This window comes from Triticum aestivum, chromosome 3B, assembly GCF_018294505.1.
Source record: "Triticum aestivum cultivar Chinese Spring chromosome 3B, IWGSC CS RefSeq v2.1, whole genome shotgun sequence".
NCBI classification, from domain to species: domain Eukaryota; kingdom Viridiplantae; phylum Streptophyta; class Magnoliopsida; order Poales; family Poaceae; genus Triticum; species Triticum aestivum.
This window is the reverse complement of record NC_057801.1, coordinates 393439612-393511700: the sequence shown is the minus strand read 5'-3', so window position 1 is coordinate 393511700 and position 72089 is coordinate 393439612. Positions and strand designations below refer to the sequence as shown.

Genomic DNA, 72089 nt, shown 5'->3' with positions numbered 1-72089 from the left:
ACATCATTGGATAATAATATGAAGCATAAAGCACCATGTTCAAGTAGAGGGTACAGCGGGTTGCGGGAGAGTGGACCGCTGAATATAGATGGGGGAAGGTGATGGAGATGTTGGTGAAGATGATGGAGGTGTCGGTGTAGATCACGATGATGATGATGGCCCCGGCAGCGTTCCGGCGCCACCGGAAGCGAGGGGGAGAGAGCCCCCCTTCTTCTTCTTCTTCCTTGACCTTCTCCCTAGATGGGAGAAGGGTTTACCCTCTGGTCCATGGTCTCCATGGCGTGGGAGGGGCGAGAGCCCCTCCGAGATTGGATCTGTCTCTCTGTCTCTCTCTGTTTCTGTGAAACATAAAACATGCAACAAACAGGAACTGGCACTAGGCACTGGATCAATATGTTAGTCCCAAAAATAGTATAAAAAGTTGCCAAAAGTATATGAAAGTTGAATAATATTGGCATGGAACAACAAAAAATTATAGATACGACGGAGACGTATCAGCATCCCCAAGCTTAATTACTGCTCGCCCTTGAGTAGGTAAATGATAAAAAGATAATTTTTGATGTGGAATGCTACCTAGCATAATCTTGATCATGTAATCTAATCATGGCACGAATATTAAGACATGAGTGATTCATGGCAATAGTCTATCAATTGACATAAAAACAGTAATACTTCAAGCATACTAACCAAGTGATTATGTCTTATCAAAATAACATAGCCAAAGAAAGCTTATCCCTACAAAATCATATAGTTTGGCCATGCTTCATTTTCGTCACACAAAATGCTCCCATCATGCACAACCCTGATGACAAGCCGAGCATTTGGTTCATACTTTTTAATGCGCTTCAGCTTTTTCAACCCTCACGCAATACATGAGCGCAAGCCATGGACATAGCACTATGGGTGGAATAGAATATGATGATGGAGGTTGTGTGGAGAAGACAAAAAAAGAGAAAGTCTCACATCAATGCGGCTAATCAACGGGCTATGGAGATGCCCATCAATTGATGTCAATGCGAGGAGTGGGGATTGCCATGCAACGGATGCACTAGAGCTATAAGTGTATGAAAGCTCAAACTGGAACTAAGTGGGTGTGCATCCAACTTGCTTGCTCATGAAGACCTCGGGCATTTGAGGAAGCCCATCATAGGAATATACAAGCCAAGTTCTATAATGAAAATTCCCACTAGTATATGAAAGTGATAACTCAAAAGACTCTCTATATGAAGAACATGGTGCTACTCTGAAGCACAAGTGTGGTAAAAGGATAGTAACATTGTCCCTTCTCTCTTTTCTCTCATTTTTTATTTATTTTTTTTATTTTTTTTGGTGGGCTCTTTGGCCTCTCTTTTTATTTGGGCTTCTTTGGCCTCTTTTATTTTGATAACCTCACATGGTACAATGTTCTAATAATGATGATCATCACACTTTTATTTACTTACAACTCAATATTACAACTCGATACTAGAACAAAGATATGACTCTATATGAATTCCTCTGGCGGTGTACTGGGATGTGCAATGATCTAGCATAGAAATGACATCAAAAAACGGACAAGCCATGAAAACATCATGCTAGCTATCTTACGATCATGCAAAGCAATATGACAATAAATGCTCAAGTCATGTATATGATGATGATGAAAGTTGCATGGCAATATATCTCGGAATGGCTATGGAAATGCCATGATAGGTAGGTATGGTGGCTGTTTTGAGGAAGATATAAGGAGGCTTATGTGTGATAGAGCGTATCATATCACGGGGTTTGGATGCACTGGCGAAGTTTGCACCAACTCTTGAGGTGAGAAAGGGCAATGCACGGCACCAAAGAGGCTAGCAAATTGTGAAAAGGTAAGAGTGCGTATAATCCATGGACTCACATTAGTCATAAAGAACTCATATACTTATTGCAAAAGTTTATTAGCCCTCGAAGCAAAGTACTACTACGCATGCCCCTAGGGGGATATATTGGTAGGAAAAGACCATCACTCGTTCCCGACTACCACTCATAAGGAAGACAATCAAAGAAACACCCCATGCTTCAAATTTGTCACACAACGGTTACCATACGTGCATGCTACGGGACTTGCAGACCTCAACACAAGTATTTTTCAATTTCACAATTACTCAACTAGCATGACTCTAATATCACCATCTTTATATCGCAAAACTATTGCAAGGAATCAAACATATCATATTCAGCGATCTACAAGTTTTATGTAGGATTTTATGACTAACCATGTGAATGACCAATTCCTGTCATCTCTCTAAATAGATATAAGTGAAGCAAGAGAGTTTAATTCTTTCTACAAATGATATGCCCACGCTCTAACAAATATAAGTGAAGCAAAAGAGCATTCTACAAATGGCGGTTTTCTATGTGAAGAGAAACAGGCAACCCAAACTTCAAATGATATAAGTGAAGCACATGAAGCATTCTATAAAGCCATACTCAAAAGATATAAGTGAAGTGCAATGAGCATTCTATAAATCAACCATGGACTATCTCATACCAGCATGGTTCATAAAAGAAAAGTGAAAACTAAATGCAAACGACGCTCCAAGATTTGCACATATCGCATGAACGAAACGAATTCGAAAACATACCGATACTTGTTGAAGAAAGAGGGGATGCCTTCCGGGGCATCCCCAAGCTTAGACGCTTGAGTCTCCTTGAATATTTACTTGGGGTGCCTTGGGCATCCCCAAGCTTGAGCTCTTGCCTCTCTTCCTTTTCCTCATATCGAGACCTCCTCGATCAAACACTTCATCCACACAAAACTTCAACAGAAAACTCGGTAAGATCCGTTAGTATAATAAAGCACATCACTACTCTAAGTACTGTTGCAAACCAACTCATATTTTGTTTTTGCATTGTATATACTGTAATATAACTTTTCCATGGCTTAATCCACTGATAGGAATTGATAGTTTCATCAAAACAAGTAAACTATGCATCAAAAACAGAATCTGTCAAAAACAGAACAGTCTGTAGCAATCTGAACATTCACCATACTTCTGGTACCGCAAAAATTATGCCACAATTAGGAAAACTAAAACATTTGTATAGAAAGACAGTTCAAAAAGAAACAGAACTGATTGACATTCCAGTAAAAAATGTAAAATCGCGCACTACAGCCAAAGTTTCTGTCCTGCACCGCACAAACTAACAAGCATTGTGAACATCCTAAAGGAAAACCTTGGCACATTATTTTTATATTTAAACTTTATAAAAGTACATAACAGAAATAAATGACTCTCTAAAACTTCCGGGTTGTCTCCCTGGTAGCGCTTTCTTTAAAGCCATTAAGCTAGGCATATAGTGCTCAAGTAATGGATCCACCCGGATCCCAAGGTATATCAAAGCCAATTTTAATTAACAATGATTTGTAATTTAATAGTGAGCAAAAAGTAACATATATAATGCAAAAACAAAGTCTAACTCTCTTCCTATGCATTGGCATGTCATAAAAGAACAATTCATGCACACCAAGTAAAGGCCAATGCATAGTATAAGCAGTTTCTTGCAATTCTATCGTATTGGAAACATAGAGAGGTGGAGATATAGTTCCTCTCTCATAATAATTACAAGTAGGAGAAGAAAGCACATGAATATTATATCTATCAAAATCATCATGTGTAGTAGTAAAACGCAACCCATCAATATAATCCTTAATAAGCACAAACTTCTCCGATATAGTGTAGTTTGGAGAATTCAAAAAGATAATAGGACTATCATGCGTGGGTGCAATAGCAACAATTTCATGTTTAACATAAGGAACTATAGCAAGTTCATCTCCATAAGCATAATTCATATTGGCATCTTGGCCACAAGCATACCAAGCATCATCAAAAAGGGATATTTCAAAAGAATCAACGGGATCATAATAGTTATCATAGCAATCATCCTTCGGTAAGCACGAAGGGGAATTAAACAATGTATGAGTTGAAGAGTTACTCTCATTAGAAGGTGGGCACAGGTAGCTAATCCGCTCTTCCTCCTTTTGTTCTTCGCTCTCCTCATCATCTTTTTCATCCAATAAGCTCACAGTTTCATCAATTTCTTCTTCCATAGACTCCTACAAAATATTAATCTCTTCTTGGACAACGGAGACTCTCTCAATAAAATCATCAATATCGGAATTGAATTCATAGTTCTTATAGCAATATTTAAGGATAGCTAAATTTTCAAGTCTATAAACTGAATCATCAAAATCTTCAAACTCTTTAACAAAGATTCAATTTCATAAGGACCCATAAAAGCAGTGAACTCTTCTATTCGTTCCACATCATAGTAATCATATATACCATTAGCATAAGAAGCTAAGGTTTCATTATCATTAAATTTGCATGAAAAGGGAAGGTGTGGAGCCTTCATCCTAGAGCAACAAGTATAATCATGTCTCAAGCGTAGATCCCGAGCATACCAATGCAACATATAAATTTGATCCCATAATAGTTTCCCTTTTTGAGTCAAGCGATAATCCCTAAAGTATTCACATTGATGCAACGTGTCTCCCATAACATAATTGAATGGGGTTTTCTCAGGATTATCAAAGTAGTACATAATACCTTTCACATAATGAGCATCGAGGGTTTTAGGAGGTTCCCCATCTCCATGAGTAGCAAGTAAACCTAATTTTTTTGGTATTTCGTCTTCCATATCCATAACTAAAGATAGAGAACAACTAAGAACAACAAATAAAAATTACTTAGTGATAAACCAAACAAGCACACACGAGAATATTCACCCCACGCTATGACTCCCCGGCAATGGCGCCAGAAAAAGGTCTTGATAACCCACAAGTATAGGGGATCAATTGTAGCCTCTTTTGATAAGTAAGAGTGTCGAACCCAACAAGGAGCTAAAGGTAGAACAAATATTCCCTCAAGTTCTATCAACCACCGATACAACTCTACGCACGCTTAACGTTCGCTTTACCTAGAACAAGTATGAAACTAGAAGGACTTTGTAGGTGTTGTTGGATAGGTTTGCAAGAATATAAAGAGTACGTAAATAAAAACTAGGGGCTGTTTAGGTAAAGAAACAATAAAGTAAATATAGTGAATGTGGAAAAGTGGTGGTAGGAGTTGTGAAATTGTCCCTAAGCAATTTACTACTTTACTAGACCGATAGCAAGTTTTATGTGGGAGAGGCATAAGCTAACATACTTTCTCTTCTTGGATCATATGCACTTATGATTGGAACACTAGCAAGCATCCGCAACTGCTAAAGATCATTAAGGTAAAACCCAACCATAGCATTAACATATCAAGTCCCCTTTATCCCATACGCCACAACCCCCTTACTCAGGTTTATGCTTCAGTCACTCAAGCAACCCACTATAAGCGAATCATGAACGTATTGCAACACCCTACAGTGGGAATCCCTCGCGCTTGCGTAACACGGAGAGCACCATAGGACAGCAACATAACCACAAGCAAATTAAACCAATCATAGCAATTCACCAATTACCGATAGGACAACGAAAATCTACTCAGACATCATAGGATGGCAACACATGATTGGATAATAATATGAAGCATAAAGCACCATGTTCAAGTAGAGGGTACAGCGGGTTGCGGGAGAGTGGACCGCTGAATATAGATGGGGGAAGGTGATGGAGATGTTGGTGAAGATGATGGAGGTGTTGGTGTAGATCGTGGTGATAATGATGGCCCCTGACGGTGTTCCGGTGCCACCAGAAGTGAGGGGAAGAGAGCCGCCCTTCTTCTTCTTCTTCTTCTTCCTTGACCTTCTCCCTAGATGGGAGAAGGGTTTCCCCTCTAGTCCGTGGTTTCCATGGCGTGGGAGGGGTGAGAGCCCCTCCAAGATTGGATCTGTCTCTCTGTTTCTGCGAAACATAAAACATGCAACAAACAGGAACTAGCACTGGGCACTGGATCAATATGTTAGTCCCAAAAATAGTATAAAAAGTTGCCCAAAGTATATTAAAGTTGAATAATATTGGCATGGAACAATAAAAAATTATAGATATGACGGAGACGTATCAATGACCAGTCCTATTTCACCCCAAGGTGTATGCTCTAAATTGGCAGGGTTATGTTGCTCATATCGTGCGTATGGTGTCTTGCATTGCTATGTCATTTGATTAGTTTAGACATGCTTTGTGTGAATGCCACCTGTTAAGTTTCTAATTACCATATATGTGAATTATGCATTGCCATCTTGTTGTAAGACATTATATATGTGAATTATCCAATGCTATCGTGTTGAAAGGCATTATATATGTGAATTATCCAAAGCCATGTTGTTTAGCAAATCATCATGTATGTGAATTATATCATGCTATCATTTTTTTATTACGTGTTCCATTTTTCGACAACATTTGTATATTCAACTACTCTTCCTGTGCATCAGCCATTTGAAGCGGTGATGGAAGTATTTGGAGTGAAAATAAGGTATTCAGAGCAGACAATGCTACCTGCTGAAGCAGACATCTTGCTGGTTACAGAGAGCTCCTCTGAGGAGGATTCAGAGACTGATGATCAGTCCTATTTCCCCCTGAGGTCTATGCTCAGAACTGGCAGGGTTATATTACCCATGTCATGCATGTTGTCTTGCATTGCTTAGTTTTTACATCATATATGGATTGCCATCTGCTTACTTGCTTACTATATAAATCATATATTTGAATTATACCATGCCATCATGTTTACATACATAACATCTATCTGAATTATGGTATGGCAACCCATTTAATAAAGACATCATATAGTTATATCATCTCATCCTGTTTAGTGTTTACAGTCATCATATTTTGAATTATGTCATTCTATCCGTGAATTATATCATGTTATCATGTTTCCATAGGCGGCATGTATGTGAATTATGGCATGCCAACCTATTTAATAAACACATTATATAGTTATATCATGTCATCCTATTTACATAGTCATCATATTTTGATCTGTGTCTTTCCATCTTTTTTAGTTAGCCATCATAATGTGAAATTGAGTCATGCTATCCTGTTTAGTTATCCATCATATATGTGAAATTGTGTCATGCTATCCTGTTTGGTTAGACAACATAAATGTGAATTATTTCGTGCCCTCTTTTATTCCCCACTATCCATTGCACCTGTCTTATCATACAATGTCTGCACATTCAATTACTTTTCTTGTTTATCAGCCATTTGAATTGGAGAGGGTGATGGAAGTATCTAAGGGAGTAACAGCATGGTCTTCAGAAAAGATAGTGCTACCAATTGATGCAGATAGAACCACGGTTGTACTTGCCCAAGAACCAGCCCCACCAGACATAACCCAGACTCTCGCAGATTGTACCCCTACCTAGTTGGATAGAGAACCATCTACACCCCTTCTAACCCCAACCCCAGCAGATAGTAACCCAGTTCCAGTTGACACAACACCGTCTCCACCACAGAGCACCTAAACACGATCAGTTAGTAAGGGAACTACAGTGCCCAAAGCACGAGGACCACCACTCCGAATCCCAACTCAACGCTTAAAGGAGAAGAAGAATTGTTCTTAGGTCAGGTTCTGTAGCTATGGTTCATACTCCTTTGCTCTTGCATCACTGTATTTACTCATACCAACTATTTTCAAATTTGAAGGATGGAACTGAAACTCCAATGGCACAACATTTATGTTTTAAACCTATTTCTTTAACTGGTTTGCTGTTGTAACTTGCTCTATGTTGATTTCAGTTTCAATTGAATAAACAGTTATGTTCTCATGTCATGCACATTGCAAGTTTTGTTATTGCTCTATAGTTTCCCACACTTATAATCTGTCTATTCTTCTTTATCTTGAACAAATATTATTTGAACTGTGTCTCTCTTGATTTGCCAACAAAAACTAGAATGATATAGACCATAAAGTGACCATGGTACATAGATATGTGTTTGTTTCATGTTGTTATCCTGTCCACTTTACTACTGAACTGATTTACCAAAATGAGTTTCATATACAACATGGTAAACCTGTGATGTGTCTGCTTGTTTCTCTTTTAGAATGCGGACAAAATATTGGAGAACAGTACCCCTTATGCAATGGTAAAGGAAATAATGCAGATAAGGTTCAAGATAGTGAGACATCCGTGTTGGTCTCCAAGAAATCTGATAAAACTATCTTGACGACAGTGAGAGAACCCAAAAGTCATGACTTGATGTAGTGTTCGAGTTACTGGCCACTACTGCTGGCACAAGCTCTTCGAACTCACTACCTGAATCAGTTCATCTTCTTGAGTCTCAACTTCAAGTTGAAAGACCTCGATCAGATGTGCTGCAACAGGAAGCTGAAGGACCGAGGAAGTCCCTTGATACGTCTCCAACGTATCTATAATTTTTGATTGTTCCATGCTATTATATTACCCCTTTTGGATGTTTATGGGCTTTATTTTACACATTTATATCATTTTTGGGACTAACCTACTAACTGGAGGCCCAGCCCATATTGTTGTTTTTTTGCCTATTTCAGTATTACGAAGAAAAGGAATATCAAATGGAGTCCAAACGGAATGAAACCTTCGGGAGCGTGATTTTTGGAACGAACGTGATCCAGAGGGCTTGGAGTGCAAGTCAAGAAGCAGCCGAGGACCCCACGAGATAGGAGGCTGCGCGCCCCCTATAGGGCGCGCCCCCTGTCTCGTGGGCCCCTTGGGCAGCCACCGACGTACTTCTTCCTCCTATATATACCTACGTACCCCGAAAACATCCAGGGGCACCGCAAAACACAATTTCCACCACCGTAACCTTCTGTATCCGCAAGATCCCATCTTGGAGCCTTCGTCGGCACTCTGCCAGAGGGGGAATCGACCACAGAGGGCTTCTACATCAACATCCTTGCCCCTCCGATGAGTTGTGAGTAGTTTACCACAGACCTATGGGTCCATAGTTATTAGCTAGATGGCTTCTTCTCTCTTTTTGGATCTCAATACAATGTTCTCCCCCTCTCTTGTGGAGATCTATTCGATGTAAACTCTTTTTGCGATGTGTTTGTCGAGATCCGATGAATTGTGGGTTTATGATCAAGTTTATCTATGAATAATATTTGAATCTTCTCTGAATTCTTTTATGTATGATTGAGTTATCTTTGCAAGTCTCTTCAAATTATTAGTTTGGTTTGGCCTACTAGATTGATCTTTCTTGCCATGGGAGAAGTGCTTAGCTTGGGTTCAATCTTGCGGTGTCCTTACCCAGTGACAGAAAGGGTTGCAAGGCACGTATTGTATTGTTGCCATCGAGGATAACAAGATGGGGTTTATATCATATTGCTTTAGTTTATCCCTCTACATCATGTCATCTTGCTTAATGCGTTACTCTGTTCTTATGAACTTAATACTCTAGATGCAGGCAGGAGTCGGTCGATGTGTGGATTAATAGTAGTAGATGCAGGCAGGAGTCGGTCTACTTGTTATGGACGTGATGCCTAATACATGATCATGCCTAGATAATCTCATAACTATGCGCTTTTCTATCAATTGCTCGACAGTAATTTGTTCACCCACCGTAATACTTATGCTATCTTGAGAGAAGCCTCTAGTGAAACCTATGGCCCCCGGGTCTATCTCTTATCATATTTGCTTTCAATCTACTTTTATTTGCATCTTTACTTTTTGCATCTATATTATAAAATACCAAAAATATATTTATCTTATCATACTATCTTTATTAGATCTCACTTTCGCAAGTGGCCGTGAAGGGATTGACAACCCCTTTATTGCGTTGGTTGCGAGTTCTCAGTTTGTTTGTGTAGGTGCGTGGGACTTTTGAGGAGCCTCCTACTGGATTGATACCTTGGTTCTCAAAAACTGAGGGAAATACTTACGCTACTATTGCTGCATCACCCTCTCCTCTTCGAGGAAAACCAACGCAAGCTCAAGACGTAGCAAGAAGGATTTCTGGCGCCGTTGCCGGGGAGGTCTTCGCTCAAGTCAAGACATACCAAGTACCCATCACAAACCCATCTCCCTCGCATTTACATTATTTGCCATTTGCCTCTCGTTTTCCTCTCCCCCACTTCACCCTTGCCGTTTTATTCGCCCTCTCTTTCCCAATCTCCTCCTCTCTTTTCGCTTGCCTTTTTCTGTTTGCTTGTGTGTTGGATTACTTGTTGCCATGGCGCAAGATAATACCAAATTGTGTGATTTCTCGAATACCAATAATAATGATTTCCTTAGTACTCCGATTGCTCCTCTTAATGATGTTGAGTCTTGTGAAATCAATACTGCTTTGCTGAATCTTGTTATGAAAGATCAATTCGCCGGCCTTCCTAGTGAAGATGCCGCTACTCATCTAAACAACTTTGTTGATTTGTGTGATATGCAAAAGAAGAAAGATACGGATAACAATATTGTCAAATTGAAGTTATTTCCGTTTTCACTTAGAGATCGTGCTAAAGTTTGGTTTTCGTCTTTGCCTAAAAATAGTATTGATTCTTGGAACAAGTGCAAAGATGCTTTTATCTCTAAGTATTTTCCTCCCGCTAAGATTATCACTCTTAGGAACGATATTATGAATTTTAAACAACTTGATCATGAGCATGTTGCCCAATCTTGGGAAAGAATGAAATTGATGCTTCGCAATTGCCCTACTCATGGTTTGAATTTATGGATGATCATACAAAAATTTTATGCCGGTTTGAACTTTGCTTCTAGAAATCTCTTAGATTCGGCCGCGGGAGGCACGTTTATGGAAATCACGTTAGGAGATGCTACAAAACTTCTTGATAATATTATGGCTAATTATTCTCAATGGCACACCGAAAGATCTTCTAGTAAAAAAGTGCATGCTATAGAAGAAATCAATGTTTTGAGTGGAAAGATGGATGAACTTATGAAATGTTTGCTACTAAAAATACTCCTCTTGATCCCAATGATATGCCTTTGTCTTCTTTGATTGAGAATAATAATGAATCTATGGATGTGAATTTTGTTGGTAGGAATAGTTTTGGAAACAATGCTTATAGTGGAAACTTTAATGCTAGACCGTTCCCTAGTAATTCCTCTAATAATTATGGAAATTCCTACAATAATTCTTATGGTAATTTTAATAAGATGCCCTCTGATTTTGAGAATAGTGTGAAAGAATTTATGATTTCTCAAAAGAATTTTAATGCTTTGCTTGAAGAAAAATTGCTCAAAGTTGATGATTTGGCTAGGAACGTTGATAGACTTTCGCTTGATGTTGATTCTCTTAAAGTTAGATCTTCTCCTCCTAAGCATGATATCAATGAGTCTCTCAAAGTAATGAGAATTTCCATTGATGAGTGTAAGGAAAGAACCGCTAGATTGCGTGCTAAGAAAGATAGCTTTATAAAAGCGTGTTCTTCTAGTTTCCATGAAAATAATGATGAGGATCTTAAAGTTATTGATGCATCTCCTATTAGATCTATGTTTTGCAATATGAATTTTGATGATTATGGGACTGATGATGAATCAACTTTGCCTAGAAGGCGTCCCAAGAATTCGGAGTCTTTAGATCTTGATGCTAAATTTGGTAAAAGTGAGATTGGAGAATCCTCAACTTCTTATAACATTGAACCTACTATCTCGGATTTCAAGGAATTTGATTATGATAATTGCTCTTTAAAAGGTTGTATTTCCTTGTTGCAATCCGTTGTTAATTCTCCTCATGCTTATAGTCAAAACAAAGCTTTTACCAAACATATCGTTGATGCCTTGATGCAATCTTATGATGAAAAACTTAATTTGGAAGTTTCTATACCTAGAAAACTTAATGATGAGTGGGAACCTACTATAAAGATTAGAATTAAAGATTATGAGTGTTTTGCTTTGTGTGATTTGGGTGCTAGTGTTTCCACGATTCCGAAAACTTTATGTGATATTCTAGGTTTCCATGATCTTGATGATTGCTCTTTAAATTTGCACCTTGCGGATTCCACCATTAAAAAGCCAATGGGAAGGATCAATGATGTTCTTATTGTTGCAAATAGAAATTTGGTGCCCGTGGATTTTATCGTTCTTGATATAGATTGCAATCTTTCTTGCCCTATTATTCTTGGTAGACCTTTCCTTAGAACGATTGGTGCGATTATTGATATGAAGGAAGGGAATATTAGATTCAATTTCCATTAAAGAAAGGCATGGAGCACTTTCCAAGAAAGAAAGTCAAATTACCTTATGAATCTATCATGCGTGCTACTTATGAATTTAGTGCCAAAGATGGCACCCGTTAGATCTATCTTTGCTTTTATGCCTAGCTAGGGGCGTTAAACGATAGCGCTAGTTGGGAGGCAACCCAATTTTCTTTATGTTTTTTGCTTTTGCTCCTGTTTAGTAATAAATCTTGCATCTACCTTCTGTTTAGATGTGTTTTTATCTTTTAATTAGTGTTTGTGCCAAGTAGAACCTATAGGATAACCTACGATGATAGTTGATTTGATTCTGCTGAAAAACAGAAACTTTGCGCGCACGAATATAATTTTGTTAAATCACACAAACGTGCTTTTGCGTTGATTCTTTTTTATGCTGTTAAATAAACAAATTTTCCAATACTTCCTATTTTGGTAGGATTTTTAGAGTTCCAGAAGTTTGCGTTAGTTACAGATTGCTACAGACTGTTCTGTTTTTGACAGATTCTGTTTTTCGTGTGTTGTTTGCTTATTTCAATGCATCTATGGCTAGCAAATTAGTTTATAAACCATCAGGAAGTTGGAATACAGTAGGTTTAACGCCAAAATAAACAAAGAATGAGTTCATTACAGTACCTTATGCGGTGGTTCTGTTTTCTTTCACTAACGGAGCTTATAAGATTTCCTGTTGAGTTTTGTATTGTGAAGTTTTCAAGTTTTGGGTAAAGCTTTTATGGACTATGGAATAGGGAGTGGCAAGATCCTAAGCTTGGGGATGCTTATAGCACCCCAAGATATTCAAGAATAGCCAAAAGCCTAAGCTTGGGGATGCCCCGGGAAGGCATCCTCTCTTTTGTCTTCGTTCATTGGTAACTTTACTTGGAGCTATATTTTTATTCGCCACATGATATGTGTTTTTGCTTGGAGCGTCATGTATTATATTAGTATTTGATTTTTAGTTTACCACAATCCTTATTGTACACACCTTTTGGGAGAAGCCTACTTGATTAGAATTTGCTAGAATACTCTATGTGCTTCACTTATATCTTTTGAGCTTAATAGTTTTTGCTCTAGTGCTTCACTTATATCTTTTAGAGCACGGTGGTGTCTTAATTTTGAAGAAATTTCTAGTCTCTCATGCCTCACTTATATCTTTTTTAGAGTCTTTTAGAACAGCATGGTATTTGCTATGGTTACAAAGTTGGTCCTAGAATGATGAGCATCCAAGTTGGGTATAATAAAAACTATCATAGAAAAAGAATTGGATGCTATGATCAATTTGATGCTTGATAATTTTTTTGAGATATAAAGGTAGTAATGCTAGGGTCATGCTAGTGGGTAATTATGAAACTAATAAATACTTTTTTTGAAGTTGGCAAGTCCCGTAGCATGCATGTATGGTGAAAGTTGTGCGACAAATTTGTTGCATGAGGTGCTCTTTTGATTGTCTTATGAGTGGCAGTCGGGGACGAGCGATGGTATTTTCCTACCAATCTATCCCTCTTGGGGCATGCGTAGTAGTACTTTGCTTCGAGGGCTAAGTAGACTTTTGCAATAAGTATATGAGTTCTTTTTGACTAATGTGAGTCCATGGATATATGCACACTCATCCTTTCACTTTGATAGCCTTTATTATTACCACGCAACTCTCGCCGGTATCATAAACCCCTTATTTACCTTCCTCAAAACAGCCACCATACCTACCTATTATGGCATTTCCATAGCCATTCCGAGATATATTGCCATGCAACTTTCCACCGTTCCGTTTATTATGACACATTCCATCATTGTCATATTGCTTTTTGCATGATCATGTAGTTGACATCGTATTTGTGGCAAGGCCACTTTCATAATTTTCATACATGTCGCTCTTGATTCATTGCATATCCCGGTACACCACCGGAGGCATTCATATAGAGTCGTATCTTGCTCTAGCTTTGAGTTGTAATTCTTGAGTTGTAAATCCATAAAAGTGTGATGATCTTCAATATTAGAGCATTGTCCTAGTCGGGATGAAGGCTATGATTCCCCCACAAGTCGGGATGAGACTTTGGACTTTACAGAAAGAAAAAAAATGAGAAAGGCTAAAAAAAGGCCAAAGAAAAAAAAGAAAAAAGGAAGAAAGAAAAAAAGAGAAAGAAAAAAAGGAAAAAGAAATAATAAAATGAGAGAAAAAGAGAGAAGGGACAATGCTACTATCTCTTTTTCCACACTTGTGCTTCAAAGTAGCACCATGATCTTCATGATAGAGAGTCTCCTATGTTGTCACTTTCATATACTAAGTGGGAATTTTTCATTATAGAACTTGGCTTGTATATTCCAATGATGGGCTTACTCAAAATGCCCTAGGTCTTTGTGAGCAAGCAAGTTGGATGCACACCCACTTAGTTTCTTTTGTTGAGCTTTCATATATTTATATCTCTAGTGCATCCGTTGCATGGCAATCCCTACTCACTCACATTGATATCTATTAATGGGCATCTCAATATAGCCCGTTAATATGCCTAGTTGATGTGAGACTATCTTCTCCCTCTTTTTGTCCTCACAACCACCACCATATACCACTATAGTGCTATGTCCATGGCTTACGCTCATGTATTGCGTAAGAGTTGAAAAAGTTGAAGCACGTTAAAAAGTATGAAACAATTGCTCGGCTCGTCATCGGGGTTGTGCATGATGGGAGTATTTTGTGTAATGAAAATGAAGCATGGCCTAACTATATGATTTTGTAGGGATAAGCTTTCTTTGACTATTCTATTTTGATAGGACATGATTATTTGTTAGTATGCTTTGAAGCATTATTATTTTTATGTTTTATAAGCTTTTATTTTGAATCTTTTTGGATCTGAAAATTCATGCCACAATAAAGAAAATTACATTGAGAATTATGCTAGGTAGCATTCCACACCAAAAATTTCTTTTTTATCATTTACCTACTCGAGGACAAGCAGGAATTAAGCTTGGGGATGCTTGATACGTCTCCAACATATCTATAATTTTTGATTGTTCCATGCTATTATATTACCCCTTTTGGATGTTTATGGGCTTTATTTTACACATTTATATCATTTTTGGGACTAACCTACTAACCGGAGGCCCAGCCCATATTGCTATTTTTTTGCCTATTTCAGTATTTCGAAGAAAAGGAATATCAAACGGAGTCCAAATGGAATGAAACCTTCGGGAGCGTGATTTTTGGAACGAACGTGATCCAGAGGGCTTGGAGTGCAAGTCAAGAAGCAGCTGAGGCCCCCACAAGATAGGAGGCCGCCCCCCTGTAGGGCGCGCCCCCTGTCTCATGGGCCCCTCGGGCTGCCACCGACGTACTTCTTCCTCCTATATATACTTACGTACCCCGAAAACATCCAGGGGCACTACAAAACACAATTTCCACCACCGTAACCTTCTGTATCCGCGAGATCCCATCTTGGAGCCTTCGCCGGCACTCTGCCGGAGGGGGAATTGACCACGGAGGGCTTCTACATCAACATCCTTGCCCCTCTGACGAGTTGTGAGTAGTTTACCACAGACCTACGGGTCCATAGTTATTAGCTAGATGGCTTCTTCTCTCTTTTTGGATCTCAATACAATGTTCTCCCCCTCTCTTCTGGAGATCTATTCGATGTAAACTCTTTTTGCGGTGTGTTTGTCGAGATCCGATGAATTGTGGGTTTATGATCAAGTTTATCTATGAATAATATTTGAATCTTCTCTAAATTCTTTTATGTATGATTGAGTTATCTTTGCAAGTCTCTTCGAATTATCAGTTTGGTTTGGCCTACTAGATTGATCTTTCTTGCCATGGGAGAAGTGCTTAGCTTTGGGTTCAATCTTGCGGTGTCCTTACCCAGTGACAGAAAGGGTTGCAAGGCACATATTGTATTGTTGCCATCGAGGATAACAAGATGGGGTTTATATCATATTGCTTGAGTTTATCCCTCTACATCATGTCATCTTGCTTAATGTGTTACTCTGTTCTTATGAACTTAATACTCTAGATGCGGGCAGGAGTCGGTCGATGTGTGGAGTAATAGTAGTAGATGCAGGCAGGAGTCGGTCTACTTGTTATGGACGTGATGCCTAATACATGATCATGCCTAGATAATCTCATAACTATGCCCCTCGCAAAAAAATCTCATTACTATGCACTTTTCTATCAATTGCTTGACAGTAATTTGTTCACCCATCGTAATACTTATGCTATCTTGAGAGAATCCTCTAGTGAAACCTATGGCCCCCGGGTCTATCTCTTATCATATTTGCTTTCCATCTACTTTTATTTGCATCTTTACTTTTTGCATCTATATTATAAAATACCAAAAATATATTTATCTTATCATACTATGTTTATTAGATCTCACTTTTGCAAGTGGTCGTGAAGGGATTGACAACCCCTTTATCGCGTTGGGTTGCGAGTTCTCAGTTTGTTTGTGTAGGTGCGTGGGACTTTTGAGGAGCCTCCTACTGGATTGATACCTTGGTTCTCAAAAACTGAGGGAAATACTTACGCTACTATTGCTGCATCATCCTCTCCTCTTCGAGGAAAACCAACGCAAGCTCAAGACATAGCATCCCTGCAGAATTCAGATGCATACTTTCTGGTGCAACAACAACCGCTGGAGGATTTAAGTGCCAAACAAGAGAAAGTTAATAAGCTTGCTAAGCATCTTGCGAGCATTATGGGTACCCAGGATATTGTTTCTTGAGATCTTCTGAAGTGGTTTCAGTTCTAGACTTGTTTTGCTGCGGCGTTTATTTGCACTGGTCGCCAACTTTGACATCTAGTGTAGATTATATGGTGCTTTGTTCTGTATATTTGCACTGGTGGTGAGCTTTGATGCCCAGTGGATGTAATATGTGTAATAGCCGTGATAGCCTAGCGTAAGTTGCTTGCTTATTTACTTCCTTGTTGTCTTGTTTATTTGTTTGCTTGTAGTCAGTGCAGTACTTTTCCCATGATTTGGCCGCAATAACCTATTTTTTAAAACTAGGCCACTAACCATGGGCTACATATTTACTGTAGTTACCATTTGCCTCCTATGGGCCATAGAAACAATGGGCCTTGTAAGGGCCGTAGAAACTATGGGCCTTCTATGGGTCGTCACATCAATGGGCCTTCTACGGGTCGTATGATCGATCGGCCAAACATGGGCCAATAACAGACCGCATTATGGGCCGTAAATGGGCTAGATTTGGAATCGTCCGTTCATGGGCCGACAATAACGGGCCGTCGTTAATCGACCGTATTTGATGACGCTATGAAAACGGCCCAACAGATTAACGGGCCGCAAATGGGCCGATTGTTACCACGGGCTGAATTTGGCTCACAAGCAGAAAAGGCCAGTAACGGGCCGTAAGTAACCGAATGTTGGAAATAAGCCCAAGAATAAATGGGCCCTGAGAAGGCCCAGAGATAACATGGGTTGGAAACGGCCCAATGAGATGATGGGCCATTAGTGGGTATGAAGTGATACACTGTTCATCGCGGGCCAGATTCACTACGGGCCGTTAATGGGCCAAGAGTTACAAATGGCCTCGTATGGGCCGAAAGACATCATGGGCCATACATGGGCCAAAAGTTACAACGGGATGGAATCATATTGGACATGATGAAGCTACTAGGCTTAATTCCGATGGGCCGTAACGGGCCATGAGTTAGCGGGCCGTAAATGGGCTATATAGGAACATGCTTTCCATGGGCTGGCCCGTTACCTTTTGACCAAGTCAAACGGGCCGGCCTTTTCACCGGAATGGGCCTTTGTTGGGCCGTGCCACGTGTCGACCTATCATAGGCGCCTCCTGTCCAATGAATGGATGATATCTGTCCCAACGGTGAGCGAACACGTGTTTCCTCCGGCCAATGACAATTTTACACATGGAAAATCCTCATTGGTCCGGGCTATTAACGGGTTATCGGATCCAAAACCGGACATGATAGCTTAACGGCGACCCGTTGCGGTGGATGCCACGTGTCGGTCACCCTTGACGAAAGCACTTCCATGACGCGACATTTATCGTCATGGAAGTGAACACTTCTGTGATGATAATTTTGGTAATGTCATGGAACACTTCTACGACAACACAGGTATGACTATCTTGATTCTGTCATAAAATCGTCATGGATGTACATGCATGATAGAAAACGTGACCTACTGTGATAAACACGTATCATCACGGAAGTGTATTTTTTGTAGTGTTTAAATCATCAAGATTATATCCAATAGCAGCTCGGTGATTCCTTAGAACTTCCAATAATCTTTCTTCTTCATGTTCTGAAAGGTTAGCGCTGATAATAATAGGATATATCTTCTTTTCATCAAGATAAGCATATTTCAAAGTGTCTAGCAATTGTTTTAATTCAAACACAGGATCACCTTTAGGTGGAGGAGGACCTCCTAGAGTTTCAATAGGCAAATTGTGTTTAAGTAGAGGACGTTGTTCAAAGAAAATATTATCTATTTCATTTCTTTCATGCATATGTAAATCATTTTCATGGTCTAGCAGATATTATTCTAGTGGATCAGTAGGAGGCACAACAATAGAAGCAAGACCAATTATGTCATCCTTACTAGGCAATTCTTTTTCATGAGGCTTTCTACTAAACTTGAAAAAATTAAACTCATGAGACTCATCACCAAAACTAACACCGATAATTTGTTTCTCACAGTCTATTTTAGCATTAACGGTGTTCAAGAAAGGTCTACCAAATATAATGGGACAAAATTCATCTTGTGGGGAACCAAGAACAAGAAAATCAGTAGGGTATTTTATTTTCCCACACAAGGCTTCAACATCTCTAACAATCCCAATTGGTGATATAGTGTCTCTATTAGCAAGTCTAATAGTAACATCTATGTCTTCTATCTCTGCGGGTGCTATGTCATTCATAATTTCTTGATATAAGGAATAAGGAATAGCACTCACGCTAGCACCTATGTCACATAAACCATGATAACAGTGATATCCTATTTTAACTGAGACAACGGGCATGCCAACAATAGGTCTATGTTTATCCCTTTTATCAGGTTTGGCAATTCTAGCAGATTCTTCACATAAGTAAATAACCTGCCCATCTACATTTTCTTCCAGGAGATCCTTAACCATAGCAACACTAGGTTCTACTTTAATATGTTCATCAGGTTTAGGTGTTCTAATATAACTTCTGTTGAAACTTTAGCATGTTCCTTTATCCTAACAGGGAAAGGTGGTTTCTCAATATAAGCAGTAGGAACAACTGAATCAACATTATAAAGTATAGTTTCTTCTTTAGCTAGTACTGGTTCTTTAATTTCTTCTTTAATAGGTGGGTGATATTTGAACCACTTCTCTTTAGGGAGATCAACATGAGTAGCAAATGATTCACAAAAGGAGGCTACTATCTTAGAGTCAAGTCCGTATTTAGTGCTAAACTTTTCAAAAGCATCGGTGTTCATAAAAGATTTAACATAATCATACTTAAGCTTAATACCTGACTCTTTACCTTCTCGAGTTCCCAATCTTCAGAGTTGTGTTTAATTCTTTCCAAAAGATCCCACAGGAATTCAATAGTCTTCTTCATAAAAGAACCAGCACAAGAAGTATCAAGCATGGATCGATCATTATGAGAGAGCCGAGCATAAAAATTCTGGATAATAATTTCTCTTGAGAGCTCATGATTGGGGCATGAATATAACATTGACTTCAGCCCCCCTCCAAACTAGAGCGATACTTTCTCCTTCACGAGGCCAAAAATTATATATGTAAATTCCGATCACGATGAACTAGATGCATAGGATGTTTTTTTGGGGGGAACTCCAATTTCAATCGATTCCAATTCCAAGACCCAATATCATCGCATAGCATAAACCATGCCAATGCTTTTCCCTTCAAAGATAAAGGGAAAACCTTCTTCTTAACTTCATCTCCAGGTAAACCTGCAAGCTTAAACAATCCACAAATTTGTTACACATATATCAAGTGCATATCAGGATGTTCGGTTCCATCTCCTTTATAAGGATTGGCTAGCAGTTGTTCTATCATACCTGAAGGGATTTCATATTCAATATTTTCAGTAGGTGCAGTAGGTTGAGGGGTAGCTAATTTTGGTTCCGGTCGAGGTGAAGATACCCCGAACAAACCTCTCAAAGGATTGTTTTCCATAGTATGTGACAGTAAATTTCAACACACTATATAAATGTTTCCTTACCAAATTCCACTTACCAAAGGGCTTCACTCACCGGCAACAGTGCCAGAAAATAGCCTTGATGACACACAAGTATAGGGGATCAATTGTAGCTCTTTTTGATAAGTAAGAGTGGCAAACCCAACGAGGAGTAGAAGGAAATGACAAGTGGTTTTCAGCAAGGTAATGTCTGCAAGTGCTGAAATTGTAAGTAACAAAGTAATTTTATAGCAAGATAATTTGTAACGAGCAAGTAACGATAGTAGTACCAAAAGTGCAGCAAGGTATCCCAATCCTTTTGAGGCAAAGACGGGCCAAAACAGTCTCTTATAATAGGCAAAGTGTTCTTGGGGTTACACATGAATTTCATCGTGTCACTTTCATCATATTGGTTCGATTCGTGTTCGCTACTTTGATAATTTGATATGTGGGTGGACCGGTGCTTAGGTGCTGTTCCTACTTGAACAAACATCCTACTTATGATTAACCCTCTCGCAAGCATCCACAACTACGAGAAAAGTATTAAGAGTAAATTCTAACCATAGCATTAAACTTTTGGATCCAATCGGTCCCTTACGGAATAGCGCATAAACTAGGGTTTAAGCTGCTGTCACTCTCACAACCCATCATCTAATTACTACTCCACAATGCATTCCCTTAGGCGCAAATATGGTGAAGTGTTATGTAGTCGATGTTCACATGACACCACTAAGGGAAAAACAACATACATACTATCAAAATATCAAACACATATCAAGTTTTCACATGATTACTTGCAACATGATTTCTCCCGTGACCTCAAGAACAAAAGTAACTACTCACAATTGATAATAATGCTCAAGATCAGAGGGGTATTAAATAGCATATTGGATCTGAACATATAATCTTCCACCAAATAAACCATATAGTAATCAACTACAAGATGTAATCAACACTACTAGTCACCCACAAGCACCAATCTATAGTTCCGGTAACAAGATTGAACACAAGAGATGAACTAGGGTTTGAGATGAGATGGTGTTGTTGAAGATGTTAATGAAGATTTCCCTCCCCAATATGGGAGAGTGGTTGGTGATGATGATGACGATGATTTCCCCCTCCTAGAGGGAAGTTCCCCTGGCGGAATCGCTCCGCGGGAGGGCAAAAGTGCTCCTGCCCAAGTTCCGCCTCGAGACAGCGGCACTCCGTCTCGAAAGTCCACTCCTTATTTTTTCTATGTCAAAATGACCTATATACAAGAAGATGGGCACCAGAGGTGGGCCTGGGTGAGCACAAACCACCAGGGCGCGCCTCGGCTCCCTGCCGTGCCTAGGTGGGTTGTGCCCACCTGGTGGGCCCCCTCTGGTACTTATTTGCTCCAATATTCTTTATATATTCCATAAAAATTCTCTGTAAAGTTTTAGCTTGTTTGGAGTTGTGCAGAATAGGTAGCCTGACGTAGCTTTTCCAGGTCCATATTTCCAGCTACCAGAATTCTCCCTCTTTGTGTGTACCTTGCATATTATGAGAGAAAAGACATTAGAATTACTCCAAAAAGCATTATTATGCATAAAAGCATCATAAATAATAGTAGGAAAACATGATGCAAAATGAACGTATCAAGCAGTCAAAATTATCCTTAGTTACCTTAAAGAGGACTAAGGAAATATTTCTCGGTTATGGAGGTGATAAAGAGTTCGTCGTAAAGAGTTACGTCGATGCAAGCTTTGACACTGATCTAGATGACTCTAAGTCTTAATCTAGATATGTATTGAATGTAGGAGCAATTAGCTAGAGTAGCTCCAAGCAGACCATTGTAGACATAGAAATTTGCAAAATACATATTGTCGTGGAATTAACACGTCAGATGTCCTAGTGAGAGGACTTAGTCATGGAGCCATCGCAATGAGATTAGCTTAAAGGGGTTAAACCGGACAAGGACACGGGGAGTTTATACTGGTTCGGCCCCTTGTGGTGAAGGTGAAATCCTACGAGCCAGTTGTGGTGGAATTGATGGGGTCTCGATGAGCAGGGAGAGAATCCGCTTTACCTGACCCTCGAGTTGTTGTTTCTTGTTCCTGAACCGCCGTCGGGTCGTCCCTTTATATACGCAGGTTGACGCCCGGCGGTTTACAAAATACCGAGGCCGGCTCATACACGTGTCCGGCTCGGTTTCTACCTTTCCCTAACATACAACTTAAGTTACATAACTCATGCGGTTTATGTCTATGGGCCTTAATCCGCCCTTGGGCTCCAGGCCTCTAAGCTTCAATAGTAAAGCGCCATACTCCTTGTCTTCATGGGCTTCAATACGGATGAGCATAACCCGGCCCCTCCTAGGCGGTTTATGCTCAATAGTTATGTCCCCAACATTAGGCCCCAGATTGATTTGAACCTGGTCATGTCAATCTTCGATCCTTAGAAAAATTCCTTGATCTCCAAACAATCTTGTAAATCGCCATGACATCATTTCCATATGCACTTGGTAAACCGTCGTGACATCGTATTTTAAGATTGTAGTGAATCATCATGACATCATCTTCATATAAAAACCTGTAAACGCTTTTTTCTTATTAATAACCCTCCAAAAATCGAGGCGACAGCTGTGTCAGATATCCACTTTTTGGGTTCCTCGATTCCCGCGCATGTCACTTATCCCTTCGCTTTATAAATAGGTCCAAGGGTCATTCTTTCCTTTCCCCTTCGTGCCCCTTCGCCTCATCGTCTTCCTCACGTCGCCTTAGAGCTCGAGTGCAGCCGCCGTCGTCGACCTTCGCTTCTGCACCACCAACGGCCGCTGCATCAACCTGATCTGCCCACAGAAATGCGACGCCTCTCCACCTCTCCTGCAACCTCTGTAAGCTTTCTTCCTCTTCTCCTCAGATCCACCATTAGGGTTTCATTGTTCTTCGGTGTTCTTCAGTACTCATCCATACCCATTGCTGTCACACGGATCTTTTAATAAGAATACGACCTTTGTTTCTGTGCGGCCATAACTAGATCTCATTTTTCTTCATCATAACATCTCTGTTATTAGTAAACATATCCCATCTGGCCTTTAGCTATTTCGTTGATACCACCTAGGGTTTTGAATTTTTCCTTCTTTTTAAGACTGTGGTAGATCCAAAACTATAGCCACAACTTGCAAAACCTGTTTCTACAATACTTAGAGATTTTTCACATCTGTAACTTCTGCACCAGTGTAGGCGGTTTAACTTTTTACAAGATGATAACCTGCCAGGCACCATTAGCCTCTCTTAAACCGCCAACTCATCCTCAATATAAAACTCCGGCTTATCATGCGCATATGTTTCAATTTGTTTTACCTGCCTTTAAACTGAATTATTTGCATCAATCAAAACCTTAAACCGACCTTGATCCTATTTTCCAGCTTCCTGTTCAAATGGCCAAATCGTTTTATGCTTGCAATTGGGTCCCTTCCCGGGTTACTGAAGAGCAACTGACTGGGTATGTTGTGACTGGCGCTTTAGCGAGCAAGGAAACCATCCACTGGAGAATCCCCGGTTTAGAAAATCCTCCTGAGCCTCAGAATGGAGAAGTGATTGTTTTTACTGATCATCTGAATCGAGGGTTCAGCCCTACTGAATCAAAGTTCTTTCGTGATGTTCTTGCCAGCTTCCAGATCCACCATCAAGATATTGGACCAAACTCTGTGTCCAATATATGCAATTTTCAAGTATTTTGCGAAGTCTATCTGCAAGAGGTACCCACTATGGAACTATTCCGGGACTTCTTTTACTTAAACCGACATACTGAATTTACTGACGGGCCCAACACTGAACTCGGGGGCGTTTTAATCCAGAAGAGAAAGGATGTCGACTTCCCTCATGCCAGACATCATAGCCACCCCAAGGACTGGAATCAGACTTGGTTTTACTGCCGCAATACAGCTCCAGACAACGAAAATCCTCTGCCGGGTTATCGTGCATACCGGCTTACCAAAACTCATTCGGTTCCTCAGTGACTCGCTTCCAAGGAAAGATCAAAATATGCCCCTCAACTAGCAAAACTTAGGGCATTTGTTGCCAATGGCCTGACAAGCATTGATTTCGTCCGCTGCTGGGTGTCTTGGAGTATTTTACCTTTAAGCCGGCGCCCCGGTTTAATGTGTGAATATACAGGAGATCTAGAAGACTCTCAACGTCATATTGACATCCAGATCACAGATGATGAAGTCACCGAAGCCGTCAAGAAAATGCTTGATGAATCGGTGGCTGCCTGTAGCAGAGTAGGGCTTAGTCCTTTCTATGCATCTAACAAACTGCCAGCTATAAGAGTTATCTTATTTTTGCTTTAATCCATTTCTCCTTAATTACTTCTTTATAACTTGTTGTCCATCTGCGCAGAGCGATGATCCGTTATGGAAAAGGAAATCGCAGGATAAACCGGTGAGGGCACCCCGCATCAAGACCAGGGTTACCAAGAGGCCAGCAAAGAAGAAAAACACCGAGGCTACTGATCTGCCCAATGATGAAGAGCTTGATGATCCGGAGTCAGAGGTAGAACTTGATTCTCTTGGTTCTTTTTTCATACACCTCATTGACAATGATTTTTATCAGGATGATGCGGAAGCTAGCCATGCTGGTGATATAGAGGTAATTGTTCTATCCTCTGACTCAAATCATGTGTCAGTGCCAAAACTTCGTCGAGCAGTCCGGAAAGTAAAGCATTCACACCCTCTTGCTTATTTGGATCCGCACTTTTCTTTGAAGACGCAGCAGCATTAAACTCGCCGCACCACTCGGCATAGCGGTCACCAAGTTACATCCTCCGGTTTACCATATTCTCTGGTTCGCAAACATCGACAAGAGTTCTCTTGTTCTTTTAATACACTTTATCCCAAGGCGGCTTACTTCTGATATCCTCTTAATCCGTTTGATTCGAATTATCAGGGAACCTCCCATTCATCCTCCGGCGATTCATCAACCACACAGATGCCTCCACTCACGACCGTCCTTGGGTAAGCATAATGGACTTAGTTTTTATGCCTTGCACCGGTTTATTGTACTAACCTCTGCATTTGTTCTTTTTAGTGCCAAAGCCAGACTTAGCAAAAAAGCCAAGCTGGCTACACCAACTGATGATAATTCGGCCACTGAACCGGAGAGGACCTCAGAGGCTCTTCATCAAAATGCTGACATTGCTCTGGATGACCCGGTACCTCAGGGTCAGGATACTTTTGTCGATCCACCAGAAATAAATCCAACAAGCCAGCATGCTAACCCGCCAAGCCCAGCTGCCGATCCACCAAGCCTAGCAAAAGCATCTGCTAAACTACCAAGCCCAAATAAGACTGTTGAAGGCACGACAGATGATGTTGTGATTACTGGCTTTGGCCATACTACTCCTGGCAATCCTGCCGCTTTATCAAAGCATAGTGCAAAAGAAGAATTTTCCGCTGTGGACAAGGGCAAATGGAAAACAGATTTGTCAAGCTATGCCCACCTCTCTACTCAGGACATCCACTCTAGATATCTAAACCGTCTATATACCAGCCGCGATTATGAAGCCAGTTTAGTAAACCTGATGAAAGATCGATATGAGGTAAATATTTGTTCCTTTGAATAACTTCTTTTTCCTTATATTCTGCTTCAATTATCAACTCTAGTAGACCCCAAGGGCCGGTTCATCAATATGAATGTGAACCGGGACTTGTAGTAGGAGAATATTGGATTTTGCTTGTGTAGCCCCTATAGACCGGTTTATACCTTTAGGATAGTCCGGTTTATACATCAGAATTCCTTTCAATCATTAACATGATCCGGTTCATGCAGTAAAACTTGATAACCTTGAATTGATCCGATATGCATTAGCCCCCAAGTGCCAAGTATATAACATGTTGTATGCTTGGGACTTAAAATATCATTTGAGAAAAAGCAATCCGCATTAGCCCCCAAGTGCCAAGTGTATAACTTGTTATGTGCTTGGGACTTTGAAAAAATTATTGCCAACTTATTGTCTGTCTTTTGCAGGCTGACTTGACCAACAAAGATTCTCAAATCGGCGATCTCTAGGAAAACATCAAGTCCCAGCAAGCCGAAACTTCAAAGGCCAAAGAAGAGTTGAAGGGCGCTTTAACAGCCATGGAGCAATTGAAGGATGGCTTCAAAGGCGAGCGAGCAGATTGGGAGGCTGAAAAGGCCACTTTGCTAAAGCGGGCGGAGGATGCTGAAGCGGCCCTTAAACCGGTGGCAGAAGAGCTGACTGGCCTAAAGCGGCAAATCAACGCTATGACTTTTGCCATTTTTGGTAAATATCTTTGTAATGAGCCATACTTAATCATCCTTGAAACCGCCGGTTTAACAATAATATTGTAACCATTGCAGCTAGCCGTGTTGCCCATCTCGGCTCAGATATGCGCAAGAAACTGAAGGCTGCCTATACCTTGATAGAGCAGTTATATACCGGCGCTCAACGAGTCATCTGCACTGCTTCGTACAATAAACCGCCGCCGACTTTAATCAAGGATACATTGGCCAAAGTATCCATGATACCTGCCCAGCTAGAGGAAGTGAAGAGATCTGCTGCAAGGGCTATCACTTTGTCCGCACTGACTTGGGCTAAGGCTTGGATAGTTGATCTTGAACCGGTGCAGGATGATCCGCAACCTTCACATCAAGCTGAGGAAGAATCATAATCCAGAAGCCGGTTTATCGTCTGCGCATTGTCCTCTTTATGAGAAACAATTATCCTTTGGGGCAGTTAAAACGCCTTGTAATAGGCTAGCTGAAACACTTGGTCTGCTATACCATCGTGCATAGCCACTTAGCCTGATACTGTCAATCTGTCATGATATGTAATGTCTGCTTATGATCTTTAATAGTTTTATGCAATCCTGTTTCCTGCATGTGATAAACTTAAAATTGTCCTGGTGGTTTACCGCCGGACGGGTTATGATACCCAATATAAAGCCAGAGTTTAGAACCGAGGCTATAAAAATAATGAAATATGAAATACATCATACCTGTGATATTGAATCACATCATTGGTTTACCAACGTTCTTGTAGTAAGGGTGATGACTCAAATCTTTGAGTGCTGCCAACTCCCACCATGCTATGCTGGTTTAAAATAAGTCATGTCGGGTTATGATAAACACCGGATGATCATCCTGGTGACTTATAGTCAATGCCAGACCGGGTTAACAAACACCGGTTTATAATCGGTTGTGTACTAACAACTGATAGTTGAAAGCCATGCCGGGTTAACAAACATCGGGTTATATTGATGACTTTTAATCAGGTCGGGTTAAGAGACGCCGGTTTACCTCAAAATCTTATCAAAGGAGAAAAACTTTGACAAATAAAAGCAAATGAAAAAACTTGTAGTCGAGGATTTTCAAGGGCTGCCAGGCCCAAATTCGAGGCTTTTCATGGGCTGCCAGGCCACTGAGTTAAACCATTTTACAAAGCCTTTTAAGATGGGCCTCACATTAACCAATCATTGTTTTAACTTTGACAAGTTCAGGGTCTGTATAAGATTGACTTGTCAAACGTTCGGCGGGTCATACCAGGATTACCTGGACGGAGTGACTTACTTGATGAAGGCAGGTTAACCCGGGGTTTTAGGTGAATACACCTGGCTTCCAAGCCTGGCTTGATAGCCCATTACAAGGGTCCTTTAAAACTCTTTGTTGCTGTGCACAAAGAGCCCCCAGGTAACATCGTGAGCTGTGCTCAGTGGGTACCTATGTTTGAGCTGTGCGTGGCAATAGACTCTCTTTGGTCCCTTGGGTGTGAAGCTCCCAAGCTTTTTTTATATGGCTTTATAAGCCGGTTTATGGGTAATTAGAACTCCGCTTTATAAGCAAAAGCCCCCATGTAACCAAGAAGACATAAGATGAAACGCCAGAGGCCCCGCTTTAGCAAGGATGTCGGTTTATTTATTGATCAAGGTGTAGTAAGGCCGAAGATGAGCTATATTCCATGGCCGGCGGGTTTCCTCCTCCGATTTACGTGAGTCTTTGTGCTCTTGAACATTGATAAGGTAGTATGACCCGTTGTTTAGATTCTTGCTGACCATAAAGGGCCCTTCCCAAGGTGGGGACAATTTGTGCATGTCAGTCTGATCTTGGATAAGCCGGAGCACTAAGTCGCCTTCTTGAAAAGCCCTGGTTTTAACCCGGCGGCTATGATAACACCGCAGGTCTTGCTGATAGATTGCCGGAACGAGCTGCCGCAATATCCCGTTTTTCATCTAACAGGTCCAATGCATCTTGACGTGCTCTTTTATTGTCCGCTTCGACATAAGCTGCCACTCAGGGCGAATCATGGCGAATATCACTTGGGAGAACTGCTTATGCTCCATAAACCATGAAGAAGGGTGTGTAACCCGTAGATCTATTGGGGGTGGTGTTAATGCTCCATAAAACGGAAGGCAACTCTTCCACCCAACAACCCGGCGTCTGCTGCAAAGGGACCATAATCCGGGGCTTGATACCCTTTAGGATTTCTTGATTAGCTCTCTCCGCTTGACCATTAGACTGGGGGTGGGCCACTGATGACACATCAAGCCAGATGTGCTCACGTTGATAGAACTCTTCCATAGCACCCTTGGAGAGATTCGTGCCATTATCTGTTATAATGTTGTGTGGAAAACCAAAGCGGAAGATCACCTTTTTCATGAATCGAACCGCCGTGGCCGCATCACACTTGCTCACTGGCTCTGCCTCTACCCACTTGGTGAATTTATCAACTGCCACCAGAAGGTGGGTCTTCTTATCCTTGGAACTCTTAAAAGGCCCAACCATATACAGCCCCCAAGTTGCAAACGGCCAGGTGATTGGAATAATCCTCAATTCCTGAGCCGAAACATGAGCTCAGCGTGAAAACTTCTGACAGCCATCACACTTTCTGACCAGATCCTCCGCGTCAGCATGAGCAGTTAACCAGTAAAAACTGTGCCGGAAAGCCTTAGCCACCAAGGATTTTGAACCGGCATGATGACCATAATCTCCTTCATGGATTTCACGCAAGATCTCACAGCCTTCTTCAGGAAAAACACAACGCTGAAATGCCCCTGAGACACTACAATGATGTAACTCGCCATTGACAATAATCATGGACTTGGACCGCCGGATTATCTGCCTGGCCAAAACTTCGTCCTCCGGTAACTCGCCCCGGGTCATATACGCCAGGTACGGCACTGTCCAATCAGGGATAGCATGAAGAACCGGCACCAATTGAGCTTCCGGGTCAGGAATAGCCAGATCCTCCTCTGTTGGTATCTTGACCGGCGGATTATGCAGAACATCAAGAAAAACATTAGGCGGCACCGGTTTATGCTGGGATCCGAGCCGGCTTAGAGCGCCCTCCACTTCATTCTTACGCTGATCAATGTGCTCAACTTGGTAACCCTTGAAGTGACCGGCAATGATATCCACCTCACGCTGATAAGCCGCCATAAGTGGATCCTTGGAGTCCCACGTACCAGATACCTGCTGAGCCACTAAATCGGAGTCGCCAAAGCAACATACCTGGATTAAGTTCATCTCCTTATCCATCCGAAGACCATGGAGCAAGGCCTCATACTCAGCTGCATTGTTAGTACAAGGAAACATTAAGCGGAGAACATAACAAAATTTGTCACCTCGAGGGGAAGTAAGAACCACTCCAGCCCCCGAGCCCTCCAATTGTCTGGATCCATCGAAGTGAATAGTCCAGTATGTGTTATCCGGTTTATCCTCCAGTGCCTGCAACTCTGTCCAGTCGTTGATGAAATCCACGAGCGCTTGGGACTTGATAGCAGTGCGAGGCATATATTTTAATCCGTGAGGCCCAAGCTCAATGGCCCACTTAGCGACCCGGCCAGTCGCCTCCCTGTTCTGAATGATACCTCCCAATGGAGCGGAACTGACCACAGTAATGGGATGGCCCTAAAAATATTGCTTGAGCTTCCGGCTCGCCATAAACACTCCATACACCAGCTTCTGCCAATGCGGATATCTCTGTTTGGACTCGATAAACACCTCACTGATATAATAAACCGGCTGTTGAACCGGATACTCCTTACCAGCCTCTTTGCGCTCCACCACAATAGCCATGCTGACAGCTCGGGCGTTAGCAGCCACGTATAACAGCAATGGTTCCCTATCAATGGGGGCAGCAAGGACTGGCGGTTCGGCCAACTATTTCTTCAAATCCTCAAACGCCTCATTAGCAGCATCACTCCAGACAAAATTGTCTGTTTTCTTCATCATCTGATATAGAGGGATCGCCTTCTCCCCCAACCGGCTGATAACCCGGCTTAGCGCTGCAATATGACCCGCCAGTCGTTGAACGTCGTTAATACACGCCGGTTTCGCCAGGGACGTAATAGCCTTGATTTTTTTCTGGTTTATCTTCAATACCCCTGTTAGACACCAGAAAACCCAAGAGCTTGCCAGCTGGTACACCAAAAACACACTTGGCCGAATTAAGCATCATCTTATAAACCCTCAGATTATCAAAAGTTTCCTGCAAGTCAGCTATTAGTGTTTCTGCTTTCCTGGACTTCACCCACGATATTGTCTACATAAGCATGAACATTGCGCCCAATCTGATTATGAAGACAATTCTGCACACACCGCTCATAAGTCGCCTGGGCACTTTTAAGCCCAAAAGGCATAGATACATAGCAGAAGGCTCCAAAGGGAGTTATAAAAGCCGTCTTCTCCTGGTCCTTAACTGCCATTTTGATCTGATGATAACCCGAATAAGCATCCAGAAAACTCAACTGCTCACAACCCGCTGTAGCATCAATAATCTAATCAATACGGGGGAGGGCAAAGGGATCAGCTGGACAAGCCTTGTTCAAATTTGTGTAGTCCACACACATACGCCAAGTGCCATTCTTCTTAAGTACCAGCACCGGGTTAGCGAACCACTCAGGGTGAAAGACCTCCACAATAAACCCTGTTGCCAAGAGCCGGGCTACCTCCTCACCAATGGCCTTGCGTCTCTCTTCGTTGAAACGACGAAGAAACTGCTTGACTGGTTTAAACTTGGGATCAATATTAAGAGTGCGCTCAGCGAGTTCCCTCGATACACCTGGCATGTCAGAAGGTTTCCATGCAAAGATGTCCCGGTACTCACGAATGAACTCGATGAGCGCGCTTTCCTATTTCGGATCCAAGTTAATGCTGATGCTAAACTACTTGGATGAATCGCCAGGAACAAATCAACCAACTTAGTCTCATCAGCCAATTTAAACTTCAAAGCCGGATCATGCTCTGTAGTAGGCTTCTTCAGAGAAGTCATATCCGTCGGATCAACATTGTCTTTATAGAATTTTAACTCCTCTGTTGCACAAACCGACTCAGCATAAGCCGCATCACCTTCCTCGCACTCCAAAGCAATCTTGCGGCTGCCATGAACCATGATGGTCCCCTTATAACCTGGCATCTTGAGCTGCAAATAAACATAACACGGCCTTGCCATGAACTTAGCATAAACCGGCCGTCCAAACAGGGCATGGTACGGACTTCTGATTTTTACCACTTCAAAGGTCAATGTCTCTGACCTTGAATCGTGATCATCTCCAAAAACCACCTACAAAGCTATCTTACCGACCGGGTAGGCTGATTTACTAGGCACCACACCGTGAAAAACGGTGTTCGACGGCTTAAGATTCTTATTCGTTAACCCCATACGCCGGAAGGTTTCATAATACAAGATGTTGATACTGCTCCCTCCATCCATGATCACCTTGGTGAACTTATAACCTCCAACCTGCGGTGCGACCACCAATGCCAGATGACCCAGATTATCAACCCGGGGCGGATGATCTTCTCGACTCCACACAATAGGCTGTTCAGACCAGCGCAAATAACGGGGCACTGCTGGTTCAACGGAGTTCATCCCCTCTTATGAAGCTTCTGATCGCGCTTGCACAGACTAGTAGTGAAGACATGATACTATCCACCATTTAACTGCTTTGGGTTACTCTGATAACCCGACTGCTGTTGTTGTTGATTCCCCTGTTGATTATAACCACCTTGGTTGCCCTGATTGCCTTGATTGCCCTGTCCACCTTGGTTACCTTCAAAACCTGAACCAGAGTTACCTCCACCTTAACCCGGCCCGTGAAACCCGGGCCCTGAACCGCCAGATGGTCCATGATCATACCGGAAGATATCTGAGTTTTTGAACTCTCGCATAATAAAGCAATCCTTCCATAGGTGCGTAGCTGGCTTCTCTTGCGTCCCGTGCTTTGGGTAGGGCTGGTTCAACAGGTGCTCCAGATTCATACCTGATCCTCTGCCCCGCAGGGGTGGTTTACCCTTACGGCGCTGACTATTACCCTGTATGTTGGTGTTAGCCACAAAATCGGAATTATTGTCCGCTTTGCGCTTACCGTTATTCCCATGGCTCGCCTGGTTATGCCGCTGTCCTTTTGCGCCGACATTCTTCTTTCCCTTCTCCGGCTTCTCGTCGTCAGACTCGGGATCCTTGGTACTATCAGAATCGGCATACTTAACCAAAGCTGACATAAGTGTTCCCATGTCATTGCAGTGACGCTTGAGCCGTCCCAACTTCAACTTCAGCGGCTTAATCCGGCAATTGCCCTCCAATGTTATGATTACCGAATCAGCATTGATGCGTCCGACGAATGCAGGATTTGCAAAACCCAGCGCACCCAATGAGTTGTTGATTCGCCTTCTCCTTGGACACAAGCGGCCAGATCCACGATTGACATGGGTTGCTTGCACGTGTCTTTGAAGTTTGCTATAAACTGGGCCTTCAACTCGTCCCATGAACCGACAGAATTAACAGGTAGACTTTTTAACCAAGTGCGAGTCGTTCCGTCCAACATCATGGTGAAGTACTTCGCACACGCCGCTTCGTCCACATCCAGCATCTCCATCGCCATCTCATAACTCTCAACCCATCAATCGGGGGGTAAATCGGTGGTGTAATTAGGCACCTTATGCGGGCCCTTGAAATCCTTGGGTAACCGCACATTACGTAGAGCCGGGGTGAGACACGGCACCCCCCAAGAGCTGAAAGCCAGTCCTCGTTCTACTAACATCGTCGGTCGAACCAGAGTGGGTTGATGATTCGCGTACTGCGCTGCTAGCTGCGCTGCTAACTCTGCCTCCCGACGCGCTCTACCAATATCCACCACATCCTGAGCATTCGCACCACCGAGCGCCGGATTAGGCCCTCGAGGGGCGTCACGGTTCCGCATACTGCTTGACACAGCCGGTTCATCAATGTGCCTGCTGTAACTCTTGCTCGGTCGAGGGGTTGAATGGATTCTGTCTCGGCTATATGAATAGGCATGTTGCTGTTCCATAGTGGTTTGAAGGAGATCCCTGGCCCGCCGCATCTCGATCGCCGCTGGAGACTCGCCCTCCATTGGAATAGCTGCCAATCGGGACGTCGCAACAATCATATTATCTAAAGGGGTGGAGAAGTGACCCGGCGGGGTTGGCATGTATTGCAGTGGGTTATCTGTTCGTCGAGGCGGGTCCGTCACCCGTGGCTGATCCGGTGCTCCTATCCCAGGTGCTTCTATCCGGTTTACCGCTGCCGAATTACTGGGTCCTGCTCCTAGCGTGTTGAAGAGATTCATTGCTTCATAAACCGGCGGCAGACGAGACCGATGCCTCCTCCTCAACACCTCATTCAAAGCATTCTGATCCAGCATGAGCCGGTAATTCTCTGCCTGAATCCGCTATGACTGGGCATCTAAAGTGGCCCGTTGATCAGCCATCCTAGTTTCCTCAGCCGCCAAGTCCTCCTTGGCCTGAGTTATCTGATCTCGCAGCTTTGTGACCTCCGCATTATGCCGATCCTAAGTCTCCGGGGTAACTGTTGTGGTCAACAATGTTGTCCAGGCGTCCAATAAACCGGACAGAACTTGAGACGGCCTGCGTGTGGGGCCTCCTGCCCCTGCTGCCGATCCGGAAGTCATCGCTGCTGTAGTTGAAGATTGCAATGTGGGCTGTGTACCGGCCATGAAGACCGCGACCCAGTTTGGCGGTTCAAGGGGGTCCGGAATACTGTCGCCATCGGAACAGCCCCCGAAATGGCCATCTTGTAGCTGGTACAGTGACTCGGTGTTGTAGGGTGGAACCCTAGGTGAAGATCTTTCACGAATTGGAGGGGGGAATTCCCAAGAACAAGATGAACGCAAGAGGGAAAACAAGAGGAACACTCAAGAACAAGTCCAAATCACACATCCACTAGACCAACAAACACACATGATCCACAAGGTACGTGAACAATCAAAGGGGAATAAGATACATGGTAGAGTTCATCCCAAATCCTACGAAGGAGATGAGGGCTTGATGATCCTATGATGGGGATCCTTCCCCAAGGAGGAGGTCTTGATGTTTGGTCACTCCAAGAGGAGGTCTTGATCTCCTAGTGGAGTGGATCCATGGAGCAAAGCTCACAAATGTCTATCAAATACTTTGCTATCCTACAAATGAGCTAGGGGATGAGTATATAAAGGCTAGGGACGAAATTGGGGGAGGTAGGGATACAAAGGTCCATTTTGACCCTGAAAATGAGAACCCTTCGGAGTAGTCCGGGCACCCGGGGTCAAGTGGACCAGGCACCCGGAGGTGGGCGCGGCTGTAGTTGCCCGGGCACCCGGGGTTGAGGGCCCGGGCACCCGGACCGGTCAGGGGCGGCGGCCTGGGCGCGTGGAGGATGGCCAGGCACCCGGGGGTGAGAGCCCGGGCACCCGGGGGCATGCTGGGCCGGCCCAGGCAGGAGGCCGGGCACCCAGGATGCTGCCCAGGCCGCGGCTGGGAAATTGGCCGGGCACCCGGTGCTTGGCGGCCGGGCACCCGGGGCCGGCTGGGGCTGCGGCCAAGAGGTGGCCGGGCACCCAGGGTCGAGGCGGCCGGGCACCCGGGTGGTCTAGGGGATTGGCCCATTCCTCCTCTCCTTCTTCTCTCCTTTCCCTTGCTTAGTGGTCGCTCGAGCCTCCGTCCTCTCCTTCTCACGATCACCTTCTTGGTTCCTAAGAATGCACAATGTATCCATTTGAGGTAGAACCCGACTCTCGTGGGAATCCGAATGAAACTCAAAGAGGAAAGAGTTCACCTTGATTCCGACGTCACGTGCGTGAGCTCTCGTCGTAGGTCCTCTCCATGCTTGCGGTGGCAGTGTGACATCGATGGGGAAGGTCGAGGGATGCTCTGCATCATCTCCCCCCCCCCTTGGGAGAGATCTGTCCACGGATCATGATCTTCATCACCATGGGGAAGAGACGGCGTTGTCGAGTAGAAGTGGACAACCACCAAGCACTTGTCATGTTGAAGCTCGAAATGGTCACTCTCCAATGTCGCACCGTCTTGTAATTCCTTCAAAAGGAGCAAAGATAACAAGCACTTGGAAAAACAAATATGGTTGGCATTAAATCAAAACCAAGCATTCAAGAGGTGATTCACCCAACAAGTGTTGTCATCAAGCATAGCATATGGTTTGACAAGGGAGTGTGGCATAACATGTAAGCACATAAATTTATCATATGGAGAAGCATCATGGAAACGACCATGCAAGGGTGAGGTAAAGGTGCTAATATGTGGGACAAGTGAACAAGCATCTACCTCAATGTCATAGCAAGCATGCATAAGACTCTCAATGAACGGTCTATGGTAGGCATAAGAGTCATTCACAACACCCAAGAAGATGATATGACTAAACACATGCAAGTGCAAGACAAGACAAGCATAATGTGCATAGGGTGTAGTGAAAATCGAGTGGCACTCAACACGATAGCAAGAGCAATGGTTCATCATGTGGGTGGCAATCAAATCAATCATGTGACAAGCAAGCATGTTATAGGACCAAGTAATCCAAGAATTGGATGCAACATGAGAAAGCATAGGAATCAAGTCGTGTGAACTAGTGGAGCGAAGATGCAACACACTAGAGGAAATCATGGCAATCATGTCATGTGTGCAAGTAGTAGGCATAGGCAATGCACATGACATATCGCAAGCACGAACACAAAGCAAGATCATATTATCATCGTAGGCATGGGGCACATAGCAAACATGACAATAACAAGCAATATCTCCACCAAGCTTGCAAATACACATACAAGTAGTAGAATCAATCATCATGTGTACTGCAAAGCATGGGTCACAAATGCATGGCAAAGGCATAGGAATGAGCATAACATGCAAAGTGAACATGGCAATATGGGCATAAAGTGAGAAGTGGTAAATAACCCATAACCAAGTGAGAGCCATGTAGAAGAAATTTGTGAAGTCCTTGCGCAAAGAGAGCGGTGGGAAAGACAATCCATGTGATCCCAAGTCATCGTTGCTCTCTAGAGCTCGTTTTGTCAACTCATGGGATTGTGAGGTTGACAAATATTCATGGGTACCTACACAAAAGAAACACAAACCAAAGAAGTTGTGCGCGTGGTAAATGTACACATCATCCGTCATGATGTGTATGTGCACATGTGAGTTAGCACAAGATAAGCATCGCTCAAAGAAATTTGATGCATGGTAGAGAAATATGTCATCCATCATGCAATGATAGTTATTGTGTTCAACATGATTTGGACGCAAATTATAGCAAGTGTGTGACACAACAATAGCATTTTCATTCATGGGGAGCATATGGTGCACACACGTAGTGAGATCATGCAAAGTATGGGATGGATCAAAATCTCCTAATATGGATGAGGAAACTATGGGGGTCTCCTCATGAGCAATAGCGGAAACATCATATGGAGAAAATGGATAACATCCGAAACAATGCATATTTGGAACAATGTGATCATGGCATGGCATAGCAGATAAATCATGCAAAGGGAGCATATCAATATCATCAGAAGAAAAACAAATGCCAATAACCATGGGCTTTTCATCTATGCCATTTGTGCAAATTGGATTGATTTTAATAGCATATGCATAGTCACTATGATGAGATTGCAAATAAGACATATGATTGATCTCATGCATAGCATATGGCAAGTCAAGCGGATTATCAAACATGTTGTGACCAAGAGAATTATCACAAGAAATCCTATGTAACATGGCATCACAACTAATAGACTCCTCATGGCAATCATCAAACTCATCATAAATGGGTAAATCATTGAATGGAGAAATCATACTAGCATGAAGCATGGTAATAGGTGGAGCAACATCATGCAAGCAACTAATGTCAAGAACGTCCACTAGTGGGACAAGAGCATCACCTTCACCTATGTTACCTTTCTCGTTCCACTCAAGTGGTGTAGGTGAGGTGGGAAAGACCAAAGTGTGGTCAACGTCATCATCGTGATGGAACCATGTGGGAGGTGCATCATAGTTCTCCATGGCCATCGTCTTGTCCATAGGAAGGACGAAGTCATCGCGGATCGGCGCATCATCATATATGGGACCTAGCACCAAATGAGAAGACACAAAAGAGGTAGAGGTTAAGTTGTTAGAAATCGAAATGGCCTCACATGCCCTATCAACTACCTCACTCTCTCTATGTGGTGGTGGCTCACTCACTCCCTCAAGGTAGGTGCACTCAATGTCACATATGGTGGAGTCACTCAAATCACTCAAGTGGTGGTGGTGGTGGCTCTCCTCACATGGGAATTGGGGCAACTCGTCATATACGGGGTTAGTGGTGAAGTCGCTCTCACTCTCAATATGGTGGCACAAGTCACTCAAGTCATCATACGTCGCCGTGGTCGAAGCGAACATCCCATGCTCAACCATCTCGTCATCGTCACCGTGGATGAAGGCCGAAGATGGCACATCATCGCTCTTGTCGTGGATGAAGGCCAAAGATGGCACAACATCGAAAGGCGAAGATGCCTTGAAAACACTTGGCGAAGATGCCGAAGTGGTAGTAGTAGTCGTAGCTCCATCTTGGTGGTGCTTGTCTCGCGGTCTTCTCTTGTACGCATTGCAAGCATCTTCATCTTGATGGTGTTGTAGTGCTTGAGCTCGATGACGTTCCGAAGATTGGCCACTTGAGCGTCGCCGCCTTGAAGATGATGAAGGGGAAGAAGACCTGTATTTGGCCATCATGTCTCGTACTTGATCCCTTTGTTCGGCCAACCTGGTGTCGAGGTAGTCCCTTATCCTTGCTTCGTTTTGGCGAATGTCGATGGCAAGTCGCTCGATGCCTTGCATTTGTAGTCCGAAGATGGACAGTTTGGTGATGTAGTTGTTCACGATGTCATTGTCGTGGAAGACCAGAGATGAAATGCCTTTCCTATCCATCACAAGACTCGAGTAGAGGTGAGTAGGAAATGAGATAAACAATACCAAGTTACCTTTTCCCAAAGTTGAGGATGTATCCCGTTTCACTCAATGTGAGATGAAAGAATAGTGGAATTGGTACCGGACTTGTTCACTCACACCTATCAAGTAAAGCTTATAGTGGAGCTCGGTGAGGATAGTGGCACAAAATTTTTATGCAAATGTTAACAAGAGTCAATAATGTTGGAAAAGATTCACAAATTCGCAAGTGAAACAAGTAGAACAATAGCAATATGTGGCACACGGAAACACACACACGGATAGATAAATGGGGTCGTGCAACCAAGGAATGAGCACAAAATGTGGAAACCATGGAAAACACTCATGTTGCACAACTCAAGAGAGACGCTAGCACAATTGCTCAATAGGCGGATACGACACTTGTGCACAAACTATAAGATGCAAAATGTATGAGCCTTCTATCCCAAGTATGATATGTGTATGATGTTCCCATTGTTCTTCTCAAGATGATCCAAGATGATAGGATACGACAATCTTATGTGTAATAGTATGATGCTATGGCTCTTGCTTACAAGCTCTTTGCTCTCTTTTCCTTTGCTTAAAAGCTTATTATCTTTTTTTTATATGGCCACTTATGCAAAATGCACAAACCAAGATAGCAATTGTGTATATGCGGGAACGATCTTGTGACACAAGGGATGACATGATGATACCACGATGATACCAATATGATATGGTATGTATGCAATGGAAGGTATGGATCACTAATGTGCACAAGTAACGTTGCTGGCAATACTCAAATGGCTAGTCTCGATAGGCAAGCGACGCAAAATGGGCTAAGGTGTTAACAATGTAATGGCAAGAACGTACAATGAAGGGATACCACGATACCAAGGTGATAAAGAGGTTACCGCTCTTGCTTACGGTTAGGTAGTCAAAATGGTGAAGTGGTCGATGTCGATGACAACCTCGTGGCGATGATGAGTGGCGGTGTTCTTGATGTAGATACCAAGATGATGTAGACCCGTCCCTAAGTAGCCGAAACACCTTAGGAAACGGTGAAAAACCGCAAACTCAAAATCTCCAAAGGGAAATGTCAAATGGTGGTGGCGGAATGCGTTGGTGGTTCCGGAGTTAGCAATGCAAAAGTGGTGGTGGTTGTTGATGACGAAGCAACCGTCCCTAAGTAGCCTAAACACCTTAGGAGACTCAAGTCACCACTCAAGCAACCACAAATGCTATATGGATCGAAAATGAGTTAGGTTGCGGAAAGCTATGGTGGTTTGGTGGATGATATGCTGGATGGCACTATGCAAAGATGCCAAAATGCCAAATTTTTTATGGAGTCAAATGGTTTTGGAACCTGTCTAGACGGATGGGGGATGTCAATAGCTACTCAACAAGCTAAAGAACGTCAAAATCGGACTCCGGGAGTGAAAGTTATGGCCGAAACGGTAAAGTGCACGCGGCTGAAACTGGGGGGTGCGGGTGCCCGGGGGTGGAAGGTGCGGGCAGCCAGGGTGGTCCGAGGCAAACAGCCCGGGGGTGCGGGTGCCCGAGGTTTGGGGTGCGGGCACCTGGGGCTGTCAGCGGGGGTGCGTGGGGGGGGGGGATCCAGGTGCCCGGGGTTTGAGGTCCGGGTGCCCGGGGGTGTCGGGTTTGGGCGGAAATTCATGGAAAAATGCAAGAAATTGGTGGATTTCGTGGAGGGAAAGGTGGAGATTGATGGGGGAATGCTATATCCACTTGAAACCAAGCAAATCCATGGATCAAATCCAACAAAATCTCATCAAACCAACAAATCACAAAAAAATGGGGCTATTTTTGGTGGGGAATTTTTGAAATTGGGGAAGAACACACAAAATTAGGCTAGAAAACAAAGAGGGGAGGCTCTAATTTCGTGATCAACGTGGCTCATGATACCAAGAAGTTGTAGGGTGGAACCCTAGGTGAAGATCTTTCACGAATTGGAGGGGGGAATTCCCAAGAACAAGATGAACACAAGAGGGAAAACAAGAGGAACACTCAAGAACAAGTCCAAATCACACATCCACTAGACCAACAAACACACAAGATCCACAAGGTATATGAACAATCAAAGGGAAATAAGATACATGGTAGAGTTCATCCCAAATCCTATGAAGGAGATGAGGGCTTGATGATCCTATGATGGGGATCCTTCCCCAAGGAGGAGGTCTTGATGTTTGGTCACTCCAAGAGGAGGTCTTGATCTCCTAGTGGAGTGGATCCATGGAGCAAAGCTCACAAATATCTATCAAATACTTTGCTATCCTACAAATGAGCTAGGGGATGAGTATATAAAGGCTAGGGACGAAATTGGGGGAGGTAGGGATACAAAGGTCCATTTTGACCCTGAAAATGAGAACCCTTCGGAGTAGTCCGGGCACCCGGGGTCAAGTGGACCGGGCACCCGGAGGTGGGCGCGGTTGTAGTTGCCCGGGCACCCGGGGTTGAGGGCCCGGGCACCCGGACCGGTCAGGGGCGCTGGCATGGGCGCGTGGAGGATGGCCGGGCACCCGGGGGTGAGAGCCCGGGCACCCGGGGGCATGCTGGGCCGGCCCAGGCAGGAGGCCGGGCACCCGGGGCGCTGGGCCGGGCACTCGGGATGCTGCCCAGGCCGCGGCTGGGAACTTGGCTGGGCACCCAGTGCTTGGCGACCGGGCACCCGGGGCCGGCTGGGGCTGCGGCCAAGAGGTGGCCGGGCACCCGGGGTCGAGGCGGCCGGGCACCCGTGTGGTCCAGGGGCTTGGCCCATTCCTCCTCTCCTTCTTCTCTCCTTTCCCTTGCTTAGTGGTCGCTCGAGCCTCCGTCCTCTCCTGCTCACGATCACCTTCTTGGTACCTAAGAATGCACAATGTATCCATTTGAGGTAGAACCCGACTCTCGTGGGAATCCGAATGAAACTCAAAGAGGAAAGAGTTCACCTCGGTTCCGACGTCGCGTGCGCGAGCTCTTGTCGTAGGTCCTCTCCATGCTTGCGGTGGCGGTGTGACATCCATGGGGATGGTCGAGGGATGCTCCGCATCACTCGGTCTCGCCGGTGGATGATTCGCCCTCAGAGTAAACGATCGTCTCACCATCGGACACCGGTTCAGATTGCGCACCATGGATGAATCCCACGAACGCACGCTTCATGGCAGGCTGAACCCGGGCAGGGCTCGCATGCTGAGCCATCTCGACAAGGTCGGTGCAGATGTCCGGCTCAGGGCCCGATTTGCCGATTTTGCCGATGAATACGTGAATTCCTCCAAAGGGGACCCGGTACCCGTACTTGATTGAGCCGGCCTTGGGGCCCCAGCCTGTGTTGTCGATGTAGAGTTTGCCGTGACGACTCTTGGTCATCCGGCCAACCGCGTATCCCTTGAGTCCTTCAAAGTTTCCCTTCAAGAACTCGAAACCACCGTGCGATAGCCCCACGGTGGGCGCCAACTGTCATGGAATTAACACGTCAGATGTCCTAGTGAGAGGACTTAGTCGTGGAGCCATCGCAACGAGATTAGCTTAAAGGGGTTAAACCGGACAAGGACACGGGGAGTTTATACTGGTTCGGCCCCTTGCGGTGAAGGTAAAAGCCTACGATCCAGTTGTGGTGGAATTAATGGGGTCTCGGTGAGCAGGGAGCGAATCCGCTTTACCTGACCCTCGAGTTGTTGTTTCTTGTTCCTAAACCGCCACCGGGTCATCCCTTTATATACACAGGTTGACGCCCGGCGGTTTACAAAATACCGAGGCCGGCTCATACACGTGTCCGACTCGGTTTCTACCTTTTCCTAACTTACAACTTAAGTTACGTAACTCATGGCGGTTTATGTCTATGGGCCTTAATCCGCCCTTGGGCTCCAGGCCTCTAAGCTTCAATAGTAAAGCGCCATACTCCTTGTCTTCATGGGCTTCAATACGGATGAGCATAACCCGGCCCCTCCTGGGCGGTTTATGCTCAGTAGTTATATCCCCAACACATACGGATCTGAATGTGGCAGACCCATTGACTAAACTTCTCTCACAAGCAAAACATGATCACACCATTAGTACTCTTTGGGCGTTAATCACATAGCAATGTGAACTAGATTATTGACTCTAGTAAACCCTTTGGGTGTTGGTCACATGGCGATGTGAACTATGGGTGTTAATCACATAAAGATGTGAATTATTGGTGTTTAATCACATGGCGACATGAACTAGATTATTGACTCTAGTGCAAGTGGGAGACTGAAGGAAATATGCCCTAGAGGCAATAATAAATTTGTTATTTTATATTTCCTTATATCATGATAAATGTTTATTATTCATGCTAGAAATGTATTAAACGGAAACTTCATACATGTGTGGATACAAAGACAAAACACTGTGTCCCTAGTAAGCTTCTACTAGACTAGCTCGTTAATCAAAGATGGTTAAGTTTCCTAACCATAGACATGTGTTGTCATTTTATGAACGGGATCACATCATTAGGAGAATGATGTGATGGACAAGACCCATCCATTAGCTTAGCATATTGATCGTTCAGTTTATTGCTACTGCTTTCATGTATGTCAAATACATATTCCTTTGAGAGATCATGCAACTCCCGGATACCGGAGGAATGCCTTGTGTGCTATAAAACGTCACAACGTAACTAGGTGATTATAAAGATGCTCTACAGGTATCTCCGAAGGTGTTTTGTTGGGTTGGCATGAATCGAGATTAGGATTTGCCACTCCGAGTATCGGAGAGGTATCTCTGGGCCCTCTCGGTAATATACATCATAAGCTTGCAAGCAAACGACTAAGGAGTTAGTCATGAGGTGATGTATTACGGAACGAGTAAAGAGATTTGCCGGTAGCGAGATTGAACTAGATATGAAGATACCGATGATCGAATCTCGGACAAGTAACATATTGATTGACAAAGGGAATTACGTATGTTGTCATAACGGTTCGATCGATAAAGATCTTCGTAGAATATGTAGGAGCCAATATGAGCACCCAGGTTCCACTATTGGTTATTGACCGGAGAGGTGTCTCGGTCATGTCTACATAGTTCTCGAACCCGTAGGGTCCGCACGCTTAACATTCGATGACGATTTAGTATTATATGAGTTATGTGATTTGGTGATCGAATATGGTTCGGAGTCCCGGATGAGATCACGGACATGACGAGGAGTCTCGAAATGGTCGAGAGGTAAAGATTGATATATAGGATGATGGTATTCGGACACCGAAAGTGTTCTGGAGGGTATCGGGTACTTATCAGGTCACTGGAAAGGAGTTTCGGCCACCCCCGACGAAGATATGGGCCATATGGGCCAAGTGAGGGAAACACCAGCCCTGGTGCGCCCCTATAGAGGCCAACCCTATGAGGAGGACAAGGAAAGAGGGGAGGGCAATGAAAGTGTGGATTAGGATTCCTACTTCCTTCCCTCTCCCCCTCTTTCCTTCCACCTCGGTTATATATGGTAGGGGGGCGGCTTGGGAGGGACTCCAAGTAGGATTCCTCCTACTTGGGGCGCCCCCCTTGGCTGCTCCCTCTCCCTCCCACCTATATATATGAGGGGGGGGGGGGCTAGAACACACACCAACAATTGTTAGCCGTGTGCGGCACCCCCTTCACTGTTTACGCCTCCGGTCATATCTTCGTAGTGCTTAGGCGAAGCCCTGCACAGATCACTTCACCATCACCGTTACCACGCCGTCGTGCTGACGGAACTCATATACTTCCTCGACAATCTGCTGGATCAATAGTTTGAGGGACGTCATCGAGCTAAACGTGTGTAGAACTCGGAGGTATCGTACGTTCGGTGCTTGATCGGTCGGAACGAGAAGAAGTTCGACTACATCAACCGCATTGTCAAACGCTTCCGCTTTCGGTCTACGAGGGTACGTGGACACGCACTCCCCCTCTCGTTGCTATGCATCTCCTAGATAGATCTTGCATGAGCGTAAGATTTTTTTTAAAAAAAATTGCATGCTACGTTTCCTAACAGATGGGGCATCTATATAAATTTGGCAACATACCTGGTCACAAAGGGAGGAACTAATGAAGCATATCGTTCCCATGCCGGCTAATGTGCTAGATATGGTCAAAAGAATATGTTTTATGAAAATTTTGCAAGTTTGAAGGGGCCTGTTCAAGCAAGAACTTCCCAACGGAGGGGTCTGATGTACTAAGTATTCCCCTCTGCACTAGATGAATCCTTGACTTTTGGGCATGGAGCTTAGAACGCTCGTGGTAATTCACGGTACGCTTACCATATCTCACGTCCCTCGCGCCACTACGAGATGTCGGTCAAGCAGGTGGCTCAACTGCGTGAGCAGGCCAAGGACAGGTGCCAACCAGCCTTCACCAAGTACGATGAAGTTGTTGGTATAAACAACGCGCGGAGCACAATCGACGCTCTCCGGTTAGTAGTTGAGGGTCCATATACTATGTGCCCGCCCTGTTTCTCCGATCATATTGTTGCTCACTCGTTTCTGTGAATTTAAAATTCACAAACTGCGACAAGTACGACGACACTACAGATCTTGCAATGGAATTTTTACTACGTCCTCATTGTCTAAGTATGGACAGGACAGTTCTTTCACTCCCAGTGCATATAATCTATGCTACCAAGCATCCCTGAAAAGCCCTACTCGCATTGATCGCCAACAACCGGGTTGTATCTGCAACAATTGGCTCTTTCGAGTACTCCGGATCAAACACTGCTGCCACAGCCTTACAGAACTTGTACATGAAGTCTAGCCATGTGGGCTCGCTAATTCAGACATACTCATCAATGAAATCACTGGGTACTCTGTATGCAAGCATCCGAATAGCTGTAGTGCATTTTTGATAAGAGGGGAAGCCAATCTTTCCCAGATCATCCTCCTTGCACTCGAAATAGTTATCGTATGCCACCAACCCCTCCCAGATACGGTTGAACACATGTCTAGCCATCCGAAAACGGCGCCGAAATAGATGGTGTTTGAAGAGCGGGTTAAGGGACTCGAAGTATAGTTCTGCCAGAGTAGGCAATGACCCTCTCTTGGTTGCGATTCAACGCTGGAGTATGCCTCGGGATCGAGCCCCTAAACATCGGCCGCTGCCTACTAATATGGTCATGGAGGACCAAAGCAGCAATCGCAATCGCAATCTCCTCGTCATCGAACGAAGAATCATCCGAATCACAAATAAAACTGTGAAAAAAGTACTCGTCGCCGAGTCCATTTGTACCTTGTAGGTAAACCATCGAAAACCTTGCGGGCATTGTGGAAGAAGCCGATCGGTGTAGAGCCTTGCGCCTCTCCGAGAACAGGTGGCGTCCGACGAGCGAGGTAGCCACGCTTGTGTGCTGCCGACAGGGGAGGCGAGGGGGTGGTGGCGTCGACGTCAGGATGCTGCAACAGTGGCGAAAATGGTCCACCAAACGCCGGAGTATGGGGCCGTTGGGGGTGGCGTGCTTCTAGGGGAGGTATGTGAATGCGGGCGTCCGGCCTAGGCATTGAAACTGGGCGGCGGCGACGACGGATGAGGCGACCAGATGTGCTGGCCGTTGATGGGAGGAAGGAGGAATGACCAATATGCCACCGACTGGCGGGCTAGGGGGATGACAAGGGCGGGCGTGGCGCGCGTTCGCTGCGTGTCGGCGCCGACGCAAACGCGCCTAAATTTAGACCTGAAATGAGTCGCGCATGGACAAAAAGATGAATGTTGATACAATTGGGTAGGCGTGTTGGATCGACTTTTATGTCTGTTTTTTGTGTCTGTTTCAACCCAAACGAATATCGGACAGTTGGAGTTGCTCTGCGAGAACGCCGGCCCCGGCGGTTCTACAATCAGTGAGAGCGGGAGTCATTTTACCAGAACGTGAAATTCTCAGGTCAAAAAAAAAAAAAACGTGAAATTCTGCCGGAAACAGACGCCAAATACATGAACCGCAAACTCCCGCCGTTCCCCCACCTCACACTCCGCTTCTCCTCCTCCTCCAGCTCCGCATCGCCTTCCCCGCCGCCGCCTCGCCGCCTCCCACCTCCAGTGCCACTACGCGACCTCCTCGCCCACCGTCTCCCACTTCTGCATTCGCCCGCCCCTCCTCCTCGATCGTCACCGCCGGTGCACCCTCACGCTGACCTCCTCCTCCGTCGCCGCAGGGGAGAGGCTACACCGGAGAGCCTCCACCTCGAGCTCGTGAAGCGAGGGCTCACCCATGACCTCTTCCTCTCAAACCATCTCGTTAACTACTACGCTAAAAGCTCGCGCCTGGCCTGCGCGCGCCAGGTGTTCGACTGTATGCTGGAACGGAACGCCGTTTCCTGGACCTGCCTGGTATCTGGGTACGTGCTGTCAGGGGTCACCGATGAGGCCTTCCGGGTGTTCCGCGCAATGCTGGGGGTCGGTTCCGAGTGCAGCAGGCCCACGTCATTTACCTTCGGGAGCGTGCTCCGGGCGTGCCAGGATGCTGGACCAGACAAGTTGGGATTTGCGGTGCAGGTCCATGGATTGGTATCAAAGACTGTGTATGCATCGAATACAACGGTGTGCAACGCCTTGATCTCGATGTACGGTAATTGCTCTGTTGGTCTGCCCATCCAAGCGCAGCAGGTGTTTGATTCCACGCCAGTCAGGGACATCATCACGTGGAATGCCTTGATGTCTGTCTATGCTAAGAAAGGGCATGTGGTTTCGACATTTACTTTGTTCACGGCAATGTTGCGTGATGACTCAGCAATTGAGTTGAGACCAAACGAGCATACTTTTGGGAGCTTAATCACTGCGACAACTGTGTCCTCCTGCAGCTCAAGAGTGCTTGAGCAAGTGTTCGCAAGGGTGCTCAATTCGGGCAGCTCAGGTGACCTCTATGTGGGGAGTGCTCTTGTTAGTGCATTCGCGAGACATGGCATGCTTGATGAAGCTAAGAACATTTTTCTTAGTTTGAAAGAGAGAAATGCAGTTACCTTGAATGGTTTGATCGTGGGCTTGGTTAAGCAGCACTGCAGTGAAGAAGCAGTGGGGATTTTCATGGGGACTAGGGATTCAGTTGTTGTCAATGCAGACACATATGTTGTGTTGCTCGGTGCAATAGCGGAGTTTTCTGTACCAGAAGATGGGTTGATGAAAGGTACGGAACTCCATGGGCATGTTCTTAGAACTGGACTTATTGATTCGAAAATTGCTATCAGTAATAGTCTGGTTAATATGTACGCCAAATGTGGTTCCATTGATAAAGCCTGTAGAGTTTTCCAGTTGCTTTGTACAAGGGATCGGGTTTCCTGGAACACCATTATCTCAGTTCTTGATCAGAATGGTTACTGTGAAGGTGCAATGATGAAGTACTGCATGATGAGACAAGATTGTATAAGTCCGTCAAACTTTGCAGCAATTAGTGGCTTGAGTTCATGTGCTAGTTTGAGACTTTTGTCTGCAGGCCAGCAAGTACATTGTGATGCTGTAAAGTGGGGACTGGATTTAGGCACCTCTGTTTCAAATGCACTGGTTAAAATGTATGGAGAATGTGGAGCTAGGTTTGAGTGCTGGGAAGTTTTCAACTCTATGGCTGAACATGATGTAGTTTCCTGGAATTCTATCATGGGTGTCATGGCCAATTTGCGAGCACCTATTGCTGAATCGGTAGAAGTTTTCTCCAAAATGATGAGGAGTGGGCTGGCCCCAAATAAAGTTACATTCGTTAACTTATTGGCTACATTGTCGCCATCGTGTGTGCTTGAATTGGGAAAGCAGGTTCATGCTGTGGTGCTAAAGCATGGAGCTATAGAAGATACTGCAGTTGATAATGCTCTAATGTCCTGTTATGCTAAGTCAGGAGACATGGATTCTTGTGAGCAGCTGTTTTCGGAAATTTCTGGCAGAAGGGATGCTGTCTCATGGAATTCAATGATTTCAGGGTACATCTACAATGGCCATTTGCAGGAGGCTATAGACTGTGTTTGGCTTATGATGCACAGTGACCAAGTGATGGATTGCTGCACCTTCTCCATTGTACTGAATGCATGTGCCTCTGTGGCAGCGTTAGAGCGTGGAATGGAAATGCATGCTTTTGGTATTAGGTCACAGCTCGAGTCTGATGTTGTGGTTGAGAGTGCTCTTGTTGATATGTACTCAAAGTGTGGAAAGATAGGCTATGCCTCAAAGGTGTTCACTTCCATGAATCAGAAAAATGAGTTCTCATGGAACTCTATGATTTCTGGTTATGCAAGACATGGTCTTGGAAGAAAAGCTCTGGAGATATTCGAAGAAATGCAGCAAAGTGGAGCAAATCCAGACCATGTCACATTTATCAGTGTTCTATCTGCCTGTAGTCATGCTGGATTGGTAGACAGAGGTGTAGAGTACTTTGAAATGATGGAGGACCATGGTATATTACCTCAGATTGAACATTATTCTTGTGTTATAGACCTTCTTGGTCGAGCTGGCAAGCTCATGAAGATACGAGAATACATCAGAAGAATGCCAATGAAACCAAATACTCTCATATGGAGGACTGTATTAGTTGCTTGTCGACAATCGAAGGACAGGGACAAGATAGATATGGGGCTAGAAGCTTCAAGGATGCTTTTGGAACTAGAACCTCAAAATCCTGTAAACTATGTTCTTGCATCTAACTTTTATGCAGCAACAGGAAGGTGGGAAGATACAGCCAAAACCCGAGCTGCAATGGGGGGAGCAGGAGTGAAAAAAGAGGCTGGTCGTAGTTGGGTAACCCTAGGTGATGGAGTCCATACCTTTATTGCTGGAGATAGATCACATCCGAACACCAAAGAAATATATGAAAAGCTGAGTGTTTTGATTCAGAAGATAAGGAATGCCGGTTATGTTCCAATGACAGAGTTTGCCCTGTATGATCTTGAAGAAGAGAACAAAGAGGAATTGCTAAATTATCATAGTGAAAAGCTTGCAGTTGCCTTTGTTTTGACTCGCTCCTCCTCAGGTGTCCCCATAAGAATCATGAAGAACCTTCGGGTTTGTGGAGATTGTCACACGGCATTTAGATACATATCTCACGCTATTGGCCGACAAATCATTTTAAGGGATGCCATCCGATTCCACCATTTTGAGGATGGAAAGTGTTCTTGTGGGGATTACTGGTAGCTTGTTTATATGGTGGTAACAGTGACAAGCTATTGTTAACCTCTTCGGACTTTGTCGTACCAGACAACCAGGTACATGGTGTTTTTAACTTATCTTGAATTTGAGGTCATTTTTGCTATTCAAAGGTACATGTAATCTGTTGCATTGCCGTGAATTTATGGCCGCCTCCCTATCCCAAGCTGCAAAAAGATCCCTAACCTTGCAAATAGCATATTACTTGACTATAACATGAATACTGACTTAGTTGATGCGGTTTGGTGCTATGTGAAAACTCCTATGCGGCTTAGAATTAGCAATCTGGAAGTTCTGCTTATCTGTAGGCATTCTTCAGTGAGCATCCATGTATAGCATACTCCACGAAGGGTAATATTTTATATTTGTGATGCATCCATAGTCGGTGTGAATAGCTTGTTTTGTTCCAGGCAACCAAGTTCACTTTTTGCACAAACCACCAGTTTATAAGTCTCACTATATCTTCAGTACATCATGGTGTGGACATGATATTATACTCTGGTAATAATATCTTTGATCGCAAAAACAAGAAAATTGATTTGATATATGGTTTTGAAATAGTCACCCAGCTTAGTTAAATATTATGGACCAACTAACTCAACTCACTCAAACTACGTGACTTGTTCTTCGGCCAGAAAGCTAATTTGGGATTGAAACCCTGCAATTATTCTAGATAACCCTTTACCATGTACGTTAGTCAAATATCCATTTTATTACTCTTGAGTAAATTCATGTAGTATTAACAAACAAGAAAGCTGGAAATTGGATTTTACATTCGTCAAAACTGACAGGACAGCACAAATGAAACTCAAGGATATAATAGTGTGCAGGATTGATCTTTCTATACATGAAAGAAGATAGATTATACTTCAGACTTATAGAAATACAGAACAACACCGCCAAACATGAGCCATCAATCCAAATCCACAATCCCAAAATTGGAGAGAAGGATCTTCATTTGCTCAACGAAATCCGAGCCTGTTGCGTACTCTGTTAGCATCCCCACTGCAAACCCAAACATAGCCCATCTGCAGAAGTTTTTATAACCAAAATCACGATGCAGGAACAAGCAATCTTAAAAATTTTAACACAACTTTTAACATTAAATCTGTATCATCCTGCATTTCAACATGCTTGTCATAGTTACTAGCACCTTTTATGTGTCTGTATAACTTGGAAGTACATGAGGGGAAAAGAACATAATAATTTGCAGCAACTTCACCATGATCTCATTCTTGAGTACTCATGAACATGCCCAAGAACTAATTACAAGATCGGTTGTTTGTTGAGGATATGCTGTGTGCTATTTGTTACAAGCTTACACCCTGATTATTGTGGACCATCAATTTGCAATTTAGTACTCCCTCTGTAAAGAACTATAAGAGCGTTTAGATTACTAGGTTAGTAGATATTGCTATTTCACGAACTGATTATTCCGTTTCATCCCCTGATTGCTAGTTAGAAAATCCAACAAATAAAGCATGTAATGCTTAAATTTCATGCAACTTGCATTTACCTTCCATTGGCAATCTCATTCTTGGCCAACCACCCAAAGAAGGGTCCCTGGTTGGTCTCCTCCAGCTTCTTCTTCTTGAAGTATTCCTGTAGCTCCTTGGCCACCTTCCTCTGGTACTCGAACGTCACAACCCCTCCCACCGGTGGCGTCGCAGCGGCAGCCACTGCCGGTTTGGTCTCGGGAGGAGGAGGTGATGGCTGTGCTGGCTTCACTGGGGTCGGTGGCTGGGACAGGCTCGGAGGGGTGGACAGGGCTGGCGTCTTGGGAGGCATAGGCGGGGGCGGCGACAGTGGAGGCGCCGTGGGTCTCCTGGGCCCCTCGGCCTTGGAGCTCCTGATCACGGCGAACGACTTGCATGCCCGGTACGGAGGCGGCGGGGCGATGCGTCCCACCTTCACCTTGATGGAAGGGATGGAAGGTGCCAAAGACATTGCTTGGTTTGAGCTGCCTGGCGTTCTTGATTGTCTCTTGGAAGGCAGGAAGGAACAGAGAGACGGAGGGGAAGAGAGTGAGAGGGAAGGAGGGAACGCGTGGAGAAGGTTTGGACACACACCGGCCTGGCCGTTGTGGATAAGAGTGTGTGGTGCCTACCAAGCCCAGGTCTCTTCCCCTCTCTGGGGGAGGCAAGACGTTGGTGATGCGCGGGAGGCGAAGCGGCAGGTGTTCGATGGCGAGTTGCGGATTACTTTGTGAGGTTTGCAGGGACTCGACATGGGCGCAGCACGTTCAGACATTCCTGCCTCCTTGCCTGCGTGGTGCGATTGTCCCAGTCAGTAGTCCCCAGTGTACTTGTCCGTTGGAGACTTGCGTGCTCGTCTTTTCACTTTTCTGAACGTGAGACTTACATGGATTTTTTTTAACATCGGCATAATATTTTTTTTGAACGGAGGCAAAAAAATTGCCTCATCGATTAATTAAGAAGAAAAGAATTGCCCTGTTAATCTACGGAAAATCGTGCTAAAACTAATACAATCAGACCATAATTGGGTTACTCACCAATCACGTGCAACCCGGCAAACCCTCCTAACACACAATAAATCGTCATGCTTGTACACCACAATTTTGAACCCGTCACAAACATCCCGACAAAAGATAGTGGACCACGCCAAAACCACAATGATGATCCAAACCGTGAGGATGAGCCGAAGAGCCGGGAATCATCCATTAAGCAGCTGTGGGCGCCTTACATATGGCGCCACTCTTCTTGACATGGCATAATATTGACTAAGCAACAACATTGAAAAGAGTCCCTGGATACAATCCAGAACAGAACAAAAACATAAAAACACTAAGATTCTTACAAGCCTTAGCTAACATGTGAGCCACTACATTGAGATGCCGATAAACATTTTTTCCGAGAGTACGCCAAAGGCGTACCTTAGCTTTATAGAAGAGAGAGGAAATATTTACAAGAGATTGTATGGTAGATCATCACAATTCGACGATCCCACCCAACCACTCCATGATCCTAGGCGGACTACTCACAAAAACGTTGGACTCCTACCACTCCCGCTAGTTTCCAGAGCTGTAACTCTTGAAAGACTAAGGTCACCGTCTCGAGCTCATTACAAATAGCACCAGAATGGAAGACTCTGGCATTCCTTTGCTTCCATAATGTCCGGCAGATCAACATGACCAACGCGTCGAAACCCTTCTTGTCCGTAGAACTAACATGCTTGCGCGCATTCATCCACCATGGTTGTAGAAAATCATGGTGTAGAGGGTTCAGGTTGGGATCCACACCCGCTTTGGCAAAGCATCGGCACCAGACTTGTCGCCCGAAGACACATTGGGTCATGAGATGATCCACATTGTCCTCCTCCTGGTCACAAAGAAAGCACGTTGATGACGTGTCTTGCAGTCCATGTCTCAGCCTCCGGTCCGACGTCCATATACGTTTTTGGATAGCCAGCCACATGAAGATTTTGTAGCCCGGGGGGGCCCATTTTTCCATATGGCTGCCGCAGGCTCAAAACTAATTCCACCGACGCATAGCATCCGGTAAGCCGTCGCAGCAGAGTAGTTTCCAGATTCATGCCATGCCCAGATCACCTTGTCCCTATTGGCCGGGTCAATATGGACGTTCACAAGTGCATCCCAGAGCTTTATCAGTTGCAACAGCTCCTCTGTTGATAAGTTCTCCGGCAAGTCCTTGAGCCATGCATGCTGTATCAGACCCGCGCAGGCCAGCCTCGCATTGATGATCCTCGTCTTTATTTTGGCTACCAGATCAGGGGCAATCTCTGCGATCGTGTAGCCGTGCACCCATCTGTCTTTCCAAAACAGGACCCTCGCACCATCTCCGAGCTCCCACTTCACCAGGCTATTGAATGTGTGCTGAACTTGCTTGTCAGATGTGAGATTCAGCCCTTGCCATGGTCTGCTGTCATCCAGCCTTCGTAGCCATTCCCATCGGAGCCGTAGGGCAAGACCATGTTTGTGGAGATCCAGAATGCCCAGGCCACCAAGTTGTTTAGGGCGGCATACTCTCTGCCAAGATATCGCGCACTTTCCTCCACTGACAGCATCCGATCCAGCCCAGAAGAACGCGCGGCAGCCTTGATCCACTTTTTCGATCGCCCATTTCGGCGCCTCTGCCACTATTAGGTGATGCATCGGTCGCGCCCTCATCACTTGTTGCACTAGGATCAACCTACCCGGGCGCGTAACTAGGCCTCTTTGCCACCCTGGTAGGATTTTGAGCGCTCCATCCACCATGCACTGCCATTCCGAGCGCGTCAATTGTTTGATCCCCAGTTGTAAACCCAAGTATTTGCATGGGAAATGATCAATCCTCCAAGGTAGTGCACTCCTAACCACCTCCACATCATTCTCCTCACCTCTGATTAGAATCGCTGATGATTTGGCAAAGTTCACATGCAGTCCCGAAGCCTCTCCAAAGAGCAGTAGCACATTCTTGACAAACTCAATATCTGTCCGGGACGGTCTGATGAACAGCACCACGTCATCAGCGTATAAAGATAACCTCTGGAGGGCCTTGCATCCGTTCAGATTCTCCAAAACTCTGAGCTCATGTGCCTTGCATATAATCTCCGTGAGCGTGTCCATAGCAATAACGAAGAGCAGCGGAGAGATCGAGTCTCCCTGTCTAAGACCACACGCATGCATAAATTTGTCCGTCAGACATCCATTCACAACGATTCTCGAGCTGGCTGTACTGAGCATGGTTGCCAACCAGGCAAGCCATCTCTCCGGAAAACCCTTGGCCCGAAGTACCTCAAAGAGAAAGGGCCAGGATAGGGAATCGAACGCACGAGCTATGTCCAACTTAAGCAACACTCCCTTGGCTCTCCTTTGATGCAGTCGTCTCGCCATTTGCCTGACTAGTAAAAAGTTGTCATGGAGGGTCCTGCCCCGAATGAATGCGGACTGATTGATGCTCACCAGCTCTCCCATTCGTGGGCACACTCTGCTGGCCATCAATTTCGATGCCAGCTTAGGTAAGCAGTGTACCAAGCTAATAGGTCTGAAGTCGTTGACATGACATGCTTCAGCGTTTTTTGGTATGAGAGTGATGAGCGCTTGATTAAGCCTGCCAAATCCATGGCCATTGTTGAGAAACAGCTTGTGGAGCGCCGCCATGACATCAACTTTGATGATATCCCAAGCCATATGGAAGAAAACTCCAATGAAACCGTCCGGTCCCGGGGCACGATCCTTAGGCAATTCCTTGATAACCGCCCAAACTTCCTCCTCCGTGAAAGGGCGATCCAACTCAGATAGGTCAACTTGCCAGATGTTGAGCGCTTCCCAATCCAGCGTGTGATCTCTAGCTTTGCTTTGCCCCAACATCGCTCTGAAGGTTTGGAGGAAGGCCTCCTCCTTCCCCCTTTGGTCCGTGATGACCCTTCCATCAATGACAAGCGCTGGGATGAAATTCTTTGTCTTCCTGCCATTAGCTACTAGGTGGAACAACTTAGTGTTGGCGTCCCCCTCTGAGAGCCAATGTATCCTCGATCTCTGGCATGCAATCGTCCTATCAAGAGAGGCGAGTCCGAGTACCATCTGCTTGAGCGCGCCACGCAGCCACCTCTCACCAGGCGTGAGCAGCCGCACATCCTGCGCGCCGTCCAGTCTGAGAATGACCAGCTTAGCCACCCCCAGCTGCAGCTTTATGTTGCCGACTTTCCTTTGGCTCCACGAAGTTAGCGCGCGGGCCGTGTTCCTCAATAGGACATCTAGCCTATGGAACGGATCCACAATTATCTCATCGCACGTCCATGCATGTTGAACCACCTCCAGGAATCCATCCATCTTCGTCCAGAAAAGTTCGAACCGAAACCTCCTCTTCAGGTCCATGCGCTCCTCCAAGGATAGATAAAGGGGGCAATGATCAGACGAGGCCGTCGACAGTGCTTGCAATAAGCTGTCGGGATGGTCAAGCTCCCAATCAATGGAAACAAGAGCCCTATCAATCTTCATTAGTGTCGGTCTTTCCCTCTCATTGCTCCAGGTATACAAACGCCCATGTAGAAACAGCTCCTTGAGGGCATTGTCATCAACAAATCTCTTAAACCTCCCCATCATCCTACGGTCAAGTAGTGAGTTATTTTTTTCCACCGCATGTAAGATCAAGTTAAAGTCTCCAATCACTAGCCACGGGCCCGGGCAGAGCGATCTCCTCTCGGTCAACTCCTGAAGGAATTGAATCTTCTGGGCGTCCTCTTGAGGCCCATACACAACCGTTAGCCACCATGGGTTACCCTCCTTCGGTGCCACGTAACCGGACAGAGAGAAGGAATCCAGGGCAATATTGCTAATTTGGACACGTGAGGAGTCCCAACACATCACGATCCCTCCTCTAGTCTCGGTAGCCGGGAGGTAAGCAAAACCATCGTAGGATGGCCCTAGGCATTGCACGATGATGTACTGGTCAACATACTCTAGTTTAGATTCCACAATACAAACGATAGCCACACGCAAGGAGCCAACAAACTCCCTCAACGCCTTCTTCCTAACCTGGCTATTTAAGCCCCTCACATTCCAACACACCACATCCAACGGGTTGTACGACATTGGAAACGAAATATCTCCAAAACAGTACAACGACCAACCTACGCAACTGTCATCACCGCGGACTCCATTTGTGCCGCAAGATTGGTGGGTACGGATTTTCCAAAGATCGCCGCAATGGCTTTTAACTGCTGCTCTTGGAGCGGTGAATCGAACACGGACCGAAGTACGCCCAGAGTGTCCTCCGAAATAGCCAAATCCTCTGAAGCCACTCCCAGCGCTTTCAACAGGACCGTTTCTGCCACTGTCGCTTTGGTCTTTCTAGCCCCCACCGAGTTCAGCACCGATCTGGTTTGCGCCTTGGCGTGAAAGGGTCCTGCCCTGGCCGTACACCACGTGCCCCTTCAATTTCCTTGAGCAAAGGTGGGGCCAGTTTCTTGAGTAAGCCAGCGCAGAATGACTTGATGTTTCCCAGGGCTACCAGTTCTTTAGCAGTAACATCCGTCGGTGTTTCCTCCCGATTTGCATGCACCCCACCCACCAGGGCCTGTGCTACGTTGCATGGCGCTGCAACGTACGTGGTCATCTCCATGCATGGTTCCACCGTATCAACCTGGGGTGGTGCGTCCAATGGGCTCTGTCCTCTCTCCGTGGACCCACCTAGCTCCGAAATGGGGGCCCAGCCAGCAGCGTGTGCAGTAGACAGAATCTCCACCGGCCCCAGAGACGATCGGATCAGCTGCGCCGATCCCTGTGTGGTCGAATCCACAGTATCACCCATCTCCACCAACTGTGCGGCCGAAGAGGGGTGTAGAGAATCCCGCAGTTGCACCGTCTGTCCACTCGGGCCTCCTTCCAACGGCCCCATTACCTGGTCCACCACGCATCCCAGCGTCGAGTGGCCGGCTGTGTCCATCGGTCTGTCCTGACCCACCAAAGTCAGCTCGCCCTCTTCAGCGACAGCAAGCGCCGAGCCAATCGCTGGCCGAAACGCCGGATCCAAGGCCCTTGTCCCTTCTGCTACTCCTTCCTGCTCCTCCTTGCTTTTGTCAGCCTGCACCTCAGCCGATAGGCCCAACTGTGCACTCTTGTCAGCCAGCCCCCCGACCGGGACGTCCATACTCATGCTTTTGACCAAAAGCGACTCCCCAGCTGGCGTTTTCTGGATGGCCTGATCCACCAGCTCAGCGTGCACCACCGAACGTCTCTGCAGCCCAATGGCAGTCCGCCCCGTCTCTCCAGCCGCCCGCGGATTGGTCGGCCCGGTCAGAGGAGCCGTCTGAGCCGCCTGGCCCGCATGCGTCATCGGTGGGATCCTCTAGTCAGAAGGGCCCACACGTCCCTCCAACGCCTGCCTGTACGACCGCCCAGCCCCGTCCGCCGTCGGCCCAGCTCCGTGTCGATCCCTCCCGCGTTGGTCGCGAGCTCCACGCGTCCAGGGCTGCACCGACCATTCTCCTCCGGCGAATGAGCCCGGCGAGCTATCCGGCAACCCACTCTGTCCACTGTCACTGTCTGATCTTGAGCTCCATCGCCACAGCTCCGGCGGGGTGAAATCTCTCAGTCTTCCGATATGGATCAGCGTAGGGTATTCCAGGAGCTGCCTGAAAGAAGGACGCCTTGCTGCCGGGCTCGAGCTCACCGGCTCCGGCACCCATAGCTTGCGGCTGACCGGAATATCGTCAGGATCAACGCACCACACTCTCAACTTGAAAAGAGATAAACCTTCACGGTTCTCCGTCTCCGGTGCAAGGCTATCAATCAGACAGGCGCTGTCGAGCAGCTCTGCTGCCGTTTCTCGAGACCACGCATGTGAAGGCACACCTTCAATCAGCACGTCAGCTTGGATCCTCATGCATCGCGCCGTCGCCAGGGCTTGCCGAAGCCATGGTTTGATGTGGAGCTGAACGCCAGACTGCAGAACCAGCGGGCGCTCAAGCGCTTTGTTCCTGAACTCATGCGACGCAAAGACGACAAGGAAGTCCTCCGGGTGAAATTTGTGAACCGAGAAACGATGTCGAGGGATCTCCAGATGCGCCGCGAGTATCATCGACGCGTCAGTGCAGGACACCGCCGGCCTGGCCCCTCCGATGTACACCACCACCGCCAGCTGGAGACGCCTCTCCAAATCCTCCATGCCTTCCGATCTCTGCACGATGCACACCTCCGACGGGGGTGCTGCCACCTGAAGGGGAGGTGACGAGGGGAGGAGGCTGGGCGCAACCGGCGAGAGCGGCGCCCCTGGCGCACTCTGCCTAGGCTCCAACAGCCTCCTCTCCCAGCCATGGTCTGAACGAGGTGCATGTCGCTCCCTTGCTGCCCTTGCGATGACCGCCCTGCGCAACTCCTCCGCCGAGATTGGGCTGCGTGGCCGCGCGCACTGGGAAGAGACGTGCCCCGACAGCCCGCATCGGATGCAAAGTGTCTCCTTTGTGCAGTCTTGACGGCGATGTCCTTCACCGAAACAGCGGAAACAGAGACCATACAGATCTGGCGGAATCTGACGGCGCTCCGAGGAAGAAGACGATCCCGGACGCTCAATCTCCCTCTGGCGGCGCAGCGCCTTGCGGCGGCGCCACATCGCCTTGCGGGACGGCCCTTTCCTCCTCCAGGGGCCAGCCGCCGCCGGCGAAGCGACCTCCACACCAGCGCCTGCGGCCGACGAAGAGCGGGCGGACCCCGGCGAGCCAGAAAGCCCTAGGCCAGAGACAACCGGGCGCTCGCCATGGAAAGGTGCAGAGACCGAAGGCGGGCTCCGCGAGCCAGACGCCATGGGGTGGCCGCCGCGTCCGGGTGGAGCGTGGCGGGAGGAAGGTGGACGCCGGGGCCGGAGTGGCCGCCGGCGGGCTAGAGCGGGGAGCGGGGAGCGGGGGAGCGGGGGAGCGGGGAGCCGATAAACATGCTTGAACTCCATAAAACTGAAGCTGCGAGCCGGTAGAGAAATATCAGCCACCACCGAACCGACAGAAGAATGGTCACGAACTGAAGAGTGAACTCATTAGACAAGCGACAGGCAACCCGAAGGAAAAACAACATCACCAAAACCCTCATCGCGAGCCAGATAAACAGCCTGGCGAAGAGACAGAGCCACCCTGAAACACAAACACAAAGGACCATGAACATCTAGAGTACCCTAAGACAACCATAACACAAGAAGATCTCCGGAGCCCTGTGTCATCATCTCTGAATCTTGAGAGAAGACCCCTGCAACAGAAGGATCTGCAACCAGTCGCAAGCAGGTCATCATTTTCGACCACGGTACAATTGTCGCCACGCTACTTCCTCCTTTCTTGACACCAACGCTGGGAGGGCATGGACATCAATCCGACACACCTGCAACAGCCGTCGCCATCTTTGGCTTTGAGTACCGCGAAAAGTGTCCCTTCCGGAAGGAAGAGAACCCGAGTCATTCGACCGGTCCAGCACCGCGGCCGGGCCATCAGCCCGGACAAAGCAGGATCTCCCACCAGCATCAGCGTAGAGGAAGGAGAAGAAGAACAACAACAAATCATACCAACAAGGAAGAAGAAGGGTCTTCGTCTCCCTGCATCCATCGCCCATCTGAAGACCCAAACGGCCAGTGCCGATGGACCTCCAGCCACCATAGCCCACGACCTCGACGAGATCCGGGGATCCCCAACCCCGCTTGCTCCTAGACGAAGGCAAAAGCCTCACTTGACCACGAACGGAGCCCAAAGAAACTTATTCCAACGCGACACCACCGCAACGGCCTCGGCAGCGTCTTCCTCAACCCTAACCCTACCACACACCCACCTAGCGAACAGACCCGAGGTTCCCCCTCCCTCCAGCCGCCGGAGCGGCTGACGGAGAGGGAGAAGGAACCAGCGGCGTCACTGGCGGCGCGCAAGGGAACCCTCGTCGCCTCCCTTGATCGCCTGTGCGATCCTACTTTTCCGGAAGTAGTTCCGCTGCCAACCCACCCTCGCTTCCTTCATAATGCAAAAAAGCTGGGAATAGTCACTAGTTTAAACAAATGAGTAACGATTCACAATCAAGTGAACACACGCCTTAATTTTTCCAGCAATACGGTTCAACATCTACGAAGGAGGACTACACGGCGAAGGCGGTGATGCATCGTTGTGAGGCTACACGGAAACCCTGACATAAGCTGCGACGTGAGCTGAGATGAGCTCCCCCTCCCCTCCGCCCTCGCCGCTGGCTACTCCGGACGCGGCGGCCACCAACCCCTCCCCTACTCCTGCCACCGCCCTAGGGGCTATGCCGCCCCGCTCCCCTGCGCGTGCTCCGGCATCGCCCGCCGCAAGCCTTGAATGGGGAACGCCCGAAAAGGAGGAGATCCACGGCGAATCCAGTGGTCCGTCGGAGGTGCCGGCGACTCCTCTGACCCCATCATTGTTGAGCCTGAGCCCGAGCTGTCTTCCGCTTGGATCTGGCGCGGAGGACGAGGATGCGGGCCACAGACTGGCGGGCGGCGACGCGGCTCCCCCAACTGAGCGCCCCCGCCTAAAATCCATCGTGGTAAGTGACAACCCTTTGCCCTCTCCGGCCGTCGACGACATTGAAGAAGGATGGGAGATCCATCAATCGCGCAAGAACCGTCGTGCCAGCCAAGATCCATTAAGTGTTAGGCAGAAATCGAGGAGCCAGCTACCTCGCCACGGCCGCAGCCGCGGCTCCTTGGCGGGCAGAGACGCCTTTTTAAGCAGATTCAAGGGACTCTGCTTCCGCTGCCTGAGCCCTCACCACCGTAGAGTCGACTGTAGGAATCCTCTTCGCTGCATAATCTGCAAACGCCAGTGCCATTTCGGCCGAGAGTGCTCCGAGAATCCACGCAACAAGGGAAAGGGCTCGACTGCTGACCCACCGCGCTCCCCACGCAGGCCAGTCCGCGAGCGCCTGACCTTTCCACCCACGCCTGCACCAGCAAGCCAGGCCATGGATTCGGGTGCCCTCATCAACCACGCCCGCCGTCCACGCAACTGAAGGAAATATGCCCTAGAGGCAATAATAAAGTTGTTATTTATATTTCCTTATATCATGATAAATGTTTATTATTCATGCTGGAATTGCATTAGCCGGAAACTTAGTACATGTGTGAATACATAGACAAACAGAGTGTCACTAGTATGCCTCTACTTGACTAGCTCGTTAATCAAAGATGGTTAAGTTTCCTAGCCATAGACATGAGTTGTCATTTGATGAATGGGATCACATCATTAGAGAATGATGTGATTGACTTGACCCATCCGTTAGCTTAGCACTATGATCGTTTAGTTTATTGCTATTGCTTTCTTCATGACTTATACATGTTTCTATGACTATGAGATTATGCAACTCCCGAATACCGAAGAAACACTTAGTGTGCTATCAAACGTCACAACGTAACTGGGTGATTATAAAGATGCTCTACAGGTGTCTCCGATGGTGTTTGTTGAGTTGGCATAGATCGAGATTAGGATTTGTCACTCCGATTGTCGGAGAGGTATCTCTGGGCCCTCTCGGCAATGCACATCACTATAATTCTTGCAAGCAATGTGAATAATGAGTTAGTTACGGAATGATGCATTACGGAACGAGTAAAGAGACTTGCCGGTAACGAGATTGAACTAGGTATGATGATATCGACGATCAAATCTCGGGCAAGTAACATACCGATGACAAAGGGAACAACGTATGTTGTTATGCGGTTTAACTGATAAAGATCTTCGTAGAATATGTAGGAACCAATATGAGCATCCAGGTTCTTCTATTGGTTATTGACTGGAAGTGAGTCTCGGTCATGTCTACATCGTTCTCGAACCCGTAGGGTCCGCACGCTTAACGTTCGATGACGATCGGTATTATGAGTTTATGTGTTTTGATGTATCGAAGGTAGCTCGGAGTCCCGGATGTGATCATAGACATGACGAGGAGTCTCGAAATGGTCAAGACATAAAGATCGATATATTGGAAGGCTATGTTTGGACACCAGAATGGTTCCAGATGAGTTCGGACATTTTCCGGAGTACCCGGAGGTTACCGGAACCCCCCGGGGAGTCAATGGACCTTATTGGGCCTTAGTGGGAGAGAGGAGGAGGTGGCCAGGTTGAGGGTGCGCCCCCCCCAAGCCCAATCCGAATTGGGGTGGGGGGCCGGCCCCCCCTTTCCTTCTCTCCTTCTCCCTCTTCCTTCTTCTCCTTCTCCAACTAGGGAAAGGGGGAAACCTACTCCTACTGGGAGTAGGACTCCCCCTTGGGTGTGCCCTATGAGGGCCGGCCCTCCCCTCCTCCACTCCTTTATATACGGGGGAGGGGGCACCCCATAGACACACAAGTTGACAATTGTCTTAGCCGTGTGCGGTGCCCCCTCCACAGATTTCCACCTTGGTCATATCGTTGTAGTGCTTAGGCGAAGCCCTGCATCGGTAACTTCATCATCACCGTCATCGCGCCATCGTGCTGACGAAACTCTCCCTCGGCCTCACCTGGATCAAGAGTACGAGGGACATCACCGAGCTGAACGTGTGCAGATCGCGGAGGTGCCGTGCGTTCTGTATTTGGATCGATTGGATCGCGAAGACGTTTGACTACATCAACTGCGTTACTAAACGCTTTCGCTTTCGGTCTACGAGGGTACGTGGACACACTTTCCCCGCTCATTGCTATGCATCACCTAGATGGATCTTGCGTGTGCGTAGGAATTTTTTTGAAATTACTGCGTTCCCCAACAGTGGCATCCGAGCCAGGTTTATGCGTAGATGTTATATGCACGAGTAGAACACAAAGAGTTGTGGGCGATAATAGTCATACTGCTTACCTGCATGTCATACTTTGATTCGGCGGTATTGTTGGATGAAGCGGCTCAGACCGACATTACGCGTACGCTTACGCGAGACTGGTTCTACCGACGTGCTTCGCACACAGGTGGCTAGTGGGTGTCTGTTTCTCCAACTTTAGTTGAATCAAGTGTGACTACGCCCGGTCCTTGTTGAAGGTTAAAACAACAAACTTGACGAAAAATCGTTGTGGTTTTGATGCGTAGGTAAGAACGGTTCTTGTTAAGCCCGTAGCAGCCACGTAAAACTTGCAACAACAAAGTAGAGGACGTCTAACTTGTTTTTGCAGGGCATGTTGTGATGTGATATGGTCAAGACGTGATTATATAAATTGTTGTATGAGATGATCATGTTTTATAACACAATTATCGACAACTGGCAGGAGCCATATGGTTGTCACTTTATTGTATGAAATGCAATCGCCATGTAATTGCTTTACTTTATCACTAAGCAGTAGCGACAGTCGTAGAAGCAATAGTTGGTGAGATGACAATGATGCTTCGATGGAGATCAAGGTGTCAAGCTGGTGACAATGGTGATCATGACGGTGCTTTGGAGATGGAGATCAAAGGCACAAGATGATGATGGCCATATCATATCTCTTATATTGATTGCATGTGATGTTTATCCTTTATGCATCTTATTTTGCTTAGTACGACGATAGCATTATAAGATGATCTCTCACTAATTTCAAGGTATAAGTGTTGTCCCTGAGTATGCACTATTGCTACAGTTTGTCATGCCGAGACACCACGTGATGATCGGGTGTGATAAGCTCTATGTTCACATACAACGGGTGCAAGCCAGTTTTGCACACGCAGAATACTCGGGTTAAACTTGATGAGCCTAGCATATACAGATATGGCCTCAAAACACTGAGACCGAAAGGTCGAGCGTGAATCATATAGTAGATATGATCAACATAGTGATGTTCACCATTGAAAACTACTCCATCTCACGTGATGATCAGACATGGTTTAGTTGATATGGTTCACGTGATCACTTAGATGATTAGAGGGATGTCTATCTAAGTGGAAGTTCTTGAAGAAACTCCATTCTGATGGGCTTTTTGAATCACTTGATGCTTGCGAACCATGCCTCATGGGCAAGATGACTAAGACTCCGCTCTCCGGAACAATGGAGCGAGCAACAGACTTGTTGGAAATAATACATACTGATGTATGCAGTCCGATGAGTGTTGATGCTCGTGGCGGGTATCGTTATTTTCTGACCTTCACAGATGATTTGAGTAGATATGGGTATATCTACTTGATGAAACATAATACTGAAACATTTGAAAAGTTCAAAGAATTTTAGAGTGAAGTGGAAAATCATCGTAACAAGAAAATAAAGTTTCTACGATCTGATCGTGGAGGAGAATATTTGAGTTACGAGTTTGGTCTTCATTTAAAACAATGCAGAATAGTTTCGCAACTCACGCCACCCGGAACACCACAGCGTAATGGTGTGTCTGAATGTCGTAATCGTACTTTATTAGATATGGCGCGATCTATGATGTCTTTTACTGATTTACCGCTATCATTTCGGGGTTATGCTTTAGAGACGGCTGCATTCACGTTAAATAGGGCATCATCTAAATCCGTTGAGAGGACACCATATGAACTGTGGTTTTGCAACAAACCCAAGTTATCGTTTCTTAAAGTTTGGGGCTGCGATGCTTATGTGAAAAAGCTTCAACCTGATAAGCTCGAACCCAAATCGGAGAAATGTGTCTTCATAGGATACCCAAAGGGGACTGTTGGGTACACCTTCTATCATAGATCCGAAGGCAAGATATTCGTTGCTAAGAATGGATCCCTTCTAGAGAAGGAGTTTCTCTCGAAAGAAGTGATTGGGAGGAAAGTAGAACTTGATGAGGTAATTGTACCTGCTCCATCATTGGAAAGTAGGAGACTGAAGGAAATATGCCCTAGAGGCAATAATAAAGTTGTTATTTATATTTCCTTATATCATGATAAATGTTTATTATTCATGCTGGAATTGTATTAACCAGAAACTTAGTACATGTGTGAATACATAGACAAACAGAGTGTCACTAGTATGCCTCTACTTGACTAGCTTGTTAATCAAAGATGGTTAAGTTTCCTTGCCATAGACATGAGTTGTCATTTGATGAGCGGGATCACATCATTAGAGAATGATGTGATTGACTTGACCCATCCGTTAGCTTAGCACTACGATCGTTTAGTTTATTGCTATTGCTTTCTTCATAACTTATACATGTTCCTATGACTATGAGATTATGCAACTCCCGAATACCGGAGGAACACTTAGTGTGCTATCAAATGTCACAACATAACTGGGTGATTATAAAGATGCTCTACAGGTGTCTCCGATGGTGTTTGTTGAGTTGGCATAGATCGAGATTAGGATTTGTCACTCCGATTGTCAGATAGGTATCTTTGGGCCCTCTCGGTAATGCACATCACTATAAGCCTTGGAAGCAATGTGACTAGTGAGTTAGTTATGGAATGATGCATTACGGAACGATTAAAGAGACTTGCCGGTAACGAGATTGAACTAGGTGTGATGATACCGACGGTCAAATCTCGGGCAAGTAACATACGGATGACAAAGGGAACAACGTTTCTTGTTATGCGGTTTGACCGATAAAGATCTTCGTAGAATATGTAGGAACCAATATGAGCATCTAGGTTCCACTATTGGTTATTGACCGGAAGTGAGTCTCGGGTATGTCTACATAGTTTTCGAACCCGTAGGGTCCGCACGCTTAACGTTCGATGACGATCGGTATTATGAGATTATGTGTTTTGATGTACCGAAGGTAGTTCGGAGTCCTGGATGTGATCACGGACATGACAAGGAGTCTCGAAATGGTTGAGACATAAAGATCGATATATTGGAAGGCTATGTTTGGACACCGGAAATGGTTCCGGATGAGTTCGGGCATTTTCCGGAGTACCGGGAGGTTACCGGAACCCCCCGGGGAGTAAATGGGCCTTATTGAACCTTAGTGGGAGAGAGGAGGAGGCGGCCAGGTGGAGGGCGCGCCCCCCAAGCCCAATCCGGATTGGGGTGCCCCCCCTTTCCATCTCTCCTTCTCCCTCTTCCTTCTTCTCCTACCCCAACTAGGGAAAGGGGGAAACCTACTCCTACTGGGAGTAGGACTCCCCCCTTGAGCGCGCCCTATGAGGGCCGGCCCTCCCCTCCTCCACTCCTTTATATAGGGGGTACCCCATAGACACACAAGTTGACAGTTGTCTTAGCCGTGTGCGATGTCCCCCTCCATAGATTTCCACCTCGGTCATATCGTTGTAGTGCTTAGGCGAAGCCCTGCGTCGGTAACGTCATCATCACAGTCATCACACCGTCGTGCTGACTAAACTCTCCCTCGGCCTCAGCTGGATCAAGAGTACGAGGGACATCACCGAGTTGAACGTGTGCAGATCACGGAGGTGCCATGCGTTCGGTACTTGGATCAGTTGGATCGCGAAGACGTTCGACAACATCAACCGCGTTACTAAACGCTTCCGCTTTCGGTCTACGCGGGGTATGTGGACACACTCTCCCCGCTCGTTGCTATGCATCACCTAGATGGATCTTGCGTGTGCATAGGATTTTTTTTGAAATTACTGCATTCCCCAACAGCAACAGCCACAAGGTCATCACCTCCTCGCCGGTGATGGAGCACCAAGTCTTCCTGCTGAATTAGCACGCGGTCGTGGTCTCTGCGGTGGGCACCAAGGTGCATGCGGCGAGGCCGCTGTCCCTCGGTCGCGCGATCGAGCGCGAGCTCAAGATCCCCCCGCACCTGCTCCGCGTCACCAACCACGACCCCGAGGACTTCTTCGTCTACTTCACCCTGTCGGCGCACAAGGACCTGGCGGTGCAGCGTGGTTCGCTGTCGGTGGATGGCGTGTCGTTCCTGCTCGTTCCCTGGAGAGAGGACGCCCACGCCGTCTGTCTCAAATGGATGCTACACATGCGTGTCGTCATCGAGAAGCTCCCCATGCATCTTTGGACGGTGGAGGGCGCGATGGAGGCCATCAGCGACAAGTAGATCGTAGACCGCCTCGACCGCCGGACTCACGAGCGCATCGACACCAAGTTGTTCGCGTGCTGGGTTTGGTGTTGGGATACTGCCCACATCCCCACGAAGCGCATGATCTGGAAGCGCCCGGGGCGCTAGGCACGTCGACGAGATGGTGACCTATTCCCCCCCGAGCCTTGCTGTGGCGCCGCCACCAGAGCTGTTGTAGTACGACCTGCTTCTTCACCTAGACCTCGTGGAAGACTGGACCCCGCTCTCGCCACGTTCATCCGCTCGCCGTAGAGTGGCATCCCCTCCAACGATGACGAGCCCGACAAGTGCCCCTACCCAAGGATCGAGCCAGGCGTCTGGGCCGAGCGGGTGGAGGATGGCAGGCCGATGCTCGCCCCGATGCCAACCATGCACCCTCAGCCCCGCGTCGCCTCCACGGGCTGCCGGGGCATGCCGGCCACAGAGGGCCGGCGACACGACGATGGTGGAGACCCTGGGTACCAGAGGAGAAGCTGGAAGGACATGCTCCTCGGAAGGGGGTGCGCCAGCGACTGTGACTCGGCCCCAGCACCGGCGCCACCCGCAGAGTGGTCTCGCAGCCGCACTCCTGCCTCGCGCCACCGCCAGGGCGCGCCGCGGGGCAGGCATATGTGCATCGACAAGCAGTCTGTGCTCGAACCCGCCAAGAGGAAGGAGGCCACGGCTGGGCAGCCTCACCAATCCAAGGCCCGGGGCAAGGAAGCGGCCCGGAGCAAGCACAGTGGGCCGGCTGTGGCAGAGTCGTCGGGCAGACCCTCCCTGCTCGCCCCGCCACATAGGCTCGCCCAGGTGCATGGGCTTGCTGCGGGCCAAACCGGGGAGACGGAGGCGCCGACGGACCCGGTCGAAGAGTTCTTCCAAGGAGCAAAGAAAAACCTCTCCCCCCCGTCCCGCCAAGACGCCATGGCCTCGAAGATTGACGAGGTGATCGCCGCCAAGCTGGACAAGCCGCTCTACTTCAACGACGAGGAGGACGAAGGCAGTGGTGAATCCTTGGACATGGGCTCGGCCCTGTCCCTGGCCCGTCACACTCTGCTGGCGGTGGACACGCATGAGGTGCAGTTGGGCGAGGTCACGCAGAGGGTCACGGAGATGCAGCTCCAAGGGGAATGAGAAGAAGATGAAGCACAACTGCCCCTCTTCACCAAGCCGAAGCCGGCGATTGTTGGGAAGCCACCGGCAAGGGAAAGACCTCGCTCAAGGCCAGGCCGCATGCCAAGCCGGTCAGGCAGAGCGCCCGACAGGCTGCAAACCCCTCCCCAGTGCCGGTCTCGCAGTGGAGGTCACTCCGGCTAGTGCAGGTCCTCGGTGTCGTGGGGCCAAAGGAAAAGATGACGGCACGGGCAGTAGAAGCCCTGATTCACCGCTTCGACGAACCCCTCTCGGACGACGACATTGCTGCCATTGCAAAGCTCACCAGCCTCAACGTCCGCGCGCTCAAAGCGATCGCCGACATGCCTAGCCATCAAGGAGATGCCTTTGAGCCCCTTTCCCCAAGTTAGACGTCCATAGTCATGTAATCGGCCGTCAACAACCAGCAATGCGCTGGGTAGAGTTAGGTTTAGTTCCCTGCATGATGTATTGTATCAGTAGTCAAGTTAGGAGGGTAGCTATTAGCCGGCCGGGTTTTGGACCTATTGGAAGCCGGCGGCAACCCCAGGATGTACGGATGGTGTGCTCATTCATTAACAATTCAGCAGTAGTTAGTCATCGGCAACTCATCGTGCACCACCCTGATCATCTCCACCATAGCAAGAGCCCCTGTTGGTTACCCCATGGATGACACCAACATACCGATCATGAGTTGGAATGTGAGGGGTCTGAACACACCGGCAAGACGCTCTGTCATCCAGCACACTGCACATTCACACAAACTAGCGATCCTATGCATATAAGAGACCAAGATAGATTGCTGGTCCACCTGCTTAGCTAGAGAAGTAGGAGGCACCTGGCTTGACCAGTGCATAGTCCTCCCAGCCATTGGAACAAGAGGAGGGGCGACCATTTTCTGGAACTCTAGCATGGTCACCGTGCAGTCTCACTTCATAGGTGATGACCCACAAGTGTAGGGGATCTATCGTAGTCCTTTCGATAAGTAACAGTGTTGATCCCAACGAGGAGCAGAAGGAAATGACAAGCAGTTTTCAGTAAGGTTTTCTCTGCAAGCACTAAAATTATCGGTAACAAATAGTTTTCAAGAAGGGTCTGCCAAATATAATGGGACAAAAGTCATCTTGTGGGGAACCAAGAACAAGAATATCAGTAGGATATTTAACTTTCCCACACAAGTCTTCAACATCTCTAATAATACCAATTGGTGAAATAGTGTATCTATTGGCAAGCTTAATTGTGACATCAATACCTTCTAACTCAGCAGGTGCAATATCATGCATAATTTCTTCGTATAAAGAATGAGGTATTGCACTTGCACTAGCACCCATATCACATAAGCCATATAGAAATGATCTCCTAGTTTAACAGAAATAACAGGCATGCCTACGACAGGTCTATGTTTATTTTTACTACTGGATCTAGCAATTCTAGCAGCTTCATCACAGAAGTAAATAACATGCCCATCAATATTATCGGCCAAGAGATCTTTAACTATAGCAATACTAGGTTCAACTTTAATTTGCTCAGGGGTGTAGTTGTTATACTATTACTCTTACGAACCACAGTTGAAGTTTTAGCATGATCCTTTATTCTAACAGGGAAAGGTGGTTTCTCAATATAAGCGGTAGGAACAATAGGATCAACATTGTAAGTGATAGTCTTTTCTTCAACTTTAATAGGTTCAACTACTTTTACTTCAATGGGAGGATGATATTTAAACCACTTATCCTTAGGGAGATCAACATGAGTAACAAATGATTCACAGTAAGAAGCTACTATCTCAGAGTCAAGTCCATATTTAGTGCTAATTTCACGGAAAACATCGGTATCCATAAAAGATTTAACACAATCAAACTTAGGTGTTATACTTGACTCCTTACCTTCATCGAGTTCCCAATCTTCAGAGTTGTGTTTAATTCTTTCCAATAAATCCCATCTGAATTCAATAGTCTTCATCATAAAAGAACCAGTATAAGAAGTAAAGAGCATGGAGCGATTATTGAGAGAAAGCCGAGCATAAATTTTTTGAATAATAATTTCTCTTGAGATCTCATGATTGGGGCATGAATATAACATTGACTTAAGCCTCCCCAAGCTTGAGAGATGCTTTATCCTTCATGAGGCCAAAAAATATATATATATAATTACGATCACGATGAACCAGATGCATAGGATAAAACTTCTGATGAAATTCCAATTTCAATTGTTTGTAGTTCCATGATCCAATATCATCACATAGCCTAAACATGTCAATGCCTTTCCCTTCAAAGATAAAGGGAAGACCTTCTTCTTGATAACATCCTCGGGCATACCTGCAAGCTTAAATAATCCATAAACTTCATCCACATAGATTAGGTGCAAATCGGGATGTAATGTTCCATCTCCTGTAAAAGGATTAGCTAGCAGTTTCTCTATCATACCTGAAGGAATTTCAAAGTAAACATTTTCAGTAGGTTCAGTAGGTTGAGGAGCAACTCTTTGGTCTACTGGTCGGGGTGAAAGCCCCTCAAAGGATTACTTTCCATAGTAACAAGTGACAGTAAATTTCAGCACACTATATAAATTGTTCCTTACCAAATTCTACTTACCACAGGCGCTTCACTCCTCGGCAACAGCGCCAGAAAAGAGTCTCGATGACCCACAAGTGTAGGGGATCTATCGTAGTCCTTTCAATAAGTAAGAGTGTCGAACCCAACGAGGAGCAGAAGGAAATGACAAGCGGTTTTCAGTAAGGTTTTCTCTGCAAGCACTGAAATTATCGGTAACAGATAGTTTTGTGATAAGGTAACTTGTAACGGGTAACAGGTAACAAAAGTAAACAAGGTGCAGCAAGGTGGCCCAATCCTTTTTGTAGCAAAGGACAAGCCTGGACAAGCTCTTATATAAAGGAAAACGCTCCTGAGGACACATGAGAATTATCGTCAAGCTAGTTTTCACCATCCTCATATGATTCGCGTTCGTTACTTTGATAATTTGATATGTGGGTGGACCGGTGCTTGGGTGCTGCCCTTCCTTGGACAAGCATTCCACTTATGATTAACCCCTCTTGCAAGCATCCGCAACTACAAAAAGGTATTAAGGTAAACCTAACCATAACATGAAACATGTGGATCCAAATCAACCCCTTACGAAGCAATTGCAATTTATCATATGATTTCTTATGCTAAAGTAACAAACTATGATCTCGATCATTGAAGCAATTGCAATTTATCATAATATAGGAAAGAGTCAATATAAGAGCCTTTCAGCAAGTCCACATACTCAACTATCATTTAGTCTTTCACAATTGCTAACACTCACGCAATACTTATGGGTATGGAGTTTTAACCGGACACAGAGAAAGATAGGGGCTTATAGTGTTGCCTCCCAACCTTTTACCTCAAGGTAATGTCAACAATAATAGTTTATGAGAACTTACATCCAATTGGATATATACATCAGGATCTTTCCAACACAATGTGCTTGCCAAAGGATAAAATATAAAAAGGAAAGGTGAAGACCACCGCGACTCTTGCATAAGACATAAAGCAAAAATAAAAGATAGGCCCTTAGCAGAGGGAAGCAGAGGTTGTCATGTGCTTTTATGGTTGGATGCACAAAATCTTAATGCAAAAGAACGTCACTTTATATTGCCACTTGTGACATGGACCTTTATTATGCAGTCCATCGCTTTTATTTCTTCCATATCAGAATATTGTGTAAAGCTTATTTTCTCCACACTAATAGATCATACATATTTAGAGAGCAATTTTTATTGCATGCAACAATGACAACTTACTTGAAGGATCTTACTCAATCCATAGGTAGGTATGATGGACTCTCATGGCAAAACCGGGTTTAAGGATATTCAGAAGCACAAGCAGCATCTCTTCTTGGTGCAAAGAATTTGGCTAGCATGAGGGGGAAAGGCAAGCCAAACATGTTGGATGATCCATGACAATATACTTTATTTCGGATATAAGAAAACATAACCCATTACGTTGTCTTCCTTGTACCACGTCAACTTTTTATCATGTCATATTTTAATGAGTGCTCACAATCATAAAAGATGTCCAAGATAGTATATTTATATGTGAAAACCTCTCTTTCTTTATTACTTCCTATTAATTGCAACAATGA

At 45.8% G+C, this 72089-nt stretch overlaps 2 protein-coding genes across 2 annotated transcripts; one reads left to right on the top strand and one right to left on the bottom strand.

Annotated features, from left to right (window-relative positions):
• Nucleotides 1–46272: 46272 nt before the first annotated feature.
• Nucleotides 46273–49614, top strand: LOC123070028 (putative pentatricopeptide repeat-containing protein At5g09950). Its single transcript, XM_044493034.1, has one exon. The coding sequence runs from the start codon at nt 46320–46322 to the stop codon at nt 49494–49496; it is 3177 nt and encodes a 1058-aa protein (XP_044348969.1). The 5' UTR covers nt 46273–46319; the 3' UTR covers nt 49497–49614.
• A 587-nt stretch (nt 49615–50201) lies between these two features.
• LOC123070029 (light-harvesting complex-like protein OHP2, chloroplastic) lies at nt 50202–51700 on the bottom strand. Its single transcript, XM_044493035.1, has 2 exons — nt 51025–51700; nt 50202–50536 (listed from the first exon to the last, which is right to left on the bottom strand). The coding sequence occupies exons 1-2, from the start codon at nt 51453–51455 to the stop codon at nt 50422–50424; spliced, it is 546 nt and encodes a 181-aa protein (XP_044348970.1). The 5' UTR covers nt 51456–51700; the 3' UTR covers nt 50202–50421.
• Between the last annotated feature and the right edge of the window lie 20389 nt (nt 51701–72089).

Excerpts from the sequence above, each read along its gene's own strand:
- LOC123070028 (XM_044493034.1), top strand. The coding sequence starts at position 46,320 with ATGAACCGCAAACTCCCGCCGTTCCCCCACCTCACACTCCGCTTCTCC.
- LOC123070029 (XM_044493035.1), bottom strand. The coding sequence starts at position 51,455 with ATGTCTTTGGCACCTTCCATCCCTTCCATCAAGGTGAAGGTGGGACGC. Across the intron at positions 50,537-51,024 it reads AATGAGATTGCCAATGGAAG|ATGGGCTATGTTTGGGTTTG; the intron begins GTAAATGCAAGT and ends AAACTTCTGCAG.